The sequence below is a fragment of the Pristiophorus japonicus genome, chromosome 6, assembly GCF_044704955.1.
Source record: "Pristiophorus japonicus isolate sPriJap1 chromosome 6, sPriJap1.hap1, whole genome shotgun sequence".
NCBI lineage: Eukaryota > Metazoa > Chordata > Chondrichthyes > Pristiophoridae > Pristiophorus > Pristiophorus japonicus.
In genome coordinates this window covers 31,498,937-31,571,025 of record NC_091982.1, presented here as the reverse complement: position 1 = coordinate 31,571,025, position 72,089 = coordinate 31,498,937, and the positions used below count along the sequence as shown (strand labels likewise).

Sequence of the window (72,089 nt, the reverse complement as noted above, 5' to 3'; positions counted from 1 at the left end):
AGGTCTGACAATTCCCATGTGCCTCAGCTTAAACCTTACCACTGGTCAGGTGACAAAGTGATTGCAGCTCGTGTCACATCAAGCAAGACTGACCTCTAGTGGGGTTTCCGATTATTTGCTTCAGAGGCTCGAATTGTTCTTGATCAATTTTCTCCCATCCCGAAGGTATGGCTCCACAGGCCCTGAGTGCTTTGCAGCAACTCACTCAAGTGGTCAGTATTCATGTGTGAGCCTACAACACGTATTAGCAGGATTAGTGGCCATGGGAAGACAGCTCAGTGCAAAGTCCAATCTTTATCCTGGTTCCATGCCAGCAGCTGGTGTTGCCTCTTCCTGGGTTTGCACTGGGGCTGTGGCATGCACGGGAGCAACACACCTCTTCCTTCACTCTACTGTGCTGCTTGTTTCTTCTCTCCATATAAAAGCAAATTCAAAAAAGGTAACAAAAATTCTGATAAAAACCAACTCAGACTTGTTAACCATTCTAAGTAATTGGATATTAAGGGAATCAAGGGATATGGGGATAGTGCAGGAAAGTGGAGTTGAGGTAGAAGATCAGCCATGATCTTATTGAATGGTGGAGCAGGCTTGAGGGGCTGAATGGCCTACTCCTGCTGCTAATTTATATATTCTTGCATGTCTGGTGGTTGTGAAAGGTGCTATACAAATGCTTGTCTTTCTTTCAATGAATGATATTGGATGCAGCTAGTATCAAGTAATCCTAAATTGTTCCAGAATACGCAACTTTTTTCTTCAAGCCACTTTTCTGTGGCCTAGAACTTTTTCGAACATGGGACCCTTTGAAACGCCTTGGGATGTTTTACTATGTTCAAGGCACGATATAAATGCAAATTGTTGTTATAAAGATATGTGGAAATTTATGTCTGTTTTTACTCTGATCTTGCCGATACAAATTTACGCTGAAAGTTCCTGAAAATCTCATTAGAATACGTCGGAACCTAAAAATTAGTAGAATACAAACGGACATCATCGTCAACTATCAGAACCCAAGGAAAGCACAGAACATATGTCATCTAAGTCCCTCTTTATTACTGTGGTTATAAAAATTAAAGCTTGAAGCCATCAGACCATCATTTATGCATGTTAAACACAGCGGGGCCGAAATTCATCAACTCACCGCCCACTACCGCTGACTGCCACCCACTGCTGCCGACATTGCTTTTGCAGATCCACCCAGTGCCACTTTCGAGGTGGCCTGGAGCGGGCAGAAGGGGTGAGCCGCTGGGAACCGCCTGCTGATGTCAGCGGACAGCCGAGTGGCGCAACTGATCTCCCACCCGCCGAGCTCCTATATTGATGCGGGCGGGAGTCGGAGCCAGAACGGGGGTGGACCATTGGCAGGAGGCTGGTCTGTCCCTGACGGTAAGTATGAAGAACCTGAAAAAAGGGTTAGTGAACATTTAAAAAAAATATTCCACAGTGACTTACCTGGATGGGGTCCCCTGAAGGTCTTCCAATAGTTTTTTTATTTTTTACGAATGATTTTTTTTTTCAGGTCTTCGACCCTCCGTGGGCCCGACTCCACCCTCGGCGGCACTTGGGTGGCAAGCGCCTTTGCCGCCGAGAATGAGATCTCCCGCCCGTTGCCGTCCTGATTGGCGGCGTACGTCGTCCATTGCCGCCCGCCGATCTTCAAGGGACCTCGGCGATGAATATCCCGCCCAAAGTACCGTCCGGTATCTCGGCGGCCATCGGCGGCATTTTGGGCGGCACATGGGTGGGCGGAGGCCTTGAGGAAAATCGGCCTCAGCATGTTTAAGAAAATGCAATCATGGAAGCTTTATAATGTAATAGATACTGATGCCATAAAATACATTCAAAGCTATAGCAAATGCAGTACAGGTCTCAGTTAGAAGAAATGTTTTAAATCACCATAATACACCAGAAATATGACTTTGGGTTTTTGCCGTAAATTTACGCCCAGTCACAGCTGATATAAATGCAGGAAATTCACATTCTCCGGCCTTTTGCATGGGGGTGCCGCTATATCAATGAGCTAAGCGGCATTTTAGCGGACATAACTCTGGATTATTGCAAATGATCGCGAAAATTTGAGTGTAGTGAGAATTCAGCATAAAACCAGTGTAAGTCTCTTGCGAGTGAAATTCTTTGGGAAAAATAGATGCAACTTGGCACCTATGCCATTGTGGGAGAAGATTACGGGCATTTATGGAAAACTTGTACTTTGCAACTCCCTCACTAATTACTCCCTTAACAGAGAAACTGACATACAGAGAAGCACAAACATTCATTTTGTTTTTATTTTAGCTAGCATATCAACCCATTCTAAATGGGACCGTTAGCACTCCAATTTGTCCTTCGATTTTCTTCCCTTAACCCCCATTTTCTCCTTTCTCCCAGGTAGTAAATCCTATAGGTTCAACAATACAGCCATTCTTCATGTAATGCCTGGATAGTGAGTGATGATGGACTATTTGACCATGTAGGATATCATATCCAAACCCAAAACTGTCCTAACCCGTTATCTTATCTCTAGTCTGTGCTGCCTTACCCAATCTTAGTCGTGCCAGCAGAGTATTTGTGAGCTATAGACTGGGGGTTGGGGGGAGGGGAGGGCAATATGCCTTCTCTTATCTCTCTTCTCTTGCTTCACCAGGCAGCTAAAGGATCCTCAGCCTGGGTATTTCAAGGGGAAACCTCTTTTGGAAGTGGTAGTGGAGGGGCTGGGATGAAAAGCGCAATTGGACGCCCACAGAATCCCAACCCAGGACTCTGATATTAGCCTCAGAGTTGCAGTGTGGTAAAGGGAGGGGTCCTTTCCTAAACCCACACTGTAATACCTGTTCTTGGATCGGCTGGAAGCTAAGTCATGAGTGTCTATGTTTTTTGGCAGCTGTTTATGTATAAAACTCATAAATTTAGATTATGCAAACATTTGTGGCTTGGATCTCATCAATCATCTCACTAGTGTTGCAACCTCTGACAACTTGACATAACCAGCCATCTGTGAATTCTCCTTAATAAGCCAGGCAACAAAGAAGGTTAAATCCATCCCTAACTACGATCTCTTTCAGCGGCACTGTGACACAGAGTATGGATTGGCATCCTCCTGCAGGCAACACTTGGAATTGCATTCCAAATCCTTTAGTCAGAATTACTCCCACGGATGGATAGCCTTTCACAAAGTCACATTTTTGTTGCAAAGTTACACATGAAAAAATGTGAATTTGAACATTTTGAAATCATCTACTTCCTTCTATATTTTGAAAATGGGACCCGGGTGTGAGATTCCCAGGGAGTAGGAACCTGTCACTTTTGTATATCACGAGTTCTCAATAGTTGAAAATCTACTGACTGTATTTTTTTCTTTTTATTATTAGTCTTGCTGTGATGTTAAATTAAGTTTATTGTGCATTTGTAAATTACAAATTACACGTTCTGCAATATAATCTACCCCAAGCTGATGGAATGGATCCTAACACCAAAATGTTTGTCCTCAAAATAATAGGAGCAGTGTTAAATTATTTAATAAATTAAGCTTGTGTTAGGAAGCTGATCTGTCTCTGATAGATGGGTTGTACACTAGTTACAATAAAAAAAAATTTTTAAATAGCAATTAAGTTGCTTTTATAGAAGAATACAGACACAATGACGGAGACCAAATCATAGATATTAACAAAGACAGAGGAATAGAAATGCCAATGGAAACAGAGAGAGACAAACAGATAGAATGAAACAGAAAGAGTGAGATAGGGAAATACATATAGACCGAGAGAGATTTACAGATATCCACAGGATAGATAGAGTGAGTGAACCACAGATGCACACGGGCTCAGATAAAAGATTTACAGATACACAGGAAGAAAATTACATATACACGTCGGGACAGAGTTCATGAATCAAAAATACACACAGGGAATTACAGATATACACAGGAACAGAGTGAGACGCTCCTTAAAACCTACCTCTTTGACCAAGCTTTCGGTCACCTGCCCTTATTTCTCCTTATGTGGCTCGATGTCAAATTGTTTGTCTCATAATACTCCTGTGAAGCGTCTTGGGACATTTCATTATGTTAAAGGTGCTAGATAAATACAAGTTGTTGTTAACTATAAATACTAGGACAAAGCGAGACAATCTCAGACACACAGAAGAGAAAAGGGAGAGAACCATGGAGCAAAACACAAAAGCATAGATATGCCACAGGAAGCGAGAGAGAAATAAATTCACAGAGAAAAAGAAACAGAGGGTTAATTAGCAATCTCATAGTCAAGGATCCTCTGGGGCAGAGTGATCATAATATGATAGAATTTCACATTACGTTTGAAAGTGACTTGCCTAAGTCTGAAACTAGAGTCTTAAACTTAAATAAAGTCAATTACATAGATATGAAGGTAGAGTTGGCTAAGGTAGATTGGAAAAACAGATTAAAAGGTATGGCAATAGATAAGCAGTGGTTCACATTTAAAGAAATATTTCATAATTCTCAACAAAAATACATTCCATTAAGAAACAAAAATTCCGCAGGAAAAGTGATCTATCCATGGCTAAAGAAGTTAAGGATAGCATTAGATTGAAAGAACAAGCTTATAATGTTGCAAAGAATAGTAGTAAGCCTGAGGATTGGGAGTTTCAGAAATCAGCAAAGGATGATAAAAAAATTGATAAAAAGGGGGAAAAAAGACAATGAGAGAAAACTAGCAAGATTGAATGAGCTTCTACAAGTATGTAAAAAGGAAGAGAGTAGCTAAAGTAAACATTGGTCTCTTGGAGTCTGAGATAGGAGAAATTATTATGGGGAATAGGAAATGGCAGAAACATTAAACAAATATTTTGCATCTATCTTCACAGTAGAAGATGCACAAAAGCATGCCTAAAATGGTGGGGAACCAAGGGTCTAGTGAGGGTGAGGAACTTAATGTAATTAATATAAGTAGAGAAAAAGTACTAGAGAAACTAATGGAACTAAAAGCCGACAAATCCCTTGGACCTGAGGGTCTACATCCTAGGGTTCTAAAAGAGGTGTCGACAGAGATAGTGGATGCATTGGTTTTGATGTTTCAAAATTCCCTAGATTCTAGAATGGTCCCAGCGGATTGATGGTAGCAAATGTAACACCGCTATTCAAGAAAGGAGGGAGAGAGAAAACAGGGAACTACAGACCAGTTAGCCTGACATCAGTCATCCGGAAAATGCTGGAATCCATTGTTAAGGAAGTGGTATCAGGGCACTTAGACAATTCTAACATGATTAGGCAGAGTCAACATGTTTTATGAAAGGGAAATCATGTTTGACTAATTTATTAGAGTTTTTTGAGGATACAATTAGTAGGGTAGATAAAGGAGAACCAGTGGATGTAGTATATTTGGATTTCTAAAAGGCATTCGATAAGGTGCCTCATTAAAGGTCATTACACAAGATAAGGGCTCATGGGATTGGAGGTAATGTATTAGCATGGATAGAAGATTGGTTAACGGACAGAAAACAGAGTATGGATAAACGGGTCTTTTTCAGGTTGGCAGGCTATAACTAATGGGGTGCCGCAAGTATCAGTGCTGGGGCCTCAGCTATTTACAATCTATATTATCATCATCATAGGCAGTCCCTCAGAATCAAGGAAGACTTGCTTCCACTCCGAAAGTGAGTTCTTTGGTGGCTGAACAGTCCAATACGAAAGCCACAGACAGGTGGGACAGACAGTCGTTGAGGGAAGGGGAGAGTGGGACTGGTTTGCCGCACGCTCCTTCTGCTGCCTGCGCTTGCCCTCTGCACGATCTCGGCTTTGAGACTCAAAGTACTCAACGCCTCCCGGATGCACTTTCTCCAATTAGGGCGGTCTTTGGCGAGGGACTCCCTGGTGTCAGTGGTGATGTCGCACTTTATCAGGGAGGCTTTGAGGGTGTCCTTGTATCGTTTCTGCTGCCCACCTTTGGCTCGTTTTCCATGAAGGAACTCTGCATACAGCACTTGCTTTGGGAGTCTCGTGTCTGGCATGCGAACTATCTGGCCTGCCCAGCGAAGCTGATCAAGTGTGGTCAGTGCTTCAATGCTGGGGATGTTAGCCTGGACAAGGACGCTGATGTTGGTGCGCCTGTCCTCTTAGGGAATTTGCAGGATCTTGCAGAGACATCAATGGTGATAGATCTCCAGCAACTTGAGGTGTCTTCTGTACATCGTCCATGCCTCTGAGCCATACAGGAGGGCGGGTATTACTACAGCCCTGTAGACCATGAGCTTGGTGGTAGATTTGAGTGCCTGGTCTTTGAACATTCTTTTCCTCAGGCGGCCGAAGACTGCACTGACACACTGGAGGCGATGTTGAATCTCCGCATCAATGTCTGCTTTTGTTGATAAGAGGCTCCCGAGGTATGGGAAATGGTCCACGTTGTCGAGGGCCGCGCCGTGGATCTTGATGACTGGGGGGCAGTGCTGTGTGGCAAGGACAGGCTGGTGGTAGACCTTTGTCTTACGGGTGTTTAGCATAAGGCCCATGCTTTCATATGCCTCAGTGAATACATCGACTATATCCTGGAGTTCAGCCTCAGAATGTGCGCAGACACAGGCATTGTCTGCATACTGTAACTCAATGACAGAGGTTGGGGTGATCTTGGACCTGACCTGGAGGCAGCATAGGTTAAGCAGCTTCTCACTGGTTCTGTAGTTTAGTTCCACTCCAGTGGGGAGCTTGTTGACTGTGAGGTGGAGCATGGCAGCGAGGAAGATTGAGAAGAGGGTTGGAGCGATGACGCAGCCCTGTTTGACCCCAGTCCGGTCGTGGATTGGGTCTGTAATAGATCCGTTGGTAAGGATCACGACCTGCATGTCGTCGTGGAGCAGGCGAAGGATGTTGACAAACTTTTGGGGGCATCCGAAACGGAGGAGGACCATAGACCCTCGCGGTTGACAGTGTCAAAGGCTTTTGTAAGGTCAAAGAAAGCCATGTATAAGGGCTGGTGCTGCTCCCTGAATTTTTCCTGCAGTTGTCGCGCTGCAAAGATCATGTCCGTTGTGCCCTGTAGGGGACGAAATCCGCACTGTGACTCTGGGAGGAGCTCCTCGGTCACAGGGAGAAGACGGTTGAGGAGAATTCCAGTGGCTGATAGCACGGAGATTCCCCTGCAGTTGCCGCAGTCTAGCCGGTCCCCTTTTTTAAAGATGGTCATGATCACTGCATCTCTGAGATCTCCCGGCATGCTCCAGATGAGAGAGATGAGGTCATGTATCTGCGCCAACAGCATCTCTCCACCATACTTTAATGTTTCAGCAGGGATTCCATCCGCTCCCGTAGCCTTGTTCTTGAGCTGTTTTATGGCTTTTCCTACCTCGTGCAATGTTAGGATTTCACTGAGGTGGTGGTGGGTCGCATGCTGCGGGATGGAGTCGAGAACACTCGAGTCAAAGGCAGAGTCTCGACTGAGGAAGTCTTCAAAGTGCTCCTTCCGGTGGGCCCTGACAGCCTCGGTGTCCTTGATGAGTGTTTCCCCATTCTTGGCCAGCAGTGGGGTGGAGCCTTGGGAGTTTGGACCGTAGATAGCCTTGACTGCGATGAAGAATCCTCGCATATCATGGCTGTCGTCCAGTTGTTGTATCTCCTGTGCTTTCTCCATCCACCACCTGTTCTTTAGGTCCCGGGTTTTTTGTTGGACCTGAGCCTTGAGCCGCCTGTAATGTTGTTTTGCTGCTCCTGCGTTGGGTTGTTGCTTGAGGCTCAGAAATGCTCTGCGCTTGCGATCTATTAGTTCTTTGATCTCCTGATCATTTTCATCAAACCAGTCCTGGTGTTTCCTGGTTGAGTGACCAAGTGTCTCTTCACAGGCACTGGTTATGGAGGCCTGGAGGGCAGACCAAGCGCTATGGGCATTCAGCATCTCAGGATCATCAAGGCACACCAGGTTAGCTGTGAGGCACTGACCGTGTAGGATTCTGTTAGCTGGGTCTTTAAGTGCCCTGGCATTGACTTTTTTGCGGTACTGCTGTCCCCTCTGCTTTGGGGCTATGTTAATGTCAATGATAGATCGATTAGGCAGTGGTCCGTCCAGCAGTTGTCAACTCCTGTCATGGCATGGGTGATGCGCACATCCTTGCGATCCCTGGTTCAGACGATGACATAGTCGAGCAGTATTGTCACGATGCCTTGTATTTGTCCCTCTGATGGAACAGGGTGTTAGTGATGAGGAGTTCATGTTCTAGACATTTTGTCAGGAATAGGGTACCGCTGGAGTTGGCTTTCCCTAACTCCTCTCTGCCAATCACGCCTCCCCAGAGGGCTGTGTCTTTGCTGACCCTGGTGTTGAAGTCACCTAGGAGGATCAATTTGTCGCCCGCGGGGACGCGGGACAGGGATGTTTCGAGGCTGGAATCAAAACCCTCTTTTGTCTCATCCATTTCATCGAGTGTCGGGGCGTACGCACTGATGACTGTGGCGCAGTGGTTCCAGGATAAGGTGAGTCGGAGAATCATGAGGTGTTCGGTAACCCCGCAGGGGGAATCTTTGAAGTGATTGACCAGCTCATTTTTGATGGCGAAGCCGACTCCGTGAATGCGGCGTTCTTCCTCTGGTTTTCCTTTCCAGAAAAAGGTGTAACCTCCACCTTGTTCCTTGAGCTGGCCTTCCCCTGCTCGTCTGGTCTCGCTTAGGGCGGCGATGTCGATGTCGAAGCTTCTAAGTTCCCGGATGACTATGGCGGTGCGGCGTTCCAGCCTGTCGCTGTTGGGGTTGTCCATGAGACTCCTGACGTTCCAGGCCCCGAACTTTATGTTAGTGAAGTGGAAGATGCCTGTGCTTGAGTTCTTTTAATGTGGGGTGGCCGCTGCACACCGGCAACCACACGGGCTTGACAGAGCTAGGTCTTGGTCCAGTGGCAAGATGGTCCAAGACGACTGGAGGCCAGGCACTGCTGTATGAGCCTAATTGCCTACGGTGAGATGTTGGCCGCAAGCTCGGCACCGAGTAGCGTCCTTGATGGTAGGTGGCCCGAGGCTTGGTTGGGGGCAGGCATTAGGAAAGTCAGTTGTCCGCTGGAGTTCCGAGGGATGTTTTAAAAGTTTCTTCCAAAGTTTTCTATATTAATGACTTAGATGAAGGGACCGAGTGTAATGTATCCAAGTTTGCTGATGATACAAAGCTAGGTGGAACAGTAAGCTGTGAGGAGAACACAAAGCATCTGCAAAGGGATATAAATAGTCTTAGATGGCAGATGAAGCACAATGTAGGGAAATGTGAGGTTATTAATTTTGGTAGGAATAGAAAAACAGAATATTTTTTAAATGGTGAGAAACTTTTAAATGTTGGTGTTCAGAGAGATTTGGGTGCCCTTGTGCAAGAACCACAGAAAACTATCATGCAAGCACAGCAAGTAATAAGGAAGGCAAATGGCATGTTTTCCTTTATTGCAAGGGGGTTGGAGTATAAGAGTAAGGAAGTCTTGCTACAATTGTACAGGTGAGACCACACCTGGAGTACTGTACACAGTTTTGGTCTCCTTATCTAAGGAAGGATATACTTGCCTTGGAGGCGGTACAACGGAGGTTCACTAGATTGATTCCTGGGATGAAAAGGCTGTCTTATCATGTGAGACTGTGTAGAATGGACCTATACTATCTGGACTTTAGAAGAATGAGAGGTGATTTCATTGAAACATACAAGATTCTGAAGGGGATTGACAGGGTTGATGCTGAAAGGTTGTTTTTCCTGGCTGGAGTGTCTAGAACTAGGGGACACAGTCTCAGGATAAGGGGTAGGCCATTTAAGACAGAGATGAGGAGGAATTTCTTCACTTAGAAGGTTGTGAATCTTTGGAATTCTCTGCCCCAGAGGGCTATGGATGCTGGGTCTCTGAATGTATTCAAGGCTGAGATAGATAGATTTTTGGAGTTTAGGAGAATCAAGGGATATGGAGATCGGGCAGGAAAGTGGAGTTAAGGTCGATGATCAGCCATGATCTTATTAAATGGCAGAGCAGGCTCGAGGGGCCATAGGGCCTACTCCTTCTCCTAATTCTTATGTTCTTAAGACAAAGAAAATCGCAGACATGTGACAGAGAGATTTGCTAAAACCTTTTTTTTTAATTATGTAGAATATTTAAAACAAGACAAATACTTAACAGTGTCAATTTGCAAGGATATGATCCACAGTACCAGTGCCAGGTGCCTTGCCCCATTATTAGCTGACAGGAAGCACATTTTGCAGAGGTTGACTAAATCACCTCCCTCTTGATATATTCCTCAAAGCTGAGAGCTTCTTCCTGAAATGGAGTACTCTTGCTAGTGGCCAGGCTGCAAACTGGTAAAACGCAACTTGCTTGAGGTTGAATATATCAGTGAAAGTTGGAATTATAGGTTGGACCATCTAAATGAGAGTGTAACATTCGAGTACTATCCAGCATCATTATATTTTAAATAGAGTGTGAACACTGTCAATTTTTGTCTGGTTCCCAGTAGGTTTGAATCTATAATCACAGATTTGCCATTTCAATACAAATTGGCTTCAATTCAGTAAGCTGATTGGAACCAGCTACATGGTACAGATATGAAGAGTTAAAAATAGAAAGCCCACACTGGTGTTGTAGACATTGGGCCAGAATTTATTGTAAAAATAATGGTGAGTGTAACAGTGCTCACACAGCAACTTTCAGCGAGTGCATATGGGACGTTAAACGTGAAAATTTGGAATTTGCTGTCAGGGATGCGTCACTCCGCCATAAGCATCTCTCTGTCTGGCTCCCCGTTTAAGTGTAATGAACTGCGTAAAATTCCTGTACTGACATCGTAGATATGAACTAAACTCACCACAGAGAGTTAGGACTTGTCCATTTCAGTCTAAGTACCATTTTTTAATGGCGTGATAAGTCTTAACTACTGGCAAACAACCATTTTGGCACTGAAAATTAACTTTTACAAATGTAGAGTCTCATCCCTTCAGCTTTTAATTGTTGTTGGAGATTTTCTTCAAATTAAATTTTAAAACATTTGTTTTACCTTTTCTTTCTGTCTCTTTTAATTCTCTCTCTCTTAATCCAATCTTTCATTCCCTCTCTTTCTTTTACTTTCTGCATCTGATTTGACATTGAATTCACTATTCTAACTTACAATGCCATGTTCAGCCTCTTCAATCTGATTGGTTAAGGAGATACACAGTTGCACCTGTCCAATCAGGTGCCACATGCCCTGTAGAGGGCGATGCGCTGTTTCCATCTCACACTTCCAGCAACTTGCCTTGCAAAAGCTCATGGAAATTTAATGGGCAAGAGCAAGTCTAACGAATAGCAGGCACCGTTCATTCACCAGTTACAGTAAATTCTGGCCAATTATGTCCTGAGATTATGGCTAAAGCATATCTCAGATGAACATAAAAGATCCCACATCACTATTCAAAGAAGAGCAGGAGAGTTCTCCCAGTGTCCTGGCCAATATTTATACCTCAACCAACATCTCAAAACAGATGATCTGGTCATTTATCTCATTACTGTTTATGGGACTTTGCTGTGCGTAAATTGGCTGCCGCATTTCCTACACTTTCTTACAACCTCAACTACACTTCAAAAGTACATCATTGGTTGTAAAGTGCTTTAAGACATCCTGAGGTCTTTAATTGCACTAAATAAATACTAGCTCTTTATTTTGTTTGAAAGGAGGAATCATGTGTTAAAATGTACCTTGGAGTGCCTGATTCTGGGTACAAAGTTGACACCATCCCAGCTATGCCTTGCTGCCCATAATCACAAAAATAATGGTATATTCTGTAAATGAGTTAAAAAAATTAAGTTTGCTTGCGAGCATTCTAACTTATATCTGTGCAGGGATGCTTACTACCTCACCAAACTATTTCCATAAATACATAAATTCTACTGTAACTAAGCAAATCAGTTCATTTGAGCTGAATTAACCTTAAAGGAAATGCCAGACTTATGTTGCATTACAGCACTGGTGTGGTTCTATGATGAATAATTACTGACACCAATGTATCCATGCACCTAGAATCAGGAGCAATGTGAACAGGCTAGAGAAGGAACAAACTATGCTACAGACACCCTGCGATTTATCTTGAAATGTTATTAGTGGCTTAAGGTAAATTTTTGTGGTTTATGTGGAATAACAAGGGTAGACAAACTGTTCAGCGTTAAATTAATTGTATCCTCTCGCAAAATAAAACTGCACAGAATTCAGGAAAATCCAACATGGCTAAAACCCAAGGGTCTGCCTTTATACTAATAAATATACTTATGAATAATTCCAAAAATGCTCCTGGTGAGCAAGGTTTGCCATTAAGAAATGTTCAAAATCATGAGGGGTCTGGACAGAGTAGATAGAGAGAAACTGTTCCCATTGACAGAAGGGTCAAGAAGCTGAGGACACAGATTTAAGGTGATTGGCAAAGGAGCCAAAGGTGACATAAGAAAAAACTTTTTTACACAGCGACTGCACTGCCTGAAATGATGGTGGAGGCAGACTCAATTGTATCTTTCAAAAGGGAGTTGGATAATTATCTCAAGGAAAAAAATTGCAGGGCTACAGGGAAAGGGTAGGGGAGGGGGACTAGCTGAGAGTTGTCACGGGCTTGACGGGACGAATGGCCTTCTTCCGTGCTGTAACTATGATTCTATGATTCTAAGAAAGTGTAGGCAAATGACAGACAAATACAAGGTTAGAGGAAGCATGCTCATTGGCACCGTGAGGCTGGATCTGTATCTAATCTAAAAGGATTGTTCCTTATGTAGCAACTGTGAATCAAGGGCATCAATCCTCCATATAGATAGATACCTGGTGGCCTAATAGTTGATACAGACATTATAGAAGGCCCCAGGTTCGATTGCCACTCTGACTTGAGTTGGCTGCCATCTAGTTGGGTTGGCAGCTAGGGTGCTGCAATTGACGTCAGCATGTCTGAGCTAGGGAAGGGAAAAATCAACCAGGATTCCTTCTCCTGACTATTATCCAGTGACTCCTGCTGAAAAGTGTGCACGTTTGTGCTATGTACAGTACTTGCATATTATTAACTGAATGTTCAATGACTCCTTGATGGGAGTGAGAACACTGTAGCAATTACACCCCAAGATCTCTCTTGTGTTACTTTTGTTATTTTTTTACGATAATATTCTAAAGTGTCTGGAAACAAAAGCAGCTAGTTTTACCAAAGCAATTGGAGTGTTTCCTTGGACGTAACTGTGTGAACATCAGGTGAAGACAAGATTGAATTTGGGTATAATTCTCTCCATATTGAATAGCCTACCAACCAACGTTCCCAATAAGCTGTGCGGCCCTGTGCAGCCCAGGACCAGCTTTTTCAATGATAAGATTCACAGGCGAAACTGTGAAGCGGCCGTGCACCCAAAAAAAGGTTACAGGGAACATTACTGCCAATGCTATCAAGGCTCACACCTGAAGAATGGTGACATGGTAAGATGTTGGAGGGCTGCTACTCCAGCAAGAAGTCAAAGCCCTTAGGTAAGCAGTGAAGGAATCAGGAAAGACGGCCTATTTTTACTGTCAATTTTCTTTCTTCCTCACTCATCCTCATTTCAAGGCATCAATTTCTTGCTGGTTCAGGTACCTTCAGATACTTACCCAACTGCCGATAATTCATCTGTGAGCCTTGAGGGGGCATGTTGGCAGGCTATTAAGACTATAGGGACATCACCTTTGAGTCCGATCTCCCAACTTACCCAACAGTTATACACACATACCTCCAGCATAGAAAGCAGTACCAGGAACCTTGGTCAGTTTTTCCCTTCCAAACCCTGGAATGCCGAGGCCAATTCCCAGCTAGCTCGATACAGATCGGACATTGAACCTGACACCTGGTCTGTAGGGCTCAGTTACTAATTGCATAAACACACCAAGCCATTTGGACAGTCTTAATCTAGTTCTGATCAAAGGCCATCGACCTGAAATGTTAACTCTGTTTCTTTCTCCACAGATGCTGCCTGACCTGCTGAATATTTCCAACTTTCTCTGCTTTTCATTTCAGGTTTCCAGCATCCTCAGTACTTTTCTTTTGTGTTGTTCTAGTTCTTAATGGTCATGAAGCCTCAACACAAATTTGCCCTTAATTTTGTTCTAAGTTGGCTGATGTGGGTAATGGAAAATTATCATATTGGGGCTGAAATTGTGGTCGGAGGCTTCCCGCGGGCAATTGCCTCCGACCTGAAACATTTCTACGATTCCAGTGGGGAGGCCTTCTCTTCCCGCACTGCGAAGCATGCTCCCATCCTCCAGGTTCCCATGCAGAAGATGCAGTCACAAGTGATTGCTCAGCCAATCAGGTACAGTGTTCCACAGCTTTCTCATTAATAGCAATGAGAACTCTGTATCTACGAGTTCTCATTGCTATTAATGATTTTTTTTTAAACAAAGACACTAAGCACATGTAATAAAAAGTAAAAAACACACCTCACAGAATTAAAATTAATTGAAATTAAAGTTAATAAATATCTGAGAGAAAAATGTTCTTCCTGAGTTTTTAAAACGTTTTTTTAATTATGGTTAAAAATAAATGTAACGTGGTGGGCAGGGTTTTAAAAAATATGTTTTTTAAATGTTATTAAATTATATTTTTGTATGTTTTTAAACTCTTACGCCTGTAAAAGTAGGCTATGTGCCTGTTTTTATCAGGCGCAAGAATTTTGAAGACATTTGCTGGGCAAGATATGGGTAAATCCCGCAATCTTGCCCGTGCAAATGTCCTCGCTCCCAAGATGCGGATCATTGACAGATTGGAAAAGCTGGTTTTCAGCGCATGCGCATTGTGCCCTGAAAACCGGCTTTTCCGATGCCATTGATTTTGCCGGTTGAGGATGAGGCATACTGTAGAGGCAGGCTAAGAGGAACCCGTGCTTTCAGTTGCCTAGGCCCTAAGCACTGGAATTCCCTCCCTAAACCTCTCTGCCTTTCTACCTCTCTTTCCTCCTTTAAGATATTCCTTAAAACCTACCTCGTCATCTGCCCCAATATCTCCTTATGTGGCTCCGTGTCAACTTTTGTTTGATAATGCTCCTGTGAAGCATCTTGGGATGTTTTACTACATTAAAGGTGCTATATAAATACAAGTTGTTGTTGTTGCTGCACATTGAAACACGTTATGCCTGACCTGGCAATGTGTGATACTGAAACTGGAGCGGCACCTGAAATGGAAATCTATTCCCCAGCACTAACATCCCTCACTGCCATGTCTAGAAAATGCTCATAACATTGCATAAAGGCTTTTTTGTTTTTAAAAAATGTACTGTTTATGTATACATAGAAGTGAACTGGTGTCAGTGAATCATAGATTCCAAATGTCTGAAATTTGCCCTAAAAAAAGCATTCTAATAAATGGGAGCATAAGAGTTAAACATCCTCCTAAGCTATGTTCTTGTGGTTTATGGCTGACCACACTGTAACCATTCCATGATAGTGAACTGTGCAATTTTAGCTGATTAAGCCGCAACAGTATCCTTATGCACACTTGGAGGACCATCAGAGTTATCACTTGGCAACCTGTGCCTGAATTCTCTGGTCTTTGATAAGTGCAGTGTGTTCCCTCACAGAGAAAGTGTGCACTCCATAATAGACAAACGTAAATTTGACACATCCAGATTTCTCAATAGTTGGATTTGGAGACTCGTAAACTTGTCAGGCATCCAGGTAACTGAAAACAATAATGGCAGGGCGTGCACCATTTTCACACCGATAGAACAGTCTCTCCCAGGGTAAGGTTTGACCTCGAGGTCATTGCCACCCTGTCACATGGTCAAGAGTTTGCCATCATTTCCTGTGGGCAGGTCTGTTTACCTTTAGTTTTTGTCTGCCCAGCAGGAGTGCTTCCCTTCCTTGTGCCTGACATCTATTACAAATGCAGCTGCCTCTTGTCTGTGGCATGTGGCCCGTTATTTTAACTGCTACTGTCTAAGAGAAATCAATAAAGGAAAGAATAGCTATCATGCACCATTATGGGTTTTTGTGTCACCAATTATAACCGCATCTACTCCATTCCATTTCTCACCTTTCACATTATTGGGCAAGTTTCTAGCTGCTTTTCTTTTGCTTGCCCATTTTCTCCCCTTTCCTGACGGCATTGGCTCATTGCTGGGGTACAGTACCGTGGACACCAGTCATCTCTTAACTTGACCAAGTGGCCATTCTGCATGTGTATTCTTTATGCTCTGGCATGAAGTCAAAAATGACACCCCAGATTATATTGCACAGACTGGAAATGGTCCTGGAATGAGATTTGTCAGGCAGGATCATCCCCTTCACAGAATTGAATCTCACTGTATTTTCTTTCAAAACTGAGGCAGTGAGTTTAAGGCTCACACTTCACTATAGAAGACAGATGAGCTATTTGATGCTCACACAAAAGCATGTTTCTGTATCAGCCCCACATCAAAGAGGTGAATGTTCTGTTTGATATTCGCCTTGTCTTACAAAGGATCAGACCTATGATAAGCAAATCATTAGAGGTGAACAATACTACCCACTTCTTGCTGCATATTTTCTGCTACAAGGAATTGGTTTACTCAGGTTGTGCTTGAGGGCAAGACCTGATGTTGTCCCAGTATAAATCAAGCAATTTTTTACAATCTATCTGGATTCCACTGCACTCTCCAGGAGGCAATTTTCGATATATATATTTCTATAGCACTCAGATTGTACTTGAGTTAAGATTGTCTCCGAGTTAGCTCACATTACCTATCTCTTACCTTAAGTAAGTTCATGCGTTGGAAGCATCCAATTATATGTCTGAGCTAAGCATTGGCCTTCTGGCATTTTTCTGTTATCAAAGTGGCCCTGTGGAGCAGCACTCAAACAGAGATCTTCAACCTTCAATGCATGCGCTAATATTTATCTTTCTGTCTGTCATTACTCCCGCTCAAGCCCAGGGACCTCTGAGTCCCAGAGAAGTAATCTGGCACCATGCTTTCAGCTGGAGACTTGACAGCAGCTCGCAAGACACGAGGATGTGGGTCTCGGACACCATCAGCTCGCTGAGGTTGAGCATTAATATCAAAGACTGCCATTAATGGAAGGAATACCATTGGGTTAATTTTAACCTGACCTGCCCAGTTGAAATCTGATGGCAGCGGGTTGGCCACCTGTTTTAGGCCTGTTAATAATGTTAGCAGGAAAGGTTGTATTAAAGAATCCATTTTATGTTGAAGATTCCATTTTGTAACTAACAGACAGCTTTTCCAGAATCTGCTGGTAACAGGATTTTGGAAAAAGTCCAAAAAAACAGCCTAGGCGCTCAAGGCCCCTCCCTGGCTGGTATCGATATCCCTGTAGATAAGCTTATCTGTATTACTTTCTTAAGGCCAGATGAGCAAAGGCCATGGAACTTTCATCCACTGATACCACCTCGAAAGTGAGTCTTTGGAATGCTGAACTGATGTATGTTAGCACAAACTAAGGGAGGAAAGTCATGGAAGGGGTATGGTGTAATCACCTTTTAGCTGAGGAATAAAAGCAAGACTATAGTAATAACGCAAGCGTTGTCTGCGTACTGTAAATCGATGACAGAGGATGGGACGACCTTGGATCTGGCCTGGAGGCGGCGGAGGTTGAGCAGATTCCTATTTGTCCTGTAATTTAGTTCCACTCCAGCGGGGATCTTGCTGAGGGTGAGATGGAGCATTGCAGCAAAGAAGATTGAGAAGAGTGTTGGTGCGATGACACAGCCTTGCTTGACCCCAGTCCAAACGTGGAATGGGTCTATGATGGATCCGTTGGTCAGGACCACGGCTTGCATGTCATCATGGAGCAGGCAGAGGATATAGACCAGTTAGCCTAACATTGCGATTGGGAAGATGTTGGAGTCCATTATTAAAGAAGCAGTAGCAGGACATTTGGGAAAGCAAAATTTGGTCAGGCAGAGTCAGCATGGATCTATGAAGGGGAAGTCATGTTTGACAAATTTGCTAGAATTCTTTGAGGATGTGACAAACAGGGTGGATAAAGGGAAACCAGTGGATGTGGTGTATTTGGACTTACAGAAGGCATTTGACAAGGTGCAACATTAAAGGTTACTTCACAAGATAAAAGTTCACGGGGTTGGGGGTAACATATTAGCATGGATAGAGGATTGGCTAACGAACAGAAAACAGAGAGTAGGGATAAATGGTTCATTCTCGGGTTGGCAATCAGCAACCAGTTGGGTGCTGCGGGGATCGGTGCTGGGACTCCAACTATTTACAATCTATAGTAACGACTTGGAGAAAGGGACCGAGTGTAATGTAGCCAAGTTTGCCAATGATACAAAGATGGGAGGAAAAGCAATGTGTGAGGATAACACAAAAAATCTGCAAAAGGACATAGACAGGCTAAGTAAATGGGCAAAAATTTGTCAGGTGGAGTGTAATGCACTTTGGCAGAAAAAAATCAAAGAGCAAGTTATTATTTAAATGGAGAAAGATTGCAAAGTGCTACCCTGGGGGTATTTGTGCATGAAACACAAAAGGTTAGCATGCAGGTACAGCAAGTGATCAGGAAGGCCAATGGAATTTTGGCCTTTTTTACACCGGGGATGGAGTATAAAAGCAGGGAATTCTAGCTACAGCAATATAAGGTATTGGTGAGGCCACACCTGGAATACTGCGTGCAGTTTTGGTTTCCGTATTTACGAAAGGATATACTTGCTTTGGAGGCAGTTCAGAGAAGGTTCACAAGGTTGATTCCAGAGATGAGGGGGTTGACTTATGAGGAAAGGTTGAGTAGGTTGGGCCTCTACTCATTGGAATTCAGAAGAATGAGAGGTGATCTTATCGAAACATATGAAATTATGAGGGGACTTGACAAGGTGGATGCAGAGAGGATGTTTCCACTGATAGGGGAGACTAGAACTAGAGGGCATAATCTTAGAATAAGTGGCCGCCCATTTAAAGCTGAGATGAAGAGAAATTTCTTCTCTCAGAGGGTTGTGGATCTGTGAAGTTCGCTGCCTCAGAGAGCTGTGGAAGTTGGGACATTGAATAAATTTAAGACAGAAATTGACAGTTTCTTAAACGGTAAGGGAATAAGGGATTATGGAGCGCGGGCAGGGAAGTGGACCTGAGTCCATGATCGGATTAGCCATGATCGTATTAAATGGCGGAGCAAGTTCGAACGGCCATTCCTGCTACTACTCCTGCTCAACCTACTCCTGCTCCTATTTCTTATCTTCTTATGTTCTTATGTTGACCAACTTTTGAGGGCAGCCAAATCTGAGGAGGACGCCCCATAATCCCTCACGGTTGACAGTGTCAAAGGCTTTTGTGAGGTCAAAGAAGGCCATGTTCCCTGCATTTCTCTTGTATCTGCCGCACGGTGATGATCATGTCCATTGTGCCACTTAGTGGGCGGAATCCACATTGCGTCTCTGGGAGGAGCTCTTCAGCCATAGGGCACCTCAAAACACTGGAGAAGTACCACCAACGTTGCCTCCGCAAGATCCTGAAAATCCAAATCGAAACATTGACCACGCTTGATCAGCTCCACTGGACAGGCCACATCGTCTGCATGCCTGACACGAAACTCCCAAAACAAGCGCTCTACTCGCAGCTCCGTCACGGCAAGCAAGCCCCAGGTGGGCAGAGGAAACATTTCAAGGACACCCTCAACGCCTCCTTGAAAAAGTGCAACATCCCCATCGACACCTGGAATCCCTGGCCCAAGACTGCCCAAAGTGGAGGAAAAGCATCTGGGAAGGCCTGAACACCTTGAGATCTTCGCCGAGAGCAAGCTGAAGCCAAGCTTTGACAGCGGAAAGAGCACGGGGCAACCCAGGCACACAACCTCCTGTTCCTCCAACCACCGTCTGCCCCATCTGTGACAGAGACTGTAGATCCCGCATTGGACTATTCAGTCATCTGAGAACTCATTTTTAGTTTGGAAGCAAGTCATCCTCGATTCCGAGGGATTGCCTATGATGATGAAAGTAACAAGAAGTTAGTAATTCTCGGATTGAGTTCCTCCTGGATCATCACTAATAGGCATTTACACATATAGAATTCATCATGTGTCATCAGTAATTAGCATTTACACATTGAAATCTTTCTGTACCATGACTGATAGGCACTTACAAACACATCAACCTCGAAAACTATCAAAAGGTGAAACAGCCCCAAAAAAGCTGACAATTCAAAAGCCGCATTATATATATAAGCTCATGACATCTGAAAACAGGTAATTCCATGGAAACTAAAATAGGAAAGGCTGATTGTAGCTTAACCTGTACATATCCATCATTCCTTTAATTGTTTTGGACCAAATTAAGTACTGTAGATTTTATGAATTAGCATTCCCCGTGTTTGGCTGTTTCTTTATATTTTAAAACTTCTTTCTCCCGTTAACAGTAGATAGAATCATAGAAACATAGAAACATAGAAAATAAATGCAGGAGTCGGCCATTTGGCCCTTCGAGCCTGCACCACCATTCAATAAGATCATGGCTGATCATGCAACTTCAGTACCCCATCACTGCTTTCTCTCCATACTCCTTGATCCCTTTAGCCGTAAGGGCCACATCTAACTCCCTTTTGAATATATCTAATGAACTGGCCTCAACAACTTTCTGTGGTAGAGAATTCCACAAGTTCACAATTTTCTGAGTGAAGAAGTTTCTCCTCATCTCGGTCCTAAATGGCTTACCCCTTATCCTTAAGCTGTGACCCCTGGTTCTGGACTTCCCCAACATCGGGTACATTTTTCCTGCATCTAATCTGTCCAATCCCGTCAGAATTTTATATGTTTCTATGAGATCCACTCTCATTCTTCTAAATTTCAGTGAATATAAGCCTAGTTGATCCAGTCTTTCTTCATATGTCAGGACTGCCATCTCGGGAATCAGTCTGGTGAACCTTCGCTGCACTCCCTCAATAGCAAGAATGTCCTTCCTCAGATTAGGAGACCAAAGCTGTACACAATATTCAAGGTGTGGCCTTACCAAGGCCCTGTACAACTGCAGTAAGACCTCCCTGCTCCTATACTCAAATCCTCTCGCTATGAAGGCCAACATGCCATTTGTCTTCTTCACCTTCTGCTGTACCTGCATGCCAACTTTCAATGACTGATGTACCATGATACCCAGGTCTCGTTGCACCTCCCCTTTTCCTAATCTGTCAACATTCAGATAATATTCTGCCTTCCTGTTTTTGCCACAAAAGTGGATAATCTCACATTTATCTACATTATACTGCATCTGCCATGCATTTCCCCACTCACCTAACCTGTCCAAGTCACCCTGCAGCCTCTTAGCGTCCTCCTCACAGCTCACACTGCCACCCAGCGTAGTGTCATCTGCAAACTTGGAGATATTACATTCAATTCCTTCATCTAAATTATTAATGTATATTGTAAATAGCTGGGGTCCCAACACTGAACCTTGCGGTACCCCACTAGTCACTGCCTGCCATTCTGAAAAGGACCGGTTTATTCCTACTCTTTGCTTCCTGACTGCCAACCAGTTCTCTATCCACGTCAATATATTACCCCCAATACCATGTGCTTTAATGTTGCACACTAATCTCTTGTGTGGGACCTTGTCAAAAGCCTTTTGAAAGTCCAAATACACCACGTCCACTGGTTCTCCTCTTGTCCACGCTACTAGTTACATCCTCAAAAAATTCTAGAAGCTTTGTCAAGCATGATTTCACTTTCATAAATCCATGCTGACTTGGACCGATCCTGTCACTGCTTTCCAAATGCGCTGCTATTACATCTTTAATAATTGATTCCAACATTTTTCCAACTACCGATGTCTATGACCAGTCTATAGTTCCCTGTTTTCTCTCTCTGTCCTTTTTAAAAAGTGGGGTTACATTAGCTACCCTCCAATCCATAGGAACTGATCCAGAGTCTATATAATGTTGGAAAATGACTACCAATGCATCTATTATTTCTAGGGCCTCTTCCTTAAGTACTCTGGGGTGCAGACTATCCGGCCCTGGGGATTTATTGGGCTTCAATCCCATCAATTTCCCTAACACAATGTCCTGACTAATAAGGATTTCCTTCAGTTCCTCCTTCTCACTCGACCCTCGGTCCCCTAGTATTTCTAGAAGGTTATTTATGTCTTCCTTAGTGAAGACAGAACCAAAGTATTTGTTCAATTGGTCTGCCATTTCTTTGTTCCCCATTATTGCATGCTACAACACAGAAGGAGGCCATTCAGCCCATCAGGCCTGTGCTACCTCTTTGAAAGAGCTATCCAATTAATCCCACTCCTTTGCCTACAGCCCTGCAAATTTTCCCACGTCAATCGTATATCCAATTCCCTTTTGAAATGTATTATTGAATCTGCTTCCACCAGCCTCTCAGGCAGTGCATTTCAGATCACAACAACTCGCGGTGTAAAAAAATGTTTCCTCATTTTGCCTCTGGTTCTTTTGCTCATCACCTTAAATCAGTGTCCTCTGGTTACTGACCCTTCTTCCACTGGAAACAGTTTCTCCTTATTTATTTTATCAAAGACTTTCAAGATTTTGAACACCTCTATCTAATCTCCCATTAACCTTCTGTGCTCTGAGGAGAACAAACCTAGTTTCTCTAGTCTCTCCATGTAACTGAAGTCTTTCATCCCTGGTATCATTCTAGTAAATCTCCTCTGCACCCTCTCTAAGGTCTTGACATCCTTCCTAAAGCGTGATGCCCAGAATTAAACACAATACTCCAGCTGAGGCCTAACTAGTATTTTATAATTGTTTAGATAACTTCCTTGCTTTAGTACTCTATATATTATGAGCGAGAAATTCGTCGACTGGGATTTTGGTGCTATTTCACCCTGCACCGCGAAAAACCAAACAGTGGGAACTTCGGTGACCTTTGTGCGACGGTACGTTCCACATACCGCTGGGAAGAGAAGCGCGCGTGCAACACCCGAAATAGCATTTTTGACAGATATTTGGCTCTAATAACATTTGTATTCTGCGCCCAGAACACCGACAGAGAAAAACCTGCATTTCAGCCCCGCCAGCAGCGGTAAGCATGAAGACCTGCAAAAGAGGTAAGTTAAAGTTTTAATTTTTTTATTCTTTTTCAGCAATTTAGTAGGTAAGGGTTTTGTGAATGTTTTGTGAATGGTTTTTTTTTGCCATTTTTTTGTTCTTGTTTTTTCTCCCCTCCCAAGGCCTCTCTCGCAGCGTTATCGGCCTCGGATTAAAGTTGCCAAAATTCACGGTTTGCGCCGCGAATCCTTGTGCAATGCCGATTTTTACTGCTGCGCAAATTAAAGGCCAAATGAAGCGATAATGGTAATTTTGGCATAAAAATACCGTTTTTGCTGAAAACCGAATTTCTAGCCCTATTTATAAATCTATTTATAAAACCAAAGAACCCGTATGCCTTAACAACCTTCTCAACTTGTCCTGTTACCTTCAAAGACTTGTGTATGTACACCTCCAGGTCTCTCTGTTCCTGGACCCCCTTTAAAATTGTACCAATTAGTTTACTGCTTCTGCACATTCTTCTGACCAAAATGTATCACTTTACACTTCCCTGCATTAAATATCATCTGCCATGTGTCTGCCCATTTTACCAGTCTGTCTATGTACTCATGAAGTCTGTTACTATCCTCCTCACTCTTTACTACATTTACAAACTTTGAAATTATTCCTTGTATATCCAAGTCCAGGTCATTAATATATATCAGAAACAGCAGTGGTCCCAACACCGACCCCTGGGAAACACCACTGCATAGTTCCCTCCAGTCTGTAAAACAGTATTAACTGTGGGGGGGGGGGGGGGGGGAGGACGGGGGGGAAGTGTCAATTAATTATCTTCTAAAAAAGGCACCCTCTCACAGAGGTGGTTATCTGCCGCCCCCCCCCACCCACCTTCATCGAGGCACATTTTGCCGCCAAACCCAGCCGAAGGAACCAGAAAATCATGCATGTTTCTGACCAATTTTGGAGAGAAATCCTTAAACAGGTGTTCAGCCCTACATTAGCATATGTAAGGAACCTAACACCTGAACACCTGTTTAAGGCGGGCGCATGGGACATCTGAATATCACCCGAGCCAATATAACGTTGGATATATTTCATATCCCCATGAAATTTGGACTTTCTATCCCTGTTTCGCGCCCGAGAAGTGGGCAAATTTTGCCCCGTTTTTTTAGTCTGAGACTTTTTAGGTAGCTATTTTGGGTAGTTTAAACTACTTCTTTTAAATAAATGTTTTTTCTTGAATCTCTAACTTAAAATGTTCCTGAAAACTGAATGCAGCAGCTGGATATGCCCATAACTCAACAATTTTATGCAAGTGGTCAAGTTCCGCATTGTGAGAAGATTTGAAATTCAGAATTCCATGATTCAAATCTTGTCAATATTGATCTATTTAATTTGTTCATTGCTGCTGATGAGATAAGCCATTAGCTGCACTGCTTCTGTTGTTCCTGGTCCGTCATTGTTTGCTGTGATGTACTTTTTCAAATCGCTCAAAAGCAAGCACTCTATTCAGAACTCCTACAGGGCAAGCGAGCCCAAGGTGGGTAGAGGAAATGTTTCAAGGACACCATCAAAGCCTCCTTGATAAAATACAACATCCCCACCGACACCTGGGAGTCCCTGGCTAAAGACCGCCCTCGGTGGAGGAGGTACATCCGGGAGGGCGCTGAGCACCTCGAGTCTCATCGCCGAGAGCATGCAGAAAACAAGCGCAGGCAGCGGAAGGAACGTGCGGCAAACCAGTCCCACCCATCCTTTCCTTCAACGACTGTTTGTCCCACCTGTGACAGAGACTGTGACTCCCATATTGGACTGTTCAGTCACCTAAGAACTCACTTTTAGAGTGGAAGCAAGTCTTCCTCGATTTCAAGGGACTGCCTATGATGATATGCATCATCATCATCATAGGCGGTCCCTCAGAATCTAGGAAGACTTGCTTCCAATCTTAAAATGAGTGCTTAGGTGACTGAACGGTCCAATACGAGAGCCACAGTCTCTGTCACAGGTGGAACAGATAGTCGTTGAGGGTAAAGGAGGGTGGGAATGGTTTGCCACACGCTCTTTCCGCTGCCTGCGCTTGATTTCTGTATGCTCTCGGCGATGAGACTCGAGGTGCTCAGCGCCCTCCCGGATGCACTTCCTCCACTTAGGGCGGTCTTTGGCCAGGGACTCCCAGGTGTCGGTGCGGATGTTGCACTTCATCAGAGAGGCTTTGAGGGTGTCCTTGATGATGACACAAAAAATCTGCAAAAGGACATAGACAGGTTAAGTGAGTGGGCAAAAATTTGGCAGATGGAGAATAATGTCGGAAAGTGTGAGGTCATACACTTTGGCAGAAAAAAATCAAAGAGCAAGTTATTATTTAAATGGAGAAAGCTTGCAAAGTGCCACAATACAGCGGGAACTGGAGGTACTTGTGCATGAAACACAAAAGGATATTATGCAGGTACAGCAAGTGATTAGGAAGGCCAATGGTATCTTGGCATTTATTGCAAAGGGGATGGAGTATAAAATCAGGGAAGTTTTGCTACAGCTATATAAGGTATTGGTGAGGCCACACCTGGAATACTGTGTGCAGTTTTAGTTTCCATATTTACGAAAGGATATACTTGTTTTGGAGGCAGTTCAGAGAAGGTTCACTAGGTTGATTCCGGGGATGAGGGGGTTGACTTATGAGGAAAGGTTGAGTAGGTTGGACCTCTACTCATTGGAATTCAGAAGAATGAGAGGTGATCTTATCGAAATGTGTAAGATTATGAGGGGGCTTGACAAGGTGGATGCAGAGAGGATGTTTCCACTGATGGGGAAGACTAGAAGTAGAGGGCATGATCTTAGAATAAGGGGCCGCCCATTTAAAACAGAGATGAGGAGAAATTTCTTCTCTCAGAGGGTTGTAAATCTGTGGAACTTGCTACCTCAGAGAGCTGTGGAAGCTGGGACATTGAATAAATTTGAAACAGAAATAGACAGTTTCTTAAACGATAAGGGGATAAGGGGTTATGGGGAGCGGGCGGGGAAGTGGAGCTAAATCCAGGATCGGATCAGCCATGATCTTGTTGAGTGGCGGAGCAGGCAAGTGGGCCATTTGGCCTGCTCCTGTTCCTATTTCTTACGTAGTTATGTACTCAAATTACTTTTCCAGGAAATTTTGGACTAAGTTTACAATGGGAAGGTCAGGGCACTAAATGGTGAAATTTACGACATAAGTCACAGATGGAACTGTTCCAGAAAATTCTGGGACAATATGCCCAGCAATGATAATGGTACATCATATTTTTTAACATTTGGCAAACCATTCCCTTAATTGCAATTTACATTATTCTTCATGCAAACAATGGACCGGATGTTATTTGTCGTGGGACTAATTTAACTGTTTCCAGTAGCACTGTCAGCTGTCACTACTGGAGCACATGATACTCTCCCACACTGTATCGTTAAATACTCTAAATTGAGAAATGCCAGCACAAAGAATATTTAACACAGCCTAAAACTGCCTGCTTTTTCATGCAAAATTCATTTGGAACAGACACTTGCAGCAAATTTAAAATTGAGAAAGTACTTACATTTATTGAACAGCATTAAAGTCCCTTTACAGTAGTCAGCTTTTCCTTAGTACACCGGACAAGTAATATCTGTTCTTTCAACTGTGAGACTTGGCAGCTATGTAAGTGATGAATCTGACAATGATGTGTGAACACTCTAGCCTAGTGCTAAATGGGAGCTGGGTGGAGCAGATATATGCACAGCAGCCTTGCCTATTGTTAGTCACATACCAAAATGCCGTGTTGACCATTGTTAGATAATGGCCTCTCTTTCTCCTCCACAATTAGGGTTCATCTGAAGTTTTTCTATGCTTTGCTTTTAGATGGCCATCACATCCTATTGAGGGTCAACGTAAGGTCATGACTTCTTACACTAGATTATGTTGTCCATAGTTCCCCTTTCCCTCCGAGCAAACTACAAAGTAACATGCAGACTCTGCCTTCACTCTGATGGGTAAACCCCCCACTTAAGGCTCTTTTGCATTGCGGAAGAGTAACACCAAAGTCACCTGCTTGCACTTTCCCGTGTTTATACTATGCAATGCCTTTCCTCCACTATAGGTCTGTTGGACGCAAATTCAGAATACAGATGCCCGAGGCTTCAAATTCCAGCCCCTGGGCAGGTAGAATTCCAGCGCAGTTGGGGTGGGGTGAGGGGCAGGTCTTTCACATTTTGGAGTGGAAGCCAGATCGACTGTTTGTTTCTGTAAATTTCCGTTCCAACCCCCAATGGTGGAATGGATGCTTTTTCTGTCCGACCCCACCACACTTTGGAATTCCCTCCCTAAAACCCTTTGCCTCTCCATATTTTTCACTTCTTTGAAGACACTACTTAGAACCCACCTTTTTAATTAAGCTTTTTGTCACCCTTGCTATATAAATCCAAGTTGTTGTTGTTGATCAGCATTTGACTGGGCTATTATGACAGGTTAAAACGTCTTCTGGTTCGGTTGGCACCAGTTCAAAGAGGGCATGGTACAACTAAACTAAACCAAAAATAAGAACATAAGAAATTGGAGCTGGAGTAGGCCATTTGGCTCTTCAAGCCTGCTCCACCATTCAACAAGATCATAGCTGATCTTCTACCTCAATTCCACCTTCCCACACTATCCCCATATCCCTATATCCCTTAATTCCCTTCGTTCCAAAAGAATTAGCGACCTCTTTCTTGAATATACTCAACGACTGAGCATCCACAGCTCTCTCGGGTAGAGAATTCCAAAGATTCACAACCCTTTGAGTGAATAAATTTCTCCTCATCTCAGTACTAAATAAACTCTTATTTTGAGAATGTGACCCCGTGTTCTAAATTCCCCAGCCAGGGAAACATCTTCTCAGCATTAACCCTGTAAAGCCCTTGTTTCAATTAGATCACATTTCATTCTTCTAAACTCTAGGGACTAATGGCCCCAATCTCTTTTCATGGGGCAATCCCCTCATTCAGTCTAGTGAACCTACATTACACTCCCTCTTTCTTTCCTTAGGTCAAAATTCAGGTGTGCCAGAAAGCTGGTACACCTGTGATTTTTAGAGTGGTACTTACCGCTGGAATCCTTGGAGATGGTGCACCGGCAGAAAAACTGCCAGGAGCACCGCGTGGCGGGGGATCGCCGAGTTCAGCTGAATATTGGGAGGTAAGTATTTTTATTGATTAAAATTGGCACTGCAATGACTCGGGCGGGATGGGATCCAGGCCAAAAAATCCCCAACCTGAATTTAGGTCGGGTCGGCCAGTTAACCCCAAAGCGGCGGCCATTCGATTTTTAAGAATGGCCGCCGCAATCGGGCATTAACGGGTCTGTTTGAGACCCTGAATTTCGACCCCCAATACAGTACACAGTACTCCAGGTGTACTGTGCTGCTCAGTTGGACAGAAGGCCAAGGTGCTTGTCCTGTCTCCAAGGGATGTCCCCTAACATAGAAACATAGAAAATAGGTGCAGGAGTAGGCCATTCGGCCCTTCGAGCCTTCACCACCATTCAATAAGATCATGGCTGATCGTGCAACTTCAGTACCCCATTCCTGCTTTCTCTCCATACCCCTTGATCCCTTTAGCCATAAGGGCCACATCTAACTCCTTTTTGAATATATCTAACGAACTGGCCTCAACAACTTCTTGTGGTAGAGAATTCCACAGGTTCCGAATTCTCTGGGTGAAGAAGTTTCTCCTCATCTCGGTCCTAAATGGCTTACTCTTATCCTTAGACTGTGACCCCTGATTCTGAACTTCCCTAACATCGGGAACATTCTTCCTACATCTAACCTGTCCAATCCCGTCAGAATTTTATACATTTCTATGAGATCCCCTCTCATTCTTCTAAACTCCAGTGAATATAAGCCTAGTCGATCCAGTGCAAGGACCACACCACTCCTGGGCATCAGACAGTCGGCATATGAACAGCAGTGTGGCAGCCCCAATCTGTAAGAGACCATCAGCGGCAGGTCGGGGCCATAAAAGGAGCAGCGAGCATCCTCTAGAGAAGCATACCACCGCAAGGTACAGCGCGAGCTGGTGCAGGAGGGTGATGGCAGCGAAGAGGGCGATTGGATTGGACGTTTTCAAGGTCCAGGTTGGTGATTGGAGTGTGGGCAGGTGCAGCAGGATCGGTGAGGTCGGGGCACAGGAGCGGTGAGAGATCGTGGAGCGACGCGATTGGGGCCCAGGAGAGATGTGAATTTGGGGCCGAAGAGGCATGGTTCCAGGCACAGCATGGGCCAGCCCACACTGCGATGTGTGTGCGCGCTAGGTCTGTGCAGCAGAGCTGTTCTCCAATCGTTTTGGTTAATCCTTGCCACTGGACCAAAACCTAGCTCTGTCAAGCCCATGTGGTGGCTGTTGTGCAACGGCCACCACACGTTAAAAAAATCCACGCACAGGCATCTTCCACCCTTCGGGATGTAGTTCGGGACCTGGAATATTAGGTCCTTCATTGAAACACCTGTGAACTCATCCCTTTTTGGCGAGGAAGCAAGTCATCCTCAATTCAAGGGACTGCCTATGATGATAATGTTGACTCCAGGTGTGGCCTCATGAATGCCCTGTATAATTGTAGTAAGGCTTCTTTACTCTTATACTCTAATCCCTTTGTAACAAAAGCTAACCTAAATCCAAACTTACTTTATAAGCAGTGCTGACTAAGCCTGCCCTTTATTATTCCTCAACGTTTAGTGGCCTATTTTGTTGGATGTTTTTTTGCCACCTATACATCTCATGATTTGTGCTGTTACTTTGCCATGTTTAGATTTGGGAGCTGATGGCCTGCTTTATGGGTGCAGCCCCCATGATTAGCTTGTGTGACGAAAAGGACTTGCTCCAATCGCTAATTTATAGACACAGGATCCAGCAGGTTGTGCCATTTATATTCAGGAGTGCAGCTGATGGAGCAAGATCTGTGTGTTTGTTGTTGGCTGCACTCTTCAAATGTAAGGGTACCTCTACACACACACACAATTATATCGACAACAAATAAAATCACGTCTCTCACGATGACATGACCTTCTGAACCAATGCCAGGTGGGGGCATCAGCTCATTCCCTTGGCCTCAATCAGCAGGAAAGGCACTATGTTCGTTTTTTTTATTTGTCTCTGGTTATGTGCTTTAATGACAAGAGTTGCTCAAAAGCAATTCTTAGCATTTCAGTGCAGGGACGAGGCTGTGTTTGATATCCAAATGAAAGTGCCAAGAGGATCAGCAGTAATGACTGTTTTGCGAGTTCAGTGACTGCACACACTCCTCAGCTGGAGTGTCTGATAGGGCAGCTTTGTTCCCTTAGTGTTTCTTAAAAAACTGATATTAGCTATAAGGGCTGATTCCCTAATTTGACTCTCCTGGCAAAGGGGCAGCATTTGCAGAGTTGGTAACTCGTCGACCCATTTGCCTGAAATTCTGTAATTTAAGTGGATTGAGAATCAGGCACTGCGGACCTGTGGCCCAAAACTCGGCTGCCCGTGTCCTAACTCGCACCAAGTCCCACTCACCCGTCACCCATGTGGTCGCTGACCTACATTGACTTCTGGTTAAGCAATGCCTCGATTTCAAAATTCTCATCCTAATTTTCAAATCCCTCCGTGGCCTTGCCCTCCCTATCTCTGTAATCTCCTCCAGTCCCACAACCCCCAGAGATGTCTGCACTCCTCTAATTTTGCACTCTTGGGCATCTCTGATTATAATCACTCAACCATTGATGGCCATGCCTTTTGCCTAGGCCCCAAGCTTTGGAACTCCCTGCCTAAACCTCTCCGCCTTTCTACCTCTCTTTCCTTCTTTAAGACACTCCTTCAAGACCCTACAAGATGTCTGTGCTCCTCAAATTCTGCCCTCTTGAACATCCCTCATTATAACTGCTCAACCATTGGTGGCCATGCCTTCAGCTGTTTGGGTCCTAAGTTCTGGAACTCCCTCCATAAACCTCTCTGCCTCTCGACCTCTCTTTCCTCCTTTAAGACACTCCTTAAAATCTACCTCTTTAACCAAGCTTTTGGTCATCTGCCTTCATTTCTTGTTTTGTGGTTCGGTGTCAAATTTATCTGTTTTGTTTTGTAACACTGCGGTGAAGTGCCTTGGGACATTTTACTATGTTACAGCTATATAAATAAAAGTTATTATTATTATTATTATTTAAAACATACCCCTTTGACCAAATTTTTGGTCACCTGCACTAATTTCTAATTATGTGGCTCGGTGTCAATTTTTTAAATCTCATAATACTCCTGTGCAGCACCTTGGGATGTTTCACTACATTAAAGGCGCTATATAAATACAAGTTGTTGTTGTTGTTGTGATCTCCTGACCAGCACGCCCTTGCGAGTGATGCTCCTCCAGCACCCGATCATGGAATCAGACCTATAATATGAAAGTTTCTCACTTTCACATGAAAAAAGATAGATGCATGGCTCAGAATCAACCGAGAATAACTTTAATGCTTTTTTAAAAAGAATATGTTGCTAGAGTCAAAAAATAGCATATAATTGTATCATACAACTCGGTGGCAAATTGATGTTTTTTCTCTAATTTTTCACCCTTTTCTCCCCTTCTCTCCCAAAGGCAGTGACTCCTGTCGGGTACAGTTCCATCTCATCTGAATTATCCTTGGAGCGGCGAAGGCTAAGTGGAGGTTTGATAGATGTGTTTAAAACCATGAAGAATTTAGGTAGAATAAATGAAGAGAAACTGTTTCCAATGGTTGAAGGGTGATAACAAGAGGGCACAGATTTAAGGGGATTGGCAAAAGAACCAGAGGTGACATGAGAAAAAGTTTTTTATGCAACGAGTGGTTAGGACTTAGGTACTACTGCCTGATAGGGTGGTGGATACAGATTCAATAGTCGCCTTCAAAAGGGAATTGGATAAATACTCGAAAGAGAAAAAATTGCAGGGATATGGGGAAAGAGCAGGGGAGTGGGACTAACCGGATTGCTCTTCGAAAGAGCCGGCACAGGCTCAATGGGCCGAATGGCCTCCTTCTGTGCTGTACTATTCTATGGTTCTATGAATAAGCAGTGCTGACTAAGCCTGCCCTTTATTATTCCTCAACGTTTAGTGGCCTATTTTGTTGGATGTTTTTTTGCCACCTATACATCTCCTGATTAATATTGGCAGAGCTTCCTTCCATATTGTATTCTATTTTATTAAAGTTTACACGTTTTCCCACTTCCACATCCATTGCACATACAGGGGCCGAAATTAAGGCCCACCATTTTTTAGTGTTTTCACTGCCGGGTAGGATGAGGTCGACTCTTGATCGATATTCAGCTCTTTGTCTTTTTTTTTAAATGGCCAGGAAGTCGGTCATAATGGGGGCGGAAAGTGCGACGGTAAGTGCTGGTGAGGGGGGGGCAGCGGAGCGGTGGTGACGTTATTGCGTGTCTGCATCTCTACGCTCACCCGTCCATTAAAGGTGGAGAGAATCGGCGATTATTTAAAATCGGCCACTGGGTCACCAGGGAGGGCTTCGGCCGGGCCGGTACCCAAGAGAGGCTGCCAGGCTGCCCGTTGGCGGCCCGGCCGAACCCAGGTGCACAATAGTCGGTCAAGCGGCAACATAAATAAAATGGCGGCCGCAGCATTGGTCCTTGCCATTAATGGCCGCCGCGCAGCCAGAACTGACAGAGGGAATGAAAGGTGAACCGACAGAAAAAGCTGTCGGGGACAATGCTCGGCAGGCATTAGATTTTTCGGGCTGAGTTTCGAGGGAGGCGGTGGGGTGCCGGTGGTGCCTGCACTGATGATGCGCTCACGGCCGCTCGACAGCAGCAGGGTGAAAGTGGAGACCGCCAGAAAAATATCCCTGCTGAATTTAGCTTGCAGCGGCCATTCGACCAGAAATCGGCAGCCGCTCAACTCCGCTGCATGGCCGCCGCAATCCGGCGATAACGGGCCTTATTCGGGAGCTGAATTTTGGCCCCACAATGTTGCATTCCCAGCTGATGTTGTGGGATCAGGTAGGGCCTCTTACTTATTACGGTCTGTATCCTGGTATAATTTCAAGGCCTTTTAACGGTACTTTCAATCTGATGATCATTGGATCATCAGCTTCCTCCTCTTCATCTGGCACCAACAGTATCTTTTCCCCATCACAAGGTAAAAGTTATTCAGCACTACCCTCGACACCCTCCCAGCGATGCACCACAGCAAACTCCCAGGCAGCAGAATGGTAGTTGCAGCACCTCCATGGCCTGCTTGATGGCTGCCCTGGTTCAACCACGACTGCTGTTGTATCTGATCTCCATTGGCATCCTTGGGTTTCAAAGTCGGGTTGCAAGCCAAGACTGCAGAGGATTTCCCTTGTCTCCTAGTAACCAACCCAGGATGAGTTACTCCTCATCGAAGAGAGGGGGAAATGCTGGGCTGCTGCAAGGATGCAGGCACTCTGATAAAGTGCATTAAAATGGCAGCAGCCTAAAATAGAACCCAGATTTGCATACTTTAGTGGCCCAGAATTTGCGGTGGGTCACAACGGCGAACTGTCAGCGTTCACTGTGATTACCCCTCTGAAACTGATCACAACTTCAGGATGTGGCGCATGTGGATCTAAACGTGAAATTGCATTTAGTCGTTCACTGCTCCGCCCCTGGCTGCACTGTGGACTCTCCCACCACCACCCCCATAGCCAGCAATCACTGAAACTGATGAAAAGTTAAGCTTTTACACGCTAATATCGCTGTTAAATACCCCATTAAATGTTAAACTTTGTAGGATGAGCTGTAACTGGGGGATTAACAGTGCATTGACTGCTAAACAAACACTATGGCCCTGAAAAACACATTTTTATATTTATGGAATCTCGCATCTCTCCATTATGATCAAAATGACAATTTTTTTTAAACTTTAAATAAATCTTTTTTCAAGTTTGTTCTTATTTGTGGTTCTACCCTATCCCCATGTGAGAGTCCCAATCTTTGTTTCGCTCCCTGCAACATTTTTATAAAGTCCAGATAAAAGCAGCTTCTCATTTCCTGGTTTCCTGTCTGTGAGAATTCTGCATTGTGATTGGCTGCTTAGACAGCTTGTTGATAGCTTGAGCAGCATTGCACTAGAGATTCCCACTAAGGAGCGCTGAAATCAATTGAACGTCGAAAAAGGCAAACTTCTCGACAAAGAGTTTGCAATATCTCTGTGGGCAGCTTTCTTCGGGCCAGTGCCTTTGCTTTGCCACTGACTGCAAATTCCGGACCAATGAAACTCCTGCCTGCCTATTTCAGGCGGCTGTTCTGGACGCCTATGTCAAGGCCCTGATGGAAATGGCAGATCGGCAATGGAAATGGGGCAGTAAGTTCTGCTGTTCTGATTTTGCTAGCCAATTCCCGCTTGAAAACAGACAAAATTTGATCCCTCTGATTTCATTTTAGATTTCAGGCATTTGCAGTGTTTTTTTTTTATATCTCTACTTACTTAACCTGTCTATAGGTTGGTAGGATATTATTTAATATCAATTCATTAAAACACGGAATACTGCAATTTGCATCTGCATCGATTAAATATAAATACCATGGCTGTGGAATTGGAGAGCCAGCAATGTAAACTAGGGAGGCTCTGCTCATTTGGACTACTGAACTTGGATAAAAAGCTCTGGGACACAGTATAAACAAGACATCAATTGACTCATTGCCTGAGTTTTAAATAAAACAGGTACACTGTATAAAATAACAGGCTCTGCAAATCTGTCGTGCAATAGATTTGCCTGAGTCAGTGGACTAAATATACAGAAGGAATCTTCCGGATGTTCCCTAATACTGCCTGCAAGATAAAATGCTTTGGAGAGCAATAAATCCCAGACAGTTGTCAGTTGGTTCCTACCCTGAAGGCACACTGAATGCTTATTACTCAAGATGGAAGTTAGATAACGTGTTTTAGAAAAAATCCTGAAAGGAAAATTCCTAGTAACAGACCTCTTGAGAGCTACAATGAAAGAAACCATTACTCTTCACTGGCAGCTGGGCCTAAAGCAACTACAAATGCTATTGTTTGTTATTTCATGTAATTTTTATTAAAACTTTGCTCACATTAATCTGCACATATATTTCATCCCCAAAACACCATCTCGGTTTTGGAATTCCCTTCGATGTGAAAATGTCCTGATGTGCCATTGAGACATATGGACGAGAGAGGTCTCAGCTTCAGTCCCTGGGTCTACCTTTTGCCGGCTTGTATTGTGCATAATAAAAGGTGAAGACCATATGGTCATCAAACTCATTCCTCTGTGCACTATGTTCAATCTGACCTATCAGGAACTCCACTCCACCCATTTAATCTGCTGATGGGTCAGGGTTCCCATGAATTACGGTAATCCTCATGAAGGTGGCTGTCATGTATCTTACATTATTATATATAACTGTATCTTAACATGCTATACATAACTGTAATAAGATATGACCTGTAACCACCAGCATACCTTACCACCAGGGGTGCACTTGAAAGAGACAGGTATATAAGGACAGGTCTCAGGCAAGTGCAGCATTCCAGAGCTGTGAAATAAAGGTTCAGGTCCAGAGTGACCTTGACTTCACTACATGCCTCGTGTGAATCTGTACTGAGGGGACAGGACTTTACAGTGGCGACGAGTTACGGGATTAGAGAATCCACAGAATGGCGAACAACAGATCAGATGAAAAGTACAATGCTGGAGACAATTGGGAGGACTTTATAGAAAGGCTCCAGCAAAGCCTTGTAACCAAAGACTAGTTAGGAGACGACAAAGCAGACAAGAGAAGAGCCCATCTCTTGACCAGCTGTGGCTCGAAAACATATGCTTTAATGAAGGATCTGTTGGCACCCGAGAAACCAGCAAGCAAGTCATTTGAAGAATTGAGCACACTGGTAAGAGACCACCTGAAGCCAGCGAGCAGCCTACACATGGCCAGACACAGGTTCTACAACTACAGATGCTGTGTGGGCCAGAGCATACCCGACTTTGTGGCAGAACTTCGGAGGTTGGCTAGTTTATGTGAGTTCTCTGATGAACTCAGGAGAGAAATGCTGAGAGCTTTTTTCATTGAAGGAATAGGCCATGCAGGCATATTCCGAAAGCTCATAGACACCAAGTACCTGACCTTAGAGGCAGCAGCACTGGTTGCACAGGGGAAGAAGAAACGAGGTTGATTTACAATGCAGGTACGATAACTAATGAAATATCGGAACAAGGAGTTCATAGCATGAAACAAGCTGCTACCCCCACACACAGACAAAAGCGGGAGAGCAGGCCCTCGACAGCAGGCAGTGGTGCCAGAAGCCATCAAGGGCCACAGGAATGGCCGTTCACACCTCATCAACCCACAATGCGAGCAATCAACTACAAACTGAGAGAAGCTCAAGAGAGATCAGCCAGACGCAGCTCATTCTTTGGAAACAATGGAAGCGGTCTGTGCTGGAGGTGTGGGGGTGGGCACTCATCAAGGGGATGTCGATTTCAGCAGGCTGTTTGCAGGAACTGTGAATATACAGGGCATTTGGCCCGCATGTGCAAAGAAATGGCAGCTCGGCTGGTATATGAATTGGATAGGTCGGAAAGCGGACCAGAAGACGGTGGGGACAGTATCCGGGACACCAATGTACAGCGGGTCAACACGATCAATGGCCATTGCTCCAACAACAGGACACCTCCTATAATGATGAGGGTCCTACTCAACGGGATACCTGTCAACATGGAGCTGGATACGGGAGCGAGTCAATCTCTCATGGGCACTCCACAATTTGAACAACTGTGGCCGCATAAAAGAGACAGACCAAAACTCACAAGGGTCGACACCAAACTAAGGACCTATACCAAAGAAATCGTACCAGTCCTCGGCAGCGCCATGCTCTCCGTCACACACAAAGGGACAGTGAACCGACTTTCCCTGTGGATTGTCCCTGGAGATCCCCCAGCACTGCTGGGGAGAAGCTGGCTGGCAAAACTAAACTGGAAATGGGATGATGTCCATGCCATGTCATTAGAGGAATGGACCTCCTGCTCAACAGTTATAAAGCGATTTGAACATCTCTTTCAGCCAGGTCTGGGCACTTTCAAAGGGGCCAAAGTCAAAATCTACATCACACAGGATGCTAGACTGGTCCATCACAAGGCCAGAGCTGTACCCTATGTGATGAGGGAAAAGATTGAACACGAACTAGAAAGGCTTCTGCGGGAAGGCATATCACCTGTGGAATTTAACGACTGGGCAAGTCCCATCGTCCCAGTCATGAAGCTTGATGGATCCGTGGGGACTACAAATCTACCATAAACAGGGTCTCCCTACAGGACCAGTACCCGCTGCCCAGAGCGGAGGATTTATTTGCCACATTGGCTGGAGGTAAACTTTTCTCAAAGCTAGACCTCACATCTGCGTATATGACGCAAGAATTGACCGAGGAATCCAAGCTACTCACCACCATCAACACACATCGAGGCCTTTTCATGTACAATCGATGCCCATTCGGCATCAGGTCGGCAGCTGCCATATTCCAGCGCAACATGGAGAGTCTGCTCAAGTCCATCCCAGGGATGGTTGTATTTCAAGACGACATACTTATCACGGGCAGGGACACCAACTCCCATCTCCGTAATTTGGAGGAAGTACTAAAACGGTTGGATCGGATAGGCCTACAAGAAATCCAAGTGCCTGTTTCTCGCACCCGAGGTTGAATTTTTGGGCAGAAGGATTGCCGCTGATGAAATCCGCCCAACAGAGTCCAAGACAGAAGCAATTCGCCTGGCACCCAGGCCCCGGAATGTCTCAGAACTGCTCGCCTTTCTCGGGCTACTCAATTACTTTGGGAACTTTATGCAGAACTTAAGCACGCTGCTGGAGCCTCTCCACGTGCTACTCAAGAAGGGGTACAATTGGTTTTGGAGGGACGCCCAGGAACGCGCCTTCAATAAGGCACTCAACCTTCTGTGTTCCCAACAGTGTTTTGACTTTCATTGATCCAGGTAAAAAGCTAGTTCTCACATGCGTATGGGGTCGGGTGCGTTTTACAACATGTCAATAGTGCGGGCAAATTACAACCCATAGCTTATGCCTCCAGGTCACTTTCGCGGGCGGAGCGCGGGTACGGAATGGTAGAGAAGGAGGCGCTCGCGTGCGTGTATGGTGTCAAAAAGATGCACCAATACCTTTTCGGGGCCAAGTTCGCATTAGAAACCGACCACAAGCCCCTCACGTCCCTACAATCCGAGAGCAAGGCAATAAACGCCAACGCCTCGGCACGAATTCAACGGTGGGCACTCATGCTGGCGTCCTACGACTATACCTTAAGGCACAGACCATGCACAAACAACTGTACCGACGCGCTCAGCAGGCTACCCCTGGCGACCACGGAAGGGTCTGACGAACAGGACTGTGAGATAGTCATGGCAATCAATGCCTTTGAGTCCACAGGTTCGCCCATGACGGCTCGCCAAATCAGAGCCTGGACGGCCAGCGACCCCACATTATCCTTAGTAAAAAGATGTGTCCTAACCGGTGACTGGGCAGAGGATCGCGATGCCTGCCCCGAGGAATTCAAACCTTTTCACAGGCGCGTGCATGAGCTATCACTACAAGCAGACTGCCTGATGTGGGGCAGCCGAGTCGTCATGCCTCTGCGAGGCAGAGAGGCATTTGTCCGGGAGCTCCACCGCGAGCACCCGGGGATCATTCTCATGAAGGCCATAGACCGATCCCACATCTGGTGGCCTGGTATTGACGCGGACTTGGAACTCTGCGTCCGACGGTGCACAATTTGTGACCAACTCAGCAATGCCCCCAGGGAGGCTCCCCTGAGCCCCTGGCCCTGGCCTACCAAACCGTGGTCGCGGGTGCACGTAGACTATGTGGGCCCATTCATGGGCAAAATGTTCCTCGTAGTTGTAGATGCATTTTCAAAGTGGATCGAATGCACCATTTTAAACTCGAGCACAATCTCCACCACTGTGGAGAGCCTCGCAACCATGTTTGCAACGCAAGGAATCCCTGACATATTGGTCAGTGACAATGGTCCGTGCTTCACCAGCGCAGAATTCCAAGATTTTATAATTGACCACGGCATAAATCACGTCAAGACGGCACCGTTCAAGCCGGTCTCCAACGGCCAGGCAGAGAGAGCAGTGCAAATCATTAAACAAGGCATGCTTAAAATCCAAGGTTCCACGCTGCAGGGTCACCTGTCGCGACTGCTGCTGGCATACAGATATCGTCCGCACTCATTGACTGGGATTCCCCCTGCGCAACTGTTGATGGACTTTAAAAACAAGGCTCTCATTAATCCTCCCAGACATGCACAAAATCGTTGAGGCAAAGCGCCGTAAGCTGACTGAGTACCATGACAGAAATTCGAGGGGGATATGGAATGAGATAGGGGACAAAGTGTTTGTACCAAACTATGGCAGGGGTCCCAAATGACTTGCAGGGACAGTAACAGGCAAGGAAGGAAACAGGCTACTGGTAGTACAAATGGACAATGGCCAAACCTGCCGGAGGCATGTATACCAAGTCAAAAGCAGATTTACCAACAACACTGCGGAACCAGAGGCAGACTACAATGTGGAACTCGCACCACACCTGGTGGACAGACAGAGGGAACAACCTGAGGAAAGGGCAATCCCAACAGACAGCCCAGGCGAGTCAACAACAATCACACCAATCGAAACAGACAGCCCAGGTGAGATACCAGCAACCACACCCAAAGAAAAACAGACACCAAGGCAAACAACTGAACCACAACTCAGACACTCGACGCGAGAGCGTAGACCACCTGAGAGACTGAACCTATAAAGATAATAAGACCTTGGGGGAGGGTGATGTCATGTATCTTACATTATTATATATAACTGTATCATAACATGCTATACATGACTGTAATAAGATATGACCTGTAACCACCAGGGGTGCACTTGCAAGAGATAGGTATATAAGGACAGGTCTCAGGCAAGTGCAGCATTCCAGAGCTGTGAAATAAAGGTGCAGGTCCAGAGTGACCTTGACTTCACTACATGCCTCGTGTGAATCTGTACTGAGGGGACAGGACTTTACAATGGCAATGCTGGGAATTGTGGACACTATAAATCCATAGCAAGGGACATGGATTCAAATATCTCAAAATGTGTCATTCAACACATTTTTTTTTCGTTTCATTTTTGCATGTGGACTAACTAATACAGTTAGATTTTCACATGTGCTGTATAATTTGGTGAGCAAAATTAGTCAGAAATAAGATAGAGAAGTGTGCCTATTAGATAAGAAAAAATGATTTAATGTTAAAATAAGGATATCTCAGTGACTCAGTGAGTAAATGGAAGGTATGATACAAAGCAGGAAGGTCACAGATTCAACCTCTGGTCGATGCTGAGTTGGGTGCGCCCCGGTGCACTTCCTGTTTTCCACACTTAAATTCCTGTGCTATGCTTTTGTTGTGCTTTAGTGGATTGTTTGGCTATTACTTTTATTTCAATGTGTCATCACCAGGTGGCACTGCATTGCCCAGGTTTGTTCCTCAAGGTGGCACTGCTAGCAAGTATTAATTACATTTCATATTTATTTTGAGCTTCTCAAGATACTGTTTCCTGAATGATTTGAAGTTTAAACTTTTATTTTTATTATTTCTGGCCACCCATCCAACCTTGGGCCTCTGGCCTGCTCACCTGCCCCTGGGTCACTGTGTCCATCTCCAGCACCCTGTTCCTCGCTCCTCACTCAAGCCCTGGGTCCCTGTCCTGCTGTTCCTGCCCTCCTCCCTGTTTCCCATCGGCATTGCTTTTCCAGCACTAAGCTAGAAATTGTCAGCTTGCGGAGCACTATATTCTATTTATAAACGGGTGAGTGATTGGAGAGGGCATGAGGTAGAGGGAAAGGGGAGGAGTGCAATGGGGAGCAGAGTGGATGGCGTGAGGAGGAGGATAGGGTGAAGGGGAGGCGATAGAGTGAGAGGTGGGGATGAGGTGATGGGTGGGGGAGAGAGGGAAAATAAATGGCAAGCAGAAAAGAACAGAAAGGCACAGAGAGAATCAGGAGAGGAAAGTGAGGAAGAGCCAGCAATGTGAAGGTGACAGAGCCAGGTAAATGAGAAAGCTTATGTTGTGACTAACCATAAACAAAGCAACGTGCAAGTTCGTGGAAAACTTATTTTTGAAGTTCCGTTATAGCGAGGTATTCTTTTTTATAAAACACGGTGCCCACCTTAAATCCTTTCTTTCCCTTCTCCACCAGAAATCGCAAATCTTGCTCTTTTCAATTTGAAAGCACCGACAGTTATGCTGAGGTACAGTATGTCCAGTCTTCATGTATTACCCTACCCAGCTGTTTGAGCATCATACCCAAGTGTGATCCTGTCCTCTACTGGCATTCACACAGGTAGATTTTGAAACTGCAGTTCCTGGACAACCATCAGGAGTAAGAACATAGGCCGGTTTTTGCCCTTCCTATCTCAAGGTCACTCAGACCGGTTACTGTGCCCACACTGCCAGTCCAGCTAACTCAGCATAAACTAGATTTTCCCAACACATTCCTGGCTGGCTTCCCACATTCTACCCTACGTAAACTAGAGGTGATTCAAAACTTGGCTGCCGTGTCCTAACCCACACCAAGTCCCGCTCACCCATCACCCCTGAGCTCGCCGACCTACATTAGCTCCCGGTTAAGCAACACCTCGATTTCAAAATTCTCATCCTTGTTTTCAAATTCCTCCATGGCTTTACCCCTCCCTATCTCTGTTATCTCCTTCAGTCCCACAACCCTCTGAGATATCTGCACTCCTCTAATTCTGGCCTCTTGAGCATCCCTGATTATAATCGCTCAACTATTGGTGGCCGTGCCTTCTGTTGCCTAGACCCTAAGCTCTGGAATTCCCTGCCTAAACCTCTCTGCCTCTCTACCTCTCTTTCCTCCTTCTAGATGCTCCTTAAAACCTACCTCTTTGACCAAACTTTTGGTTACTGCCCTAATTTCTCCTTATGAGGCTCGGTGTCAAATTTTTTTGTCTCATAATACACGTGTGAAGCGCCTTGGGATGTTTCACTACATTAAAGGCGCTATATAAATACACATTTTGTTTCTTATATAGATTGGGGAGCAATCTTGGTACTTCCCTGGTCTGGATGATTCAGTTCCACTCCAGGCAGTGAACTATGGAATTCGATCATCGGGAGCCTATTGTGATGTCACATGATTCTCAGAAGGGAACTATTTTGTGCTCTGAAGCAGTTACAAGAGAACTAACAGCCCGATATACCTGTAAGATTAGCAATTATTAGAGTCACTGGCAGGTTTTCTGTGCTCTGAACCTGGGCAGACTGTTGATTGCTCACTTTGTTTAGCAATGTTCAGAAGTGTTGTGACAATCTTGGGCTCAATTTTCCCCAGTGATTTGCGCCGTTTTTTTGGCCTAAATTTAAAAACCCAAATTTCCCCAAAGATTGTGTGCCAGTTAGTTATGATTTTTTTTAGGTGAGTTTTTTTTTGCGTAACCTGATGTCTGCGCCAGTTTTTCACATTTATGCAAGTTTGGCCAACTTACATTTCTCCTAGGGCGGCGTATGTGACCACTCCCAAGAAACCTTCTGGACACTTAAGAAAAACCAGCGCACATCAAAAAATCAGTGCAGAAAGGCGCCATTGTTTTTATATGAAGTTTTGGAGGGAGTCAAGGACACATTAAATATCCATCACTAAGCTTAATTTTTTCCAACTGAAAATGCAGAAAATGGAAGTTTCGTGCAATTCTTTAATTTAGGATTTTTTTTAAAGTGCCACGTCACCACCAAACATCTCCAAATCGGGCTCGAGAGCCGGAGCATCGGCCGGCAGAATCGATCCCTCACCCGGACACAGGGGCTCGGGGCTCAGCTTCAAAAGAAGCCCAGGGAGTGTGGAGGGTATGGAAGCCGAACTGAAGGGATGAGAACCCTTACACTATGCAGCAAACTGCATCAAATAAAGCCCGGGGATAGCGAGGGGAGTGGGGGGTTGTGGAGGCGATGGTGTTTCCCGATCTAAGCAAGCCTATTGCTCATGCTCAGACCTGGGTGTGGCCCATACTAGGGCGTCGACCTTGGGGAGAGAGACAACAAAGAAGCTTGTCATGCCTACTGTTTTGAGCTTCTTGCAAAGGTACAATTTAATCATGAGGGTAATACTGACAATGTCATACCTCGTGCAAGCCTTCTGCATGATGGTGCTGAGGAGGAGACAATTGATTCGACATCATCGCATGAGGAATCTCAGAGCACATAGGATGATGGATAGGAGGCCTTACCCATGTCGGCTGTATCGAGAGGCATTTATACCTGCACCTGAGTGATGCAGACTGTGTGAGAAGGCTGCATTTAGACAAAGAAGTTGTAACTGAGATCTGTGAGTTAGTAAAAGCAGACCTGCAACCTAGAAGCATCAGGAGGACTGCTTTGTCTGTTGAAGTGAAGGTTACAGCTGCACTTTCATTTTATGCATCTGGATTGTTCCAGGCCACAACTGGGGATGTGTGCGCCATTTCTCAACATGCAACGCACATCTGCATTCGGCAGGTGACAGCTGCAGTATATGCCCAGAGGAATGACTACATAAAGTTCTCCATGACTGCCCAGGCAATGCGTGACAGGGCTGCAGGCTTCTCCAGGATTGCTGGCTTACCAAAATTACAGAGCTGCATTGATCGTACCCACATCACCTTGCGAGCATCTTTGGAGGATTCCGAGATGTACAGGAACAGAAAAGGCTTCCACTCTGTTAATGTGCAGCTCGTGTGTGACGACATGCATCGCATCATGTCATATCTTTAATATCACTTACAAACTTTTAAATTTGTAAATTTACATAACTTACAAAAATGTTTTAACTTGAGAACAGTTACAACAGTAACAACAACAACAACAGCAGCAAAGAAAGGCTGCACCCATCTCTCCTCCACCTTATTCTAAGACCACCTGTTGCGCTTGGTCTTGTTGACTTCATCCTGCCTACAGGCAATGGTGCAGCGCTTCTCTGGTTGGTACCAAGCTTATTCTTTCGAACATCTCGGGTAATGCTCACTTCTTGATGGGGGGTGGTGGGGGGGGAGGCGGTAATGTGGAAGGCCGGCCTTGGGGCTCTTCAGAGACTGGTCTGGGGATTGGAATGGAAGTGGCAGTTGATTCTGTCAATGGGCGCGGAGTCTGGGCATGTTCCCTTATTGCAGCAGCTGACTCTGACATTCCCTCCCTCATGTGCCCTGACAGTGTCTCAACTACCTCCAACATTCCCTCCCTCATGTTCGCCGATTGTGTCTCAGCTACTTGTGACGTTCCCTCCCTCATGTTCACTGACAGCGCATCAGCTACCTGCGACATTCCGTCCCTCATGTGCACCGACATTGTATCAGCTGCCTGAGACATTCCCTCCCTGATGTTCCCGGACAGTGTTCCCATTTCTCGTGAGAGTGTTGTTACTTCTCCCGACAGACCCAATACCTCATCACCCACCCCACCGATGGTATCCAGGAGTGATCGTGTAAGGTCAATGCTCTCCACGCTCACTGCCATCATCTGAACTACATCCGTTAGATCCTGCACCTCAGGAGAGTGTGGTCGAGCTCTCCTTCCCCTCCTCACCCTGGGTGTGGCTCGCTGCATCCCACTGAGACACGCAGCCTCGGACGGTGGGGCCCTGGGCATGCCTTGCTGCACCCTACTGGAATCCCCAGCCTCAGACTGTGTGAAACCATGGAATTTCCCACAACACTCATACCACTCAGGAAAGGGCTGACACTTCAATGGGTGGCACCTGCACCTGCTCCAGACAGTACAACAGTGGGGGCTCCATCCATCACCTCTCCCTCCCCCTCACCCCCATGCTCTTGATTTGGAAGGTGGGATTGGAAGATGTTCTCCTCTTCCGACTCGTCCGCGTCTGAATCCTCTGCATCGACAGGGTTGGCCTCAAGTTCTGCAAAATATAACAGAACAGACAAATGGTTAACAGCAGAGGAAGGGGCAGGGTGTATGGCATGCGTAGGCTCACACAGTGCAAGTAGCAGGCTCATTTGAAGGACCACGGTGAATGATAGCACATTGCATCATCCCCATGAACCGAAGCATGGCTAGCCCGGGCAGTACTTAACATTTAACAAAGCCAGACTGTGGAATTTGCAGGATTTACCCTCTCCCTCGAGTGTGGGCCCAACTTGTGCAATGGTGGTTACTTTTCTCCAGGCAGGACCCATCAAAGCAGCGACCCTGTCTTCCAAGGGTGTCAGTGGGTGCAGATTTGCCGGGCCTCCTCCTGTTCAAGTTCTGTCCCTTTTGTTGTGTGCCACCTTCCTCTGCAAAGATGAAAATACAACTTTTTAGAGAGGGTGTCTTTCTGCTGGGTGAGACATATACAGCTGGTCACATTTACAATTGCAATTCCAGTGAATAAATGAAAATATTACTTACACTAACTACTTGACCAAGGTCCTGCCATTTCTTTTTGCACTAGCCTCCAGACCTTGGACTGGTCACCATTGCCCAGTAATCTTCTGCAAGTTGGTTCCAGCGTTTCTTCATTTCTTTTGGTGGAACTTTTGTGTGACCTCTGCTGGTGTCCCGCTCCTGCCACCTCACCTGAATTACAATAACTAGTGCCTCCACGTTATCCTGTAGGAAATTCTTGGTCCTTGAGGCGCGTTGCATATCGTATTGCAGCTCCAATGAGAATTAAAGTTCTCACTCACAACTGGCTCTTTAAAAATGGCCAAATGTAGACCGTAGCTGTACTGGGCATGCGCGCCCATAGCAATCACATCAAAAACGTCCTTTTTTTTGTCGCGCATGCGCAGAAGGAGGAGCATAATTTTTTCTGCACAGACATTAGGCTCCCCGCACCCCTCCCACCCCACTTCCCACCCCAAAGCTAAAGGACAGGCTGCGTGCCGCCAAATTCAAAAAATAGAACGGGGATACTTGCTACTTATTTTTTTGGAGTAGTCGGGGCCAAGAAAAACAGGCGTAACTCTGGCAATACACCCAAAAACGGCATTGGGGAAAATTGAGCCCATAGTATTATTAATTTGTATTTGTTCATAGGAACACCATATCCTTTTTTACTCCAGATGGAACGAGTTTCTCTCTCAATTTATGGTCATTGGGGAGCTGTTCAGAAGAAAGTAATTGGACCATCAGTTGGAGCAGACAGGATCTGAATGTTCCGATATGTCTGCACTCAAGCAGATGTTTCGCAGTTTGTCCCCTCTTGCATGGAGGAACAGAGATGGGTAGTCTTCTGCTTCTGCCATGTATTTTTACGACTCATAATAAACCCCCAGAAGTTGGAACAACCTGTTGTGCACCTGTGTGCCACAGAGCAGCTCGCTAATCAATCGCTGTTCTGAGACATGGCTGGAGGGGGATAATAACAGAGCAGGGAGCTAAAACCTTGAGGCTGAACTGGGTGAGTGTGAGAGGGGAAAACCTTGCTGAAATATTTCACTGCACAAAAGCTAAATACTTAATTGTTTGCCCACAACGTTCTTCCGATGTTATAAACCAGATAATTAGAGCAAGGATGTCAGAATGTAGTTCATTTAAAATGAAATGAAAGTACCTCAGAGAATGACATAAATAGCTAATTGTACTGAGGTGAATAGCTGGAAAGTAAATGGAGCCTGAGCAGCTCAATCCATCTTCTATCTATTAAATGTGATCGCAGGTTGTGACAGCGAGATTTTATCCCACCAGCTGAGTCATGTATTATTAATATGTTTACAGCCACGGTATTAAATCCATGCGCTGTGCTGGCTCTTACTTCCCAGCAGCCACTGCACTTTTAACATTATCTTTTACTTTTACTGAATTACAGCAAGGTCAAATTTAAGCCTACAGTACAAATAGTATAGTCAACAATGAAAACTGAAAGTTTTAAAAATATGCCACATAATCTTCTTTCGTATAGCATCTCAGAAATGTATAATTTGCAAATGTCTAACCCTGATTATCTACATTGGCTTCCGCTCCACCAACACCTCCATTTTAAAATTCTCATCCTCGTGTTCAAATCGCTCCGTGGGTTAACCCCACTATCTCTGGAACCCCCTCCAGACCGACAACCCTCTGTGAACTCTGCATTACTACAATTCTGCTCTCTTGTGCATCCCGCACTTCAGTCGCCCCACCATTGGCGGCCATCTGGGCCCTAAGCTCGGGAATTCCGTCCTTAAACCTCTCTGTCTCTCGACCCCTCTCTCCTCCTTTAAGATGCTCCCTAAAACCTACCTCTTTGAGCAAGCTTTTGGTTACCTGTCCTAATGTCTCCACCTTTGGCTTAGTGTAAATCTTTGACTGATTACGCTCCTATGAAGCACCTTGGAACGTTTTACAGCATTAAAGGTACTATATAAATGTAAGTTGGTGTTGCTGATTGTCTACAGGATAAAATACACCAGCTGGTGTGTGTCATAGGATAACACACAGATTACAGCATATCACATACAAAGTAGCTCACCAGATAATGTGTCACATACAAGATAATATCCAGGTTGCAGTGTGTCACATACAGCATAGCAACCACAGGTAGAAGTCTGCTACATAATGGATATCACATAAGCTAGAGTGTGTTACAAGGCAATAACACAGTCATCGAGAAGTTCAAATAATGTCAGAAATCAGGTGGGTACTTCATTACTTCATGTTGTGATACGCAAGGTATCGCAATTGTGTGGGACAACCAGATGGTCTTTACCTTTCCGTCATCGTGTTAAGCCCTGACTCTAATGTACTGACTTACACGAGACACATGCTGAAGTCAAGGTCACTCAGGACCTGCACCTTTAATTCCAGCTCTCCAGTGCTGCACTTGCCTGAGACCTCCCTTTCTATACCTCAGTGGGACAGGTATGGAGTGTCTCCTGTAAGTGCACTCCTGGTGGTAAGGTATGCTTATTGTTACAGGTCATATCCAGTTACAGTTATGTATAGCATGGTAAGATACAGTTATATACAGTAATGTGAGATACAATACATCACCCTCCCCCAAGGTCTTATTGCCTTTATAGATTCAGTCTCTCAGGTGGTCTGCGCTTTCGCGTGGAGCGTCTTAGTTGTGGTTCAGTTGTTTGCCTTGGTGCCTGTTTCTCGTTCGGTGTGATTGCTGATATCTCGCCTGGTTTCCTCAGGTTGTTCCACCTGTCTGTCAACCAGGTGTGGTGTGAGTTCCATATTGTAGTCTGCCTCTGGTTCTTCAGTGTTATCAGTGAATCTACCTTTTACTTGGTCTACAAGCCTCTGGCAGGTTTGGCCATTGTTCATTTGTAGCCTGTTTCCCTCTGTCTGTTACTGTCCCTGCAAGCCATTTGGGACCCCGGCCATATTTTTTGAACAAACACTTTATCCCCTATCTCATTCCACCTCCCCCTCGAATTTCGGTCATGGTACTCATTTAGCTTTTGACGCTTAGTCTCAACAATTTCATGCATGTCTGGGAGGATTAACGAGAGCCTGGTCTTTAAGGTTCATTTCATCAATAGTTGCGCGGGGGGAACCCCAGTCAACGAATGCGGACGAGATCTGTAAGCCAGCAGCAGTCGCGACAGGTGGCTCTGCAGCGTGGGACCTTGGATTCTGAGCATGCCTTGTTTAATGATTGGCACTGCTCGCTCTGCCTGGCTGGCTTGAAAGGTGCCGTCTTAATGTGATTTATACCGTGGTCATCTATGAAATCGTGAAATTCTGCGCTGGTGAAGCACAGACCATTATCACTGACCAATATGTCAGGAATGCCGTGCGTTGCAAACATGGTTCTAAGGCTCTCCACAGTGGTGGAGGTGGTGCTCGTGTTTAAAATGGTGCACTCGATCCATTTTGAAAATGCATCAACGACTACATTTTGCCCATGAATGGGCCCGCATAGTCTACATGCACCCGCGACCACGGTTTGGTGGGCCAGGGCCACGGCTTAGGGGGGCCTCCCTGGGGGCATTATTGAGTTGGGCACAAATGGTGCACCGACGGACGCAGAGCTCCAAGTCTGCGTCAATGCCAGGCCACCAGACATGAGATCTGGCTATGGCCTTTATAAGGATGATCCCCGGGTGCTCGCGATGGAGCTCCCGGACAAACGCCTCCCTGCCTCGTAAGGGCATAACTACTCGGCTGTCCCACATCAGGCAGTCTGCCTGTAGTGATAGTTCATGCATGCGCCTATGGAAGGGTTTGACCTCCTCGGGGCAGGCATCGCGAGCCTCTGCCCAGTCACAGGTTAAAACGCATCTTTTAACTAGAGATAACATGGGGTCGCTGGTCGTCCAGGCTCTGATTTGACGAGCCATCATGGGCGAACCTGTGGATTCAAAGGCATTGATTGCCATGACCATCTCACAGTCCTGTTCGTCGGACCCTTCTGTGGTCTCCAGGGGTAGCCTGCTAAACGCGTCGGCACAGTTGTCTGTGCCTGGTCTGTGCCTTATCGTGTAGTCGTAAGACGCCAGCATGAGTGCCCACCGCTGAATGCGCGCCGAGGCGTTGGCGTTGATTGCCTTGCACTCGAATAGTAGGGACGTGAGGGGTTTGTGGTCGGTTTCTAACGCAAACTTGGCCCCGAAAAGGTATTGGTGCATCTTTTTGACACCGTACACACACGCGAGCGTCTCCTTCTCAACCATACCGTACCCGCGCTCAGCCCGCGAAAGTGACCTGGAGGCATAAGCAACGGGCTGCAATTTACCCGCATTATTGACGTGCTGTAAAACGCACCCGACCCCGTACGCTGACGCATCACACGTAAGGACTAACTTTTTACCTGGGTCAAAAAAGGCTAAAACACTCTTGGAGCATAGTAGGTTGCGTGCCTTATTGAAGGCGCGTTCTTGGGCGTCCCCCCAAAACCAATCACACCCCTTTCTGAGTAGCACGTGGAGAGGCTCCAGCAGTGTGCTCAAGTTCTGCATAAAGTTCCCAAAGTAATTGAGTAGCCCGAGAAAGGCACGCAGTTCCGAGACATTCCGGGGCCTGGGTGCCAGGCGAATCGCTTTGGTTTTGGATTCGGTTGGGCGGATTCCATCAGCGGCAATCCTTCTGCCCAAAAATTCAACCTCAGGCGCGAGAAACAGACACTCGGATTTCTTAACTCTTTGGCCTACCCGATCCAATCGACTTAGTACTTCCCCAAGATTGCGGAGATGAGAGTCCGTGTCCCTGCCCGTGATGAGTATGTCATCTTGAAACACAACCGTCCCCGGGATGGACTTGAGCAGACTTTCCATGTTGCGGTGGAATATAGCAGCTGCCGACCTGATGCTGAATGGGCATCGATTGTACACAAAAAGGCCTCGATGTGTGTTGATGGTGGTGAGTAGCTTAGACTCTTCGGTCAGTTCTTGCGTCATATACGCAGATGTGAGGTCAAGTTTCGAGAAAAGTTTTCCTCCAACCAACGTGGCAAATAGGTCCTCCGCTCTGGGCAGCGGGTATTGGTACTGTAGGGAGACTCTGTTTATGGTAGACTTGTAATCCCCACAGATTCACACGGATCCATCAGGCTTCATGACGGGGATGATGGGACTTGCCCAGTCGCTGAATTCCACGGGAGAAATTATGCCTTCCCGCAGAAGCCGGTCCAGTTCGTTTTCAATCTTTTCCCTCATCACATAAGGCACAGCTCTAGCCTTGTGATGGACCGGTCTGGCATTCTGTGTGATGTAGATTCTAACTTTAGCCCCTTTGAAGGTGCCCACACCTGGCTGAAAGAGATGTTCAAAACAACTTAGAACTGTTGAGCAGGAGGTCCGTTCCGCTGACGACATGGCGTGAACATCATCCCATTTCCAATTTAGTTTTTCCAGCCAGCTTCTCCCCAACAGGGCTGGGAGATCCCCGGGGACAATCCACAGGGGAAGTCGGTGCACCATCCCTTTGTGTGTGACTGAGAGCATGGCGCTGCCAAGCACTGGGACAATTTCTTTAGTATAGGTCCTTAGTTTGGTGTTGATCTGTTTGAGTTTTGGTCTGTTGCTTTTGTGCGGCCACAGTTGTTCAAATTGTTGAACGCTCATGAGGGATTGACTGGCCCCCGTGTCCAGTTCCATGTTGATGGGTATCCCGTTGAGTGGAACCCTCATCATAATTGGAGGCGTCTTGGTGTAAGAACAGTGGACATTGATCGTGTTAACCCGCTGTACCTCGGCGTCCCGTGCACTGTTCCAACCATCTTCTTGTCCGCTTTCCAATCCTTCTGATTTGTATACCAGCTGAGCTGCTGTTTTTCTGCACATGCGAGCCAGATGCCCTGTGTAGTTGCAGTTTCTACAAATGGCATGCTGAAATCAACACACCCTGGTTGAGTGCCTTCCCCCACATCTCCAACACAGACCGTTTCCATTGTTTCCGAAGGATGAGCTGCGTCTGGCTGATCTCCCTTGAGCTTCTCTCAATCTGTTGTTGATTGCTCGCATTGTGGGTTGATGAGGTGTGATCAGCCGTTCATGTGGCCCTTGATTTTGATGGCTTCTGGCGCCATTGTCTGCTGTTGAAGGCCTGCTCTCCTGCCTTTGTCTGTATGTGGGGGTAGCGGTTTGTTTCACAAAGTGAACCCCTTGTTCCGATGCCTCGTTGGTTGTCGTACCCGAAGTATAGATCAGCCTCATTTCTTCTTCGCCTGCAAAGAACATCTGTGCGACCAGTGCTGCTGCCTCTAGAGTCAAGTTCTTAGTCTCTATAAGCTTTCGGAATATGCCTGTGTGACCTATTCCTTCAATAAAAAAGTCTCTCAGTACTTCTCTCCTTAGTTCATCGGGGAACTCACATGAACTAGCCAGCCTCTGAAGTTCCGCCACGAAGTCGGGTATGCTTTGGCCCACACAGCGTCTGTAGTTGTAGAACCTGTGTCTGGCCATGTGTTGGCTGCTCGGTGGCTTCAGGTGGTCTCTCACCAGTGTGCTCAACTCCTCAAATGACTTACTTGCTGGTTTCTCGGGTGCCAACAGGTCTTTCATTAAAGCGGATGTTTTCGAGCCACAGCTGGTCAAGAGATGGGCTCTTCTCTTGTCTGCCTTATCGTCGCCCAGCCAGTCTTTGGTCACAAAGCTTTGCTGGAGCCTTTCTATAAAGTCATCCCAATTGTCTCCAGCATTGTATTTCTCATCTGAGCTGTTGCTAGCCATTCTGTGGATTCTGTGATTCCATAACTCGTCGCCATTGTTAAGTCCTGACTCCCATGTACTGACTTACATGAGACACATGCTGAAGTCAAGGTCACTCAGGACCTGCACCTTTAATTCCAGCTCTCCAGTGCTGCACTTGCCTGAGACCTCCCTTTATATACCACAGTGGGACAGGTATGGAGTGTCTCCTGCAAGTGCACCCCCGGTGGTAAGGTATGCTTATTGTTACAGGTCATATCCAGTTACAGTCATGTATAGCATGGTAAGATACAGTTATCTACAGTAATGTGAGATACATGACAGTTCGTACGTTCGTCTGTACCGTATTCAAAGAGGGGCATGGATGGGCTGTGCATCAGTTTCTGCCCCAGAATCGCGATGGACAGTGAGTCTCCAACATGTCAGTCAAACCTTGCAGGGGAAAACCTTGGGTGAATCTGCAGCAAAAAAAAATTTAAAAGGCTTCTGCAGTTTTGTGGTCTGCATTAGATCTTTGAAAGGCCATTCTTGTAGTTTTATGGGATTTTTTTTGTTTCCATCAGGCACTTAAGCTTTCAGGAGCCTTAGAGCCGAGTGAAATTAAGCCCTGTAATTTGCGGTCTGTGGCGAAGCAAAGGCGTTCAATGCTGGCCCCGAACTAAGCTTCCCACAAAGATCTCACGATCTATGTGGTGAGAAGTTCGACATTTCCGACTCATAAGTGAAATCAATGCAAGTTAATGGAGCTTCCCCGCAAAGGGGTGCTGTGACGTCAACAAGCTATCTAAGCAACCAAACAAAACACAAAATTCTCACAGACAGCAAACCAAGAAGTGGGCAAGTTCAAATAAAAAATAGAAAATGCTGGAAATACTCAGCGGGTCAGGCAGCATCTGTGGAGAGAGAAACAGAGTTAATGTTTCAGGTCAGTGACTTTTTGTCAGAAAGTGGGTAAGCTCCTTCTAACTTGTTTTAAATGTTAGAGAGAGCAAAACAAAGATTGGGGCTCTCATTTGGGGTAAAGGCAAACTTGAAATAAAGATGAACAAACTTTTACAAGGTGCGGTGTAGGTTGGGACTGGGTGGTGGGGACAGCGCAGTCTGTGGAGGAGCAGTGAATGACAGACCACAACTTCAGCATTTCTGCGTTGGGCTGCGCGTGCGCTGAAACCTGAAATTGCAGTCAGTTTCAACGGTGAAATGACAATGAACGCTGCCAGGTTGCCGTCATCAGGACCGCAAATTCCGAGCCTATGTATTTATTTATTTTGCCTCGAGTTCCCTGTTAGCACCAGACGATGTGCCCCCAGGAATTCTTTGAGCTGATGTGCTTGGGGGAACAGGCTGACCAGCAGAAGGCAGCCAGGCAGTTAGGCTGCCCGAGAGGTGCTCGGAGCCCACCTGTCTGCACCTCACCCCAACATCTGCAGAGCGAGATGGCAAACCTTGCTTTGGCAGATGTTGTTGATGGAGTATCCCCTTCCCAATGACAGCTGTGCTAGAAGACCTTCCGATGGCATCACAATCAGATGCCGGACTGCCTGTCAAAGCCTTACGCTGGAAGTTTCTTCAGCAGTATTCCAATAACAGCAGGCCACACTTTACATGGTATTGTATGAACAACGGCGTGCCAGGGTGATCAGGAGCCAACGTGTGGCTGCACCTGTCAAGATGCCACTACCCATTTTCTGTAGGCCTTGGCAAACCCACCTGAGAATGACTGTGGTAATCTGCCTTCTTGTAGTCTGGAGCAGCACAGGGAAAGATGCCAAGCATTGCCATCTACTGCAAGGACACCAGTGGCTACGGTACAGCACACAGCTCAGGGACAGCAACAACCACCTGTGGCTGCACCTTCTTGTTGACGTGCTGCTGTGTTGACCAATGGGATGGTGCTGCAGAATGGCACAGAAGTCACCTCGCAAGCGTCTGATGCAGCATCAACTCGACTTCAACGACCAAAGCCCTGTCACTTATCTGCAGACTCATGCCTGCACCTATGGATCCTTGTCCCTTCATCCTGGACTGCCACTTCATAGAATCATGGAATCATAGAAGTTTACAGCACAGAAGGAGGCTATTTCAGCCCCATTGTGTCTGTGCCGGCCAACAAGAGGCTATCCAGCCTAATCCCACTTTCCAGCTCTAAGTCTGTAGCCTTGTAGGTTACAACACTTCAAGTGCACATTCAAGTACTTTTTAAATGCGGTGAGGGTTTCTGCCTCTACCACCCTTTCAGGCAGTGAGTTCTAGACTCCCACCACCCTCCGGGTGAAATAATTTCTCCTCAAATCCCCTCTAATCCTTCTACCAATTACTTTAAATCTATGCCCCCTGGTTATTGACTCATCTGCTAAGGGAAATAGGTCCTTCCTATTCACTCTATCTCGGCCCCTCATAATTTTATACACCTCAATTAAATCTCCCCTCAGCCTCCTCTGTTCCAAAGAAAACAACCCTAACCTATCCAATCTTTTCTCATAGCTAAAATTCTCCAGTCCTGACAACATTGTCGTCAATTTCCTTTGTACCCTCTAGTGCAATCACATCTTTCCTGTAATGTGGTGACCAGAACTGTACGCCAAACTATTCGCATTATAATTTAATGACTGTAAGTTAAGAACATAAGAATATAAGAATTAGTAGCAGGAGCATGTTGTACAACCCTTTGAGCCTGCCCGGCCATTCAATAAGATCATGGCTGATATTTGACCTCAACTCCACTTTTCCGCCCAATCCCCATATCCTTTGATTTCCCCTAGAGTCCAAAAATCTGTCTATCACAGCCCTGAATATACTCAACGATTCAGCATCCACAGCCTTTTCGGGTAGAGAATTCCAAAGATTCACAACCCTCCGAGTGAAGAAATTCCTCCTCATCTCAGTCTTAAATGGCCGACCCCTTATCCTGAGACTATGCCCCCTAGTTCTAGACTCTCCAGCCAGGGGAAACAATCTCTCAGCGTCTACCCTGTCAACCCCCCTCAGAATCTTATATGTTTCAATGAGATCATCGCTCATTCTTCTAAACTCGAGAGTATAGGCCCAATCTACTCTATCTCTCCTCATAGGACAACCCTCTCATCCCAGTTTATCAAAGTAATAATTAACACTGGATTGCTGTACTCTGTTAATTTTAGGGGATGGCTTTAATCAGTCTTGGGTCTATTATTGAGAAAACTGGCTGTAAATGGAGATTGCCAGTTTGGATGCTGACTGCTATTGTGCATCAGGGCCATTAATTTGTGATTAGATGCACAGTAAAAGACTGATGGGTGTTCACTTTCACTTTTTTTAACCCCACATTTCCTGTCTTTAATATCTTCCTCTTTGCCTGAAGGTAATGACTTGCTGGCGACAATTCCACATCCATCGATAGCCTTCAATACGCTTGCTCTGTGCACCTAGGCAGTGAGAGCGAGAAACCTGGCCAATTGTAGCGTCTATCAGTAACACAGGCAAGATCAACTAACACAACACAGAACAGAGATCCAATCTGAGATCTTCCTCGTCTGTATGGCTCAGTGACTCACTGGAGAAAGTAAGCTGAAACAGGTTCTTAAACATAGATGCAGATGTTTCAATAAAGCTACTGGTGCCATTGATGAGATGTGTTGCAATTCTTTGTCTGTCCACCAGGTGTCTGTATAGTCTTACCTTCAAACACATTTCAAAGAGACATTATCACCTAGAACAGCTTGTTATGAAAACTAACATACAATGCCTCCATTTTGGATGCTGTGGCAAATTTGCATTGTGCGACATTTTACATTGCGTTTAAAAACATATTTTTTGCAGAATTATAACATTTAAAAATAATATGTTAGCAGCCTGAGACTGGATAACATTATCATCTTTTTTATCAAGTTTTACAAGCTCCCAAATCCCCCCATCCCAAGTTGTTGACCGACTCTGAGGGCTGGGATCCACGGGTGCCAGGGACAGTCTGCTACTTCACCATAGTGGCCATTTTCCATGTACGAGCTTTAACAATGGGTGCTGTTAGGCTATTCAACAGTGGAGGAAGTTCAATTCTGTTCTCTTCAACTTGTTAAAAAGAACAGAAAGACTTGCATTTATATAGCACCTTTCACGACCACCGGTGTCTCAAAGCGCTTTACAGTCAATGAAGTACTTTTAGAGTGTAGTCACGGTTGTAATGTGGGAAATGCGGCGGCCAATTTACGCACAGCAAGCTCCCACAAACAGCTACGTGATAATGAACAGATAATCTGTTTATTATGTTGGTTGAGGGATAAATATTGGCCAGGACACTGGGGATAACTCCCCTGCTCTTCTAAATAGTGACATGGGATCTTTTACATCCACCTGGGAGAATCTTGGTTTAATGTCTCATCTGAAAGGCAGATAGCAATCAAGAGTAGGAATCCTGGATAATTTTCCCACTCCTCAGTACAGGGGGAGCAGGGGCGATGAGATTGGTCTTCATGGGTAGTGCAAAATAGATGATAATGAATCGGCAGCCTGTTTTATACCCTGCCCAATTTTCTTTTCCATTGAAGTCAAGGGACAGAGATCCACTGCAGTTTGGCAAGTATGAGTGTGCAGGACTTTAGTCATGAGAGTAGTTGGGTCAAAGTTCGAGATTAACAGTATAGAATTTGATGGTTAGTATTCAGAAGCTCTAGTCTGTATAGTTTAGTACTGCCCTCGGGCGGTGCTTTCATTCATCGGTGCAACGACCACCCGGGGCTGTTGTGAAAGTTCTGACTAACATTTGCTGTTAGAATGGAGAGCAGAAGAGGCAGCAGTACCTGTACAGTCAGCTTTTACTGTCAATCCCGGAGTTAATACAGAAGCACAGTGCTGTTTCTCTTGCTCCTGCAACACTTCCATATTAACTCAGAAACTTACTATAAAAGCTGACTGTATCAGCGCTGCTGCCTCACTCACTCCTGAATCCAGCAGTTGTCCACTAGTTCCAGATTCTGGCTGCTGATTCCTCCACTGCCTGCTCCTGATCCTACTCACCACTTTTCCTGTATCCATGGGCACTTGAACTTCCCTCCCCCTGTATCATCATCATTAGCAGTCCCTCGGAGTCCAGGATGACTTGCTTCCACTCTAAAAGTGAGTTCCCAAGTGACTGAGGAGTCCAACGCAAGACTTACAGTCTCTGTCACAGGGTGGGCAGACAGTCGTTGGAGGAAAGGGTGGGTGGGGAGTCTGGTTTGCTGCACACTCCTTCCGCTGTCTACGCTTGGTTTCTGCATGCTCCCGGCGATGTGATTTGAGGTGCTCAGCGCCCTCCCGGATGCTCTTCCTCCACTTTAGGCGGTCGTGGGCCAGGGATTCCTAGGTGCCGGTAGAGATGTTGCACTTTATCAAGGAAGCTTTGAGGGTGTCCTGGAAGCGTTTCCTCTGCCCACCTGGGGCTCACTTGCCCTGTCAAAGTTCCACGTAAAGCGTTTGCTTTGGGAGTCATGTCAGGCATGCGGATGATGTGGCCCGCCCAACGGAGCTGATCGAGCGTGGTCAATGCTTCGATGCTGGGGATGTTGGCCTGAGCAAGAACACTGACGTGCAACTATCCTGCCAATGGATTTGCAGGATCTTCAAGAACACTGACAATGGTGCATTTTGAGGTGTCTGCTGTACATGGTCCATGTCTCTGAGCCATATAGAAGGGCGGGTATCACTACTGCCCTGTAGACCATAAGCTTAGTGCCAGTTTTGAGGTCCTGGTCTTCAAACATTCTCTTCCTCAGGTGACCGAAGGCTGCACTGGCATTTATGTTACAGGTGGTTGACTCCTGGTGTCTAGCTGTACCTGGCTGTGGAATGCAGCAGCAACAGTCTTTTCATAGCAAGTTTCACTATTATTTAAGGGTGCACTTCCGTTCACTGTTTGTTGTTCGGAGTTGCCTATGCACTGCGCTCGCAAGGATGGATCATTGTGCAGTAGTGAAAATAAAAGAAAGACTTGCATTTATATAGCACCTTTCATGGACTCAGGACGTCTCAAAGCGCTTTACAGCCAATGAAGTACTTTTTGAAGCGTAGTCGCTGTGGTAATGTATGAAACGCGGCAGCCAATTTACACACAGCAAACTCCCAAAAACAGCAATGTGATAATGACCAGATAATCTGCTTTAGTGATGTTGATTGTGGAATAAATATTGACCATGACACCAGGGATAACTCCCACGCTCTTCTTCGAAATGGTGTCATGGGATCTTTTATGTTCACCTGAGAGAGCAGACAGTTTAATTTCTCATCAGAAAGATGGCACCTCTGACATTGCAGTGCTCCCTCAGTACTACACTGAAGTGTCAGCCTAGATTTCTGTGCTCAAGTTCCTGGAGTGGGATTTGAACTCACAGTCTTCTAACTCAGAGGCAAGAGTACTACCCACTGAACCACAACTGACACTTTAAAGAGGCACTCACCTGAAAATACTCAGATCATTGGTATCTAGCTGAAGAGTTGAAGGAGGTTTCCTGAAAGTATTTTCTGGCTGACATGTTTGGCCTTTCCATCCATTCTCTTAGCACAAAGAGGTCCTTGCCCTACTGGAACATGAGAGTGATGTTGGGCATCCATTACTGGCAGCAGGAGGAGAAGGAATGGGAGCAGTTGTTGCAACAGGTACTTCAGAGAGTAGCACATAACCCTGCATGCTCTTGGCGATGAGACTTCTGACTCAGAGGCATGGGTGCTACCAACTGAGACACGACTGACGGATATAAAATGAGGTTAATGAAACATTAAAAAGCATGTGTGTGGGATGGGGTGTGTGGGATGGGGTGTGTCCCACCCTTACCTTTATTTTGTTTCTGCTTACATCTATGTCTTTAGCCATCAAGGAGCATGGCCACAATGAATCTTAAAATTGCATCAGAGCAATGGTGCATGTTACTGGTATGATTCAACCTTGACAGAAGTGCACACCTTCACTTAAAGAAAGAACTGGCATTTATATAGTACCTTTCACGACCTCAGAACATCCCAAAGGGCTTTACAGCCAATGAAGTACTTTTTTGACGTGTAATCATTGTTGTAAGAATAGTGTGCCAGTGCAGCCTTCGGTCACATGAGGAAGAGAGTGTTTGAAGACCAGGACCTCAAATCTGGCACCAAGCTTATGGTCTGCAGGGCAGTAGTGATACCCGTCCTCCTATATGGCTCAGAGACGTGGACTATATACAGTAGACACCTCAAAGCGCTGGAGAAGTGCCACCACCGCTGCCTCCGCAAGATCCTGCAAATCCATTGGGAGCATAGACGCACCAACGTCAGTGTTCTCGCTCAGGCCAACATCCCCAGCATCGAAGCATTGACCACACTCGATCAGCTCCGCTGGACGGGCCACATCGTCCGCATGCCCAACACGAGACTCCCAAAGCAAGCGCTCTACTTGGAACTCCAACACGGCAAGCCAGCCCCAGGTGGGCAAAGGAAATGTTTCAAGGACACCCTCAAAGCCTCCTTGATAAAATGCAACATCCCCACCAACACCTGGCAATCCTTGACCCAAGACCACCCAAAGTGGAGGAAGAGCATCGGGGAGGGCGCTAAGCACCTAAAGTATCGTTGCCGAGAGCATGCAGAAATCAAGCGCAGGCAGCGGAAGGAGCGTATCGCAAACCAGACTCCTCACCCACCCTTTCCTTCAACCACTGTCTGTCCCACCTGTGACAGAGACTGTAATTCCTGCATTGGACTGTACAGCCACCTGAGAACTCACTTTTAGAGTGGAAGCAAGTCTTCCTCGATTTCGAGGGACTGACTATGATGATGAAATGTAGGAAATGCGGCAGCCAATTTGGGTACAGCATGCTCCTACAAATAGCAATGAAATATATAATCAGATCATCTGTTTTAGATGTTCATTGAGGGATAAGTATTGGCCAGGACACCAGGAGAACGTTCGTGCTTTTCTTCAAATAATGCCGTGGAATTTATTTTACATCCAACTGAGAAGGCAGATGAGGCCGCAGTTTAGCGTATCAACTGATAGACGGCACTTCCAACAGTGCAGCACTCCCTCAGTATTGCACTGAAGTGTCTGTCAAGTCTCTGAAGTGGGTCTTGAACCTATGACCTTCTGACTCAAAGATGAGAGTGCTACTTTTAAGCCAAGGCTGACATTTTAATATATTAAAACTTGATACATTCACCTATAAAATCTCATATAAAACAGAATGCTTTCAAGATTATTTTTTATCATTTATTCACGGGAGGTGGGCGGGGCTGGCAAGGTCAGCATTTATTGCCCATTCCTAATTGTCCTTGAGAAGGTGGCGGTGAGCCGCCTTCCTGAACCGTTGCAGTCCGTGTGGTGAAGGTATTCCCAGTGTTGTTAGGTAGGAAATTCCAGGATTTTGACCCAGTGACGATGAAGGAACGACGATATATTTCCAAGTCAGGATGGTGCGTGACTTGGAGGGGAACTTGCAGGTGATGATGTTTCCATGCGCCTGCTGTCTTTGTTCTTCTAGGTGGTACAGGTCGTGGGTTTGGGAGATGCTGTCGAAGAAGCCTTGGCGAGTTTCTGCAGTGCATCTTGTAGATGGTACACACTGCAGCCATGGTGCGATGGTGGTGGAGGGAGTGAATGTTTAAGGTGGTGGATGGGGTGCCAATCAAGCGGGCTGCTTTGTCCTGGATGGTGCCGACCTTCTTGAGTGTTGTTGGAGCTGCACTCATCCAGGCAAATGGAGAGTATTCCATCACACTCCTAACTTGTGCCTTGTATAAATGGGTTATCACTCTAGTCCACGTGTAATATCACATTTATGCAACGTAGACAGATAAAAAAACAATCATCGCATTATGATTTATGTTGTTATCCCATTCAATCCGTGCATGTAAATGTATCACAGCAGAAAGCACGTGATAGTCTCTTTGGGTGGAGGGATGAAATTCCTCCTTTCGTAAAAAATGCAAAAATAGTTTTCTTTTATTTCAATATTCCAAAAGCGCTAACCAAACCCAGGAATATACAGTTTTGTACTATCATCATCATCATAGGCGGTCCCTCGAAAGAGGATGACTTGCTTCTACGTCAAAAAAAAAGGATGAGTTCACAGGTGTTTCGAACGAAGAACCCGAACTACATCCTTGAGGGTGGAAGATGCCTGTGCGTAGATTTTTTTTCATGTGTGGTGACCGTTGCACACCAGCCACCACACGGGCTTGACAGAGCTAGGTCCTGGTCCAGTGGCAAGGATTACCCAAGACAACTGGAGACCTGCTCTGCTGCACGGACCTAGTGCACACACGCATCGCAGTGTGGGCTGGCCCGTGCTGCCCCTGGGCTCCTGGCCCTGAACTCACGCCTCTCCTGGGCCCCGATCACATTGCTCCACAGTCTCTCACAGCTCCTTACTATATGATTGTACTATATGATTCCTGTGAAAAAGATTTTGAAACCATATCAGCCAATCGACAAAGCATCGACAATAATGCTCCTTCAAAGCCTTTCAAGTAGCTATTGAGCCAATTACCCTAAAATTTGTTGAAGAGCTTGTTAATCCAGCTGTGCAGTGCACAGTTTGAATACAAAATGGCTCACGCCCTAAGTATCAATCCTCTCTTTCCTCCTCAAGGATGCTTTGAAGTGCAGCAATGATAAAAACTGTTATTTTTGACACTAGTCATAGTTTCTACACCACAGCCTACCACAGCCTGCCCCAGCTATTTAATATACATTATTTTTTGAATTTTGATGTTCACTTTCATGTAATTCCTATGATTCTATGATTCTATGAACTTAAAATATTAGCAAGTGCCTTCAGCCACACGGAACATCATCACCAAGATCAATTATATCCTAGCCTCGCATCCACGTCCAGCAGGGGGTCACAGGATAGCAACCTGAAATACAAACCTGGCTGAATTCAATCATTCATAACTATTTAGGGCCAATTGTACCTGCCCTTCTGCCACCATAGTGAGATTAGCTACGTCAGCACAGATAGAGGACTGAACCTAGGGCCTATCACATCTGTTTCACTCAGCTACGCACTGCCATAACCAGCTAAACTATCAAGGAGTTCAGTGTTTCATTTAAAAATGTAGACTATGGCCGAAAAAAGGCCAGTGCGGACTGGACGCAAGTAACGATCCTTGCATCCCATTGGGTAGGCCCGAGGCCCACCTGATATTGGGCCCCGGTCTTCAGTTAAATGAGACCGGAAAGCTGCAGGCACCCACTGGGCGTCTCCAGGGAGCTCGTTGGTGAAGAGGCTTCGGATTTTGGGCCGTTGCATTACCAGCAGCAGCCCTAACATAGGTCGTTAAAGAGGAAGGGGATGCGATCGGGAGGGAGGCAACTGGGCAACGGAGGGACATCAGGGGGTGGGGCGTGATCTGGGATATCAGGACAGGGGGGATTGGGACTGAGGGGAGGGGCGGGGGGTGGGGGGGCGTCAAGGCAGTGGGATGTGGGGGTGGCGAGCAGTGGCCGGCTGTAGCCTGCAGTTTTAATGTGGGGTCGGGAGGAGCACTCCTGCTCATTCCAAGCTTCAGATTAAGGTCAGTATTTTTTTATAAAATTATCTTTTTGGTGGAAACCTGCAGCAGTCCCCTTAAGGACTGCCAGTTAGGCCACATGAATGTGGACCTGGTTTTTCTGAATCCAGCTGGCCCGGTGCTGGCTGCATTTAGGGCAAACCAATTTTGCACAGGGTCCTCCAACAGACAATGGGCCCCTTATTTGCATATGCAAAGGTCCTAACGCCTGTTTCAGGCATGTGCACTGGGCGCCTTTCTTTTACCTACACCAGAATGGCAAATGGTCCACTTCTGACTCGTCATGAGGGCATGCTTTCTGCACATCATTTTGGAGGCTCAAGTGTGGCAGCATTGGATTTCTACGCCGAGAGCAAAGATGGATGCCTCCAGAGGTCCTCTTTTACATTATCAATCAAAATAATGTTAAATAGGTTATTCATTGAAGAAAAGGAGAACATTTATGGTGAAGTGATCACTTGTACTTCCTCTTGAAAGTTATCCTATCAATGATGTACTGGGAGATTCCTTACCCCGGGGTAGAAATTGCCCTCCGCCCAAAAGGTGGCGCACCCTCCGTTCTTTCGTTTTTCTCCGCTGCAACTTATGCAGTGGAGATGCCGTCGATATTCGGCACTTTGAAGTTTTTTTTGGTCGGGGCAGATGTTGTGGCGGCTGAGGGGCGGTAGTGCCCTTAAAGCCGGTCCGCTGCCCCAACCGGTCATTAGTGCCGCGCTGATGGTGTCAGCCCGTTGCTGACACGCAACAACGTCCCGCTCCATCAGTTAAAGGGGAGGGCTGCTGCGAGCTCTGCATATTTTACACATCGGTTCACCGGGCCACCAGGGAGGCTTTCGGCCAAGAGGGGATGCCAGACCGCCTGCTGGCAGCCCGACCGAACCCGGGGCATAATTGTCAGGCCGATCTGGCAGTCGGCTGACAAATAAAAAATAAAATGGCATCGCCGGCATCGCCACCTCCTCTCCGCCGACCAACAAGGAGTGTACCGATAGAAAAAGCTGTCGGGGGGTACCGACTGACAACGGCGCCCGCTCCCACGGGGCAATTCCGCAAAAGGGCAATTTTGGGAAGGGGTCACTGCTGGTCCGTAAGGGGTCGGCTCTGACCCTGGCAAAGGGCGATTTAAAAAATGGCAGCCCCTCTGTGGCAACTCGGCGGCCAGTCTGCACTGACCCATGGCCGTCGCGTTCAGGCGGCCACAGGCCTTATAGAAAGGGGCAATTTTGTCCCCCTCGTGTCCAGGCCTGTTGTAGACTAATTGATAGATTGATTGCCATGATTAGTCAGCAATTCCATTCTTGTTTTATCATGTGACTACCAGAATGGTAATAGGTGAACTAGATGGACTTTAGTCTTTTGTTGTCAAGTAATTCATATGCCAAAGGTCATGGGTCCAGATCAAAACGTCTGCTGGGAGGAGTCATCAGAAATGAATCAATGGTTCAGTTGATAAATGCACTGCCCAATACAGAGCTGAGTCATACAGACCAGGTGATTTCTAGATTTGATCCCACTCTGGAGTGATGTAATGATGGCGATAAAATTTTCTGGTACAAATTTAGCCAGGTGGAACGGGAACTCTGCAATTGTTGCCTTTCTTTTCTCTGCCAGCTTGGCCCAGTGACCCCACCTCTGAAATCAGAAGATTTGGGGTTAATCCAAGGACAAATTTAGAATCTAGGCTGGCACTTCAGTGCACTATTGAGAGAGTACTCCATTGTCAAAGGTGTGTTATTTTGGGGGTTTAGGCATTAAACAGAGGCCCCATCTGCCTGTTCAGGCAGAAGTTAAAGATCCTACAGCAGTATTCGAAGACGAGCAGGAGAGTTTGGTCAGTGACCTGGGCAATGCCTATCAGTCAATTAACACCTCCAAAAACAAACTATCTTGTCATTTATTTCATTGCTCCCAATGGGACCTCACTGTGAAAATTGTCTGCTACGTTTGCATGCAAAACAATATTGGCTACATTTCAAAAGCAATGAATTGACTGTGAAGTGCTTTGGGAGATCCCGAGGATATGAAAAATGCTATCCAAAGGCAAATTCTCTCTGTGCACATGCTCTTGCCCTTTTTCATTTTATTGAAATTAAATAGCACGACATGTTCTTTTGATCAGTCCTCTGACTGTCTTAATAGCATGCCCTAAACAACTTCTCATAACATTATGATATCCCTGATGTATCACTTGCATCTTTCACGTTAAAGGATATATGAGCAACCTCTGATAGTGCTGCTGGAATCGATTCAATTTCTAAATGAGATTCACAGAGTTGCTGTGAGTTCTGTCGCACCAATCTTTGGTCTCATCTGATTGGACCTTATTTCTGTTCCTCTCCAAGTTGGAATTTGTTTCCGGCATTGCGTCCAGCACTTCCAAATATTCAGAATGACTATCACATCATCTGGCTCATGCTGCTTCAGTTTGAGTTCCACTATTTGCAGTTTGTACTCCTGGTCCCTTCTCCAAGAGTTCTCTATATTTGGGTTTTCTCCTGTTGTTGTTGTTGTTTTCTCCTGTCATTGAAATGAAACTATAGCCATTTCCTCCAATACTAAAAGGAAGGACATTAGTTTGCATCAGGCGGTTCCTGTGTACGCTTCCCCACTGAGCCCTCTTTTATTCTGTATACTGGGATTTATCTGTACTTCCCACTGGTCTGCTAACTTTCCCTTTTGTTAGCAAGAAGTACTCAATTGCCTATTTCTATTGAGGCTTCTTTTACATTTCAATCATACTGCTTTCTCTAGTGTCAGCTGTGGCTCAGTGGGTAGCACACTCACCTGAGTCAGAAGGTTGTGGGTTCAACTCCCACTCCAATGACCTGAGCACAAGAATCTAGGCTGATACTCCAGTGCCATGCTGAGGGAGTGCTGCATTGTCGGAGGTGCTGTCTTTTGGATGAGATGTTAAACCGAGGCCCCGTCTGCTCTCTCAGGTGGATGTAAAAGATCCCAAGGCACTATTTCAAAGAAGAGCAGGGGAGTTATCCTCGATGTCCTGGCCAATATGTATCTTTCAATCAACATAACAAAAAGATTATCTGGTCATTATCACATTGCTGTTTGTGGGAGCTTACTGTGTGTAAATTGGCTGCCGTGTTTCCCACATTACAACAGTGACTACACTCCAAAAGTACTTCATTGGCTGTAAAGTGTTTGAGATGTCCGGTGGTCGTGAAAGGCGCTCTATGACACTCATCAATAATATTCTTCTGGGTGACTCAGATAGCTTCACAGAGGTCATGACATCGATTTTTGTTATATGCACCGGAATTTACACTGTACTCATCCTGCAGAGCACAACATTTACAAAGAGTTTTGGAATCTCCCTGAACACGAATGGTGTGAATCCAGTTAATTGATGTATGGTAAGGTTATAAAAAAAGGTAAGAGTCATCATAATTTAACGCCACTTACTCTTGCAACAAAGAGGCAGAGCTCTAGTCACACTGCCAAGTGGCCGATTAAATCGTTTCAATTTGTGTTGAATTGACTGATCTCCATTGAGGTGCTGCAATTGGCCTCAGCACCTTTGGATTAGGGTGGGGGAAGATCAGCCGTTGTCCATTTCTGATTACATTCCAATAAACTCTGCCAGAAATGTGTGGATGTCAGATTCACACTTGGCTATGCTGATGGGAAAATAGTCTACCAACTATTTTCTAGGCACACATGTTAAGAATGGTCACTTGACCATGGTGGCTGATACCTGTGAAACCCTTCACAAGAGTAAGGCAAAAATTGGAGGGGGAGAATGAAAAGTATTCCAATCTACCTGATCAAGACCAAACAGCCCCAAAGAAGCCAGAGGAGAAAAACCCAAATCTCCTGACAAACAGTGTGTGGGAGTTGTCTGATCTGTTCAGCCCAAAAAATTGAACACATCCTGATCACACTAAGGCTGTCATTTTAACAGCCTCTTCGCAGAGCGAAGGTGGGGATATAGGGCTTTGGGTTTGGGTGCCCAACGGGCGCGATGAGTGATACATCCATGGTGCCCGCTCAACACGGCAGTCAGGAGGCCTCAGCCACTTTCAGTTACTGGCCTCAATAACATCTTGTTAGCGAGCTGCGGCCACCAAAAGAATAAGTAAGCATAATTCTGAGACATGGCGCTCTTCAGTTAAGTAGAATGCTTCTCAGCACCGGCCGTAAGTTTCATTGGAGAAAAGAAGATGGGTGAAGGGAGAGGGGACATGATGAGCGGGCTATCTGTCCATTCTTTCAGAGAAATCTAGGAGGAAAACAACTTAAAAATAAAGCTCAAACATGCCTTTAAGGTTAGTTCCAGAAGGTATCCATCAAGCAGCAAATAGTTGATGTGGGTCAACTAATTTTCTCTTTTATTTCTTTTTCATTTTTCTCTCGTTCTCTCCTGAAGTTGCTGATTCATGGTGGGGTGTTGTTTCTGTGGACAGCAAAGGTACTTTGGTATCTTGATACACTTGGGAGACTAGACAATGGCTGTTGGCAGATTATTCCCCTACTGAAGATGGATCACAGTCAAGCCTGATTCTGTTCATACTCGATGTCCACACACTGGAGGAGTCACAGGATAGTGATCAGGGGCTAGATTTTCCATTATTTTTGCATGAATAATGCCCACTTAATGTCCATTTTACCACTGAAATGAGGTGTAACGCCCAGATATCGCCCATTTAGCCACAAAATGGAAACTGACACTCATTTTTTGTACACTTATTGCCGAGCGTTACTTTCCCCATGTGCGTAACGCCGGGAAAAAATAATACCGCCCGTCCACTTTTTTTGGGTGGAATCATCAGACTGGGCGAAACCAACGGCCATAATATCGGCCAGCGTTACTTTCCACAAGTAATTAACGCCGAGATTCAATAATACCGCCCGCCCACTTTTTTTTGTCGTAAAGATCACATTTGGCATAACTAACGCCCTGGAGATTGCCCAGTGTCACTTTCACCACCTCGCACACATTTCGCCCACAATATCGCTCGCCCAAAACGCCGCTCTGAAACAGTGAGACTGTTCTGAACGAATCACAGCGGCGTGGACGCCATTTTTCAAATCGCAGGTCGCTTCATTGAAAAGGCTGCTTCAACTTCGGGGGAGTTTGGATTAACTCTGGAGTTCTTCTCAGGTGAAGTGACCATCTCAACAGACATATTTTCAGACTCTGGGCGATTGGGTTTTACTGCAGATGTCTTTTAGTCTGGAAATTATTGCTTCTGATCAATCGCTATTGTACTTTCATTGGAATGGGGCTGGCCATTTCTCAGTCTGCATCGATGAATACTCACATGTTGCAGCGTGTAGTCACATAATGCACACCATTATGTGCCCAATCTACGACATGCCAGAATGAGGAGGAGGTCCAGACCATATACACCCCGCACTTACAGGGAAAAAAGGTCTTACCTCGACGTGTCCAAGCACACCTGCCTTCGGAGACTGCGCTTCCACAAGGTGGTGATCAATGAAATATGTGAGCTCATCAGGCCAGATATACAGCCTGCCATCAAGATATCACTGTTGGTCGAGGTCACGGTCACTGCGGCACTGTCTTTCTATGCATCCGGTTCCTTTCGGGCCTCCACAGTCGAGATGCCACACATCGCTGCATTAGACAGGTCATGGAGCCCTGTACGTGTGTAGGATGGACTTTATCAGCTTCCCCATGACCACGGAGGCTCAGACTGACAGGGCCGGAGCATTCTACCGCATTGCTCAGTTTCCCAAGGTGCAGGGAGCAATACAGTGCACTCACATCGCCATGCGGGCACCTTCTCAGGATCCAGAGCTTTTTCGTAACAGAAAATGATTTCACTCCCTGAAGGTCCAACTAGTTGTCGTCCATAACCAGATAATAATGACAGTGAATGCCAAATGTCCGGGCAGCTTCGATGAGGCTCACATCCTGCGTGAGAGCGCTGTCTCTGACATGTTTAAGAGTCAGCCAAAAGGACAATGCTGGATGCTTGGTGACAACCGATATGGCCTAGTCACCTGGCTGATGACCCCACTGAGTGACACCCACACCGAAGCTGAGAAGCAATACAACCAGAGCCACAGAAACACACGCAATGTGGTCCAGAAAACAATTACTGTGCTTAAGCAACGCTTTAGCTGCCTGGAGCACTCAGGAGGGGATCTACAATACAAACACCAGCAAGTAACTAAATTCATGGTCGTGTGCTCCATACTGCACAACCCGGCTATCAGGAGGGGACAAGAATCGCCAGAAGGGACCAATGGTCCACCTGAGGAGAGAGAGGAAGAGGAGGACGAGGGGCTGGATGCTGACCTAGGGCCAGACAATCAGGCTGACTATGCAACCATGCCCACGACCCCCTCCAGACCGCAGGAAAGGGCCCGTGGTGGCTACATAGCTGCAAGACTCGTATGTCAGGAGCTCATAACTGAATGATTTGTGTGAAAGAACATTGCTGTGATTGACAACACTGACACACTACTGTGTGTGTGCAGCTCAGACATCAATGGTGGGCATCACCTTGGTGCCAGTTAAAGTTTAAGTTAATTCAAGTTAAGTTTTATTTAACACCCTCATGTTAAGGAATCACCAGTGTGTAACGGTCCAGCTATCTGAGACAAGGTTGTGTTGAATAAAAAACATTTTATACGACCATTGTTCTGAAATCATAAATATCATGGGCAAAAACACCCCACCCCCACCCCACTTTTTCGATCATTGACATCAACCAAATGGTCAACATGTCCAGCAACACAGAATACAAAGGCAAAGCAGGAGGGTGGTCCCCTCCCCCATACATTACAACAAATTGCACACACCCTAATGGAGATATAATACAGCCATCACCTGCGGACATACACCTCACTTTTCTTCCCCCCCTCCCCTTCTTCTCCCCACCTCTACCCCTTCCCCTCCTCGCACCACGCCACCTGGCCGAAGAGCTCCTCAGGCGGTGCCTCATTGGGGGGGGGGGTGAAGGCAGAGGTGGTGGTTGCACGGATACGGGAGCGGGGGGGTGTTGAGGTGGGAACATTCTCGGATCCAGAAGCAGGATCTTGGTCCTGCCTCTGATGTGTCGTTGCTGCCACTGGTGGTGCGGAACCTAGGGGTTGAGTGCCACACTCCGGGACCACTGGGAGGCCTGTGCCAGCAGTGTTCCTAGCTATCGCCTCCAGAGCCTCCGCCATCCGCGGAACGCACTCAGTCATGGTGGCTAGCTGTCGGGATATGCCCCCCAATGCAAAGAGGATCTGGTCACCAATGTCTACAGTCCTCCTGGACAACTGTACCATCTCTCCCGCTCTCATGTGGCGCTCGTGGAACAGACCTGCTGCGTCCACGAAACCTCCGCAGGATCGGCGTCGTCCTGGGGACAAATGGGGTGCCGTGTGGCGAGGTGCTTGGGGCCGGTACCTCCAGAGTGGAGGCGGGAAAGACCGGAGGAGCACGAGATGGCCTTGGGATGGAATGCCTTCTGGAGCCTGGCGATGCAGGTCCCTCGAAGTCCGCACTCTCATCTGTAGAGAACAGACCCAGCAGATTGACGGGCGAGAATCAGAGCTCCTCAGCACCAGATGTAGGATCATGCGGCGAGTCCGGCCCAGCTTCAGGCCTCGGTGGTCTTGCCTTGGGACGCGCTGCTGGCTGAGCTGCAAAACACAAATGAGGTTATAAGAGGAGAAGGGGGTGCTCGGGTCACAAGGTGATAACAGCGCTACACACAGCATATGCACAACAAAAGCACCACCGCTATCAAAATCATCACAGACATCACATTTCATGATCATCAACACATTCTACATTGTAATGATTTTCATTAGGCCAGAATTATTTATAGGACAATTTTAGAAATCATCTATCATATGTTATTGTTTGGATATGAGTGGGTGATGCATCGGTTGACTTTACATCACGCAATGATGTAAGCTTTACTCATGTGGCATCACTTCAGGGTCTGCAGATGCTTGCGTGGCTGTCCGGGGGTGCTTCCCCACGAGTGCTAGTACTCGCTCCTCCATCTCAGTGATGTTGCTGGTGACTGGTGGCCCCCCACCCGTTCACCTCTGCATGGACCTCATCATCGATAGCTTCTTCTGCAAAAGGCATGAGATCATTCCGTGATATCATTGCTAGGTACTGTCTCGGAGACTGATACAACACATAACCGACAGATCTAATCATGATTATTATGATAATCATCATTATCATTCTTTACCTAAAGACGTGCACCGTGACCGCAGGCTTTGAGTACAACATTCCCGGTGGCGGACGGCATCTTCAAGGCAGAACGGAACGAGTTGCTGACCCGCAAGTTGGCCGAGGACGGCTACAGCTGCGTGGAGGTGCGAGTCACATCGACCAGGACCGAGATCATCATCCTGGCGACCAGGACTCAGAATGTGCTGGGTGAGAAGCGTCGCCGAATCCGTGAGCTGACTGCCGTCGTTCAGAAGCGATTTGGTTTCCCAGAGGGAAATGTTGAGCTCTATGCCAAAAAGATTGCCACTCGAGGGCTTTGTGCCATTGCTCAGGCAGAATCTCTGCGCTACAAGTTGCTGGGTGGCCTGGCAGTGCGTAAATCCTGCTATGGTGTCCTCCGCTTCATTATGGAAAGTGGAGCCAAGGGCTGCGAGGTGGTAGTTTCCGGAAAACTCCGAGGCCAGACAGCCAAGTCCATGAAATTTGCTGACGGTCTGATGATCCACAGTGGTGATCCTGTGAATAACTACGTTGATACAGCTGTGCATCACGTACTGTTGAGACAAGGTGCATTGGGATTAAGGTTAAGATCATGCTGCCTTGGGACCCAAGTGGCAGATCATGTCAGCCTTGTTGAGCCCAAGGATGAGTTCTTGCCAACTACACCCATTTCAGAACAGAAGGGAGGCAAACCAGAGCAGCCTGTTATCCAGCAGCCTGGACCAGTTCCTGCTGCATAATTGATATGCCTGCATCTGAAAGAAATTACACATTTTCTGTAATTGTTTCAATAAAACCAAAGAAAAGTGAACGACCTCACATCTGCTGATATTCATTCATGACTCTTACAAATCAAATTATATAAATACATAAGTACATGTAAATAAATGTAATATTTACTCTTGTGGATCCGACAAGGTTGTTCCATCGTTTGCGGCATTGGTTGCTCTCATGCTCCTCGTTGGTCGCTGACAAGACCACCTCTGCTATCTCAGCCCATATTTTCTGGTAGGTCTTTGGGCTTCCCACACTCTCCCTGGGTCAAATCACCCCAGTGTGACTCAACCTCCTGCAGGAGGGAGGCATTTGCCTCATCCGAGAACCTCTTTGCTCTTTTGCACCCTCCAATGTGCTCCTCTCCCAGCTCACTGCTCTCGCCAGCATCGGCCTCCACAGCATGCTGTGTTGCTTCCTCCTCTCCCTCCATTATAGGCACCAAATTCGGGCAAATATCTGGCAGGTAACAGCTAATTTTTTTTCCCCAATTTGCTCTAAAGCTCTAAACTCTCCCTCCTTCCTCCCAAAGCAGCCACACCACACACGCCTTCACTCGCTCTCAGCTCCCTCTCTCTCTGTCTCCTCTTCTGCGCATGTCACGATGACCCTTGATCTCCTGAGTCACGGGAATCGAGCGTTACCATGCCGTTGCTAAGGATGGCGACACTTTACAGCAGAAGGTCAGAGATTTAAC

General features: G+C 45.9%; 1 pseudogene; it reads left to right on the top strand.

Annotated features, from left to right (window-relative positions):
• The first annotated feature begins 13,382 nt into the window (after positions 1–13,382).
• Positions 13,383–71,398, top strand: LOC139266090 (small ribosomal subunit protein uS3-like; annotated as a pseudogene).
• The last annotated feature ends 691 nt before the right edge of the window (positions 71,399–72,089 follow it).